Raw genomic sequence first — 72,089 nt, 5'->3', positions numbered from 1 at the left:
TAGGAGGGGAAATGAATACATTGGGATATTAACGGAAACCCACCTGTCAACATTTTAGATGGGGACGCGGGTATGGGTTATACGATCCCATACCCATACCCTCTCAACCCGATGGGTATGATATTTTCCCATTTAAGTACCCATGGGTAATTTTTTGTCCCATACCCTTACCCTAATAGGGTTTTTACCCACAGGGTACGCGGGTAATGGGTACCCATTGCCATCCCTAGCCTGGATTTTCTAGAAAGATCATTAAACGATATTTCGGTTTGACTTTAAGTCTGTCGAGGCTCCACCATATATGAAAGGACGAAGAATCCCGACTGTCGTCGTGGGGGTCGTTTCTCCTTCTTCTCCTTGTACTAGACCTTTGTTATGCACTAGGGGAAGGAGGAGTAACAACCATCATCGATGGTCGCAAATGTCAGAGAGGAATCAGCGAGGGAGAGTCTCCACCATATATGAGAGGACGAAGAATCCCGACTGTTGTCGTGGGGGTAGCTTCTCCTTCGTTCCCGTGTGCTAGAAAATTTGGTGTAATGCACTCGGGAACGAAAGGAGGAGCTACCATCACTGACGGTCGAATATATACACCACGTGAGCTGAGAGTTTTCAAGAAAAGACTCGACAGACCCATAGTCAACCCGTGATGAATAATAATGATCTAATTTAGTTTTTGTAGTACATATATTTAATTGTAGTCTTTGAATTATGAACATAGGAAATGTCGTACTCGGACGACGAAAGTCTCCCGGGGGAGTGCGACTGGTGCAACGACGACCGAGGTCTGTGCGACAGGCCTCACCTGGACGAAGATCGGCGCTTCAGCATTAAGCTCCAGGAGACCTTCGATGTTGAAACGGTACACAACGACGACAAGTGGTTTTTTCGTAATTAAGCACGACTTCAACTATTTTAACGTGTAATTTGCATCTTTTACAATTCGACTAGCTTATCCCATGCCATGCAAGACGCTATGTCTTGGAGAGGATGGATTTTGAAGACCATGAAAATTTGAAACAGAGAAAATACACCTAAGGACCCATCATGATATGGATTTTGAAGTAAATTTGTACAATTCTCAGAGCACTTTGCAAGATGTATGGTTTTTATGAGGATATGATTGTCACCATGGATCTTGGTGATCCTGACATCGAGCAAGACAATATGGACATTTGGGTCCTTGTTGATACGCTTCCGATTCTACCGCTATGTGAGTTTCTCAAACATAGTTATTAACTAATTTATATTGTTTATTTCAAAATAGTTGACAGCTTATTTCCATTGACAACTTATTTTCATTCTTCAAACAATGTGCGGAAGATGGTAGACAAAACCCACTACACTGATGGCTCCGAATTAATTTATAAGGAGAAAGATCATCTAATCACATTTTGTACTAATCTTGAGAATTACAATACCTATTATCAAACTCCTCCAAATTATGGTGAATATGTGCCACTAGTGCACGTGTTGAACCACGGTAACTTCTATGGAGATACCATGGTAAGATTTTTTACTATTACGACATCCGTGCATCTTTTGCATACTTCTAAAACCGAACTACATTGCTAACTACAAAGTTATTACTATGTTTTTCAACAGAAAAACCCGATGGATTGTGTGCCTCATCTGATGTATCAGAATGGTCACCTTGATGTTTTGAACATACAGCCAGGTCATCCTACGAATCTGACCTGTCCATATCAGATTTCTAAAACCGGTGAACACATGCTAATCAAAGAATGGAAAAAATGTATGGACAGTCGTAAGGAGGTTCTTGGAAGCAACATTAAGCGAAAGGCAAGAATTGGAGACAGGATAATCTCCATTCTCCATAATGGAGAGTCAGGGGCTATCTTGTTTTATGCTATTTTACCTAAGAGAATATAGTAGGTCCTAAGAGGATGTAGTAGGTCCTATGAGGTACAATATGTTTATTATGTGGTACAATGTGTTAGAGTTGATGATGAGGAGTAGTTGTGATTATGACTAGTGACCAACTTGCTATGTGATGTCTCATTGATGAAAACGATGATCATGAGGAGGTGTTATATGACAATGATGTATTATGATGATAAGTTGTTAATGATATGATGATGATGATGATGATGATATTTATTATATTATTGGGTGAAAGAACCGCGGATTAGTTTCAAGTGGATGTCCATCCACTTGAAATTAGTCCACGGTTCTTTCACCCAGTGATGTAATAACTCATTATGATGTAAAAACAATCTCTAAATTGATGTTGTATGAAAACTTGTATAAAGGTGTATGAATACAACATGAAATAAAAGTAAAATACGGAATAATAGTAGTAGCGCGGGCCGCGAGAAGCGCTACTAGTAATTACCAGTAGCGCTCTTTGATGAAAGCACTACTACTAAGTCGACATAGCAGTAGCGTGGGTTGACACACGCTACTGCTAACCTTTAGCTGTAGCGCCTTACTAGTAGCATGGTTCCCCGCGCTACTGATAGGCATTAAACCCGTGCTACTGCTAGGGTTTTCCCTAGTAGTGATAGATTAAGCAGTCGTTCTTAATTTATACAAACAGTTCAACTCGACAGCTGAACCGACCAAACTGCTCCCCAATTGTTGCCAACCATGTACTGAAATAGCTAGTTCAACTATATATACTAGCTAATTTTAAGTACATTGTACAGTTCGACCACACATCTATAGTCAGATGAACTGAACAAAATAGCCCCTAAATACTACTACTACCATGGAGGGGCTTTGTGCTACTTCTGGCAGCCTCTCCTCTGCCGAGCGCGCTCAGTAAGAGGCAGAGGAGGAGGAGGAGGAGCCTACCGACGAGTTGGACAAATGCAATACAGTGCCTGCCGCTGCTGCACGTTCAGCGACTCTCGCCAGCTCGAACGCCCGCTGCTGCTCCAGACGATCCCTCTCGAAGCGGACAGACTGCTCGTAGATCTCCTGATTCCTCGCCTCTGCATCGGCGTGTGTTGCGGCCACGGCTGCGGTAAGGCTCTTTGCATGCTCGACGAGGCGCTCCTCCTCCTCCCGCAGGGACTCGATGTAGTGCGCAAGGTCGCTGACGCACGTGCAGGCCTCCACCTCCGCCTCCCTCTTCGGGCGGCGGTGGCGGAGCGGGTGATGATCCCGGCGGTCGACGGTGGGCTGGCGGCCACGGTGGCTGACGATGGGGTGGCGGCCACGACCACCACCTCCCACCTTCGAGCCGCGGTGGCGGAGCGGGTGATGGCCACGCTGCAAATTAGAACTGCCATCAGGGCCTGCCGATATTCCTAGCCGTCCGGCTTCCCCTTTAATTCCCGCGGCCATTAAAACCTTAGTCTCTTCAACCTTTCGATCGCGCCCCACAACACAACAAGCACACCCACGACGACACATAGAGAGGGGATGTCCGGCGGCGCTCCAATGGAGTTTGGCGAGCATAGAGTGGAGACCCGCGCGAGGGAGACGGATCTCTCGGTGGTGTACACCATCGACCCGGCCATGGTGGATGACTACATCAACAACGTTGAGCAGTTGCTTGTTGGAGACAAGTACAAGGTGGTCGGCACCGACCTCTAGTACACCGCCGGTCGTGCCGTTATAGATCAAAAGGTTTTCGTCGCCCAGTTGTGCGTGTGCCATCATGTCCTCATCTACCACTACTGCATGGCCACAGAGCCTTGCGACCGTTTCAACAGGTTTGCCAACAGCACTGACTACAAGTTCGCCACGGTGGATATCACCAACGATGTAAAAGCACTCAGTGTTACGGGCTTGGCCTGCAAGAACCTTGTCAAAATTCGTGACCACTACACGGTCTGGGGCAGCACGAAGAAGGACTCCCTGGTCAAACTCGCCTCGGCCATCATCGACCCCTACTACGAAAAGATGAAGCAGGATGCCCAGAGAATAAGTCCCGTATCCTGGCATGTGGCCTGGATGCGGCAACTGGATGGACCTCACCTCAGGTTTGCGGCCAAGAGCATGTACACATGCTACGAGATGTACAGGCGGATCCTTGACATGAGGAATTGCCTCGTTACCCAAATCGACGAGCCCGGATCGAGCCACAAGCAGAGCAAGCGTCACAAGTAGATGATGATCAGATGATTGTTTATGCTAGTTAATCATGCATGTAATATATAGTTTAGTTTATTGGTGTGTGTGGAAATGTCATGTGTGTAGTAGACACCTATGTAATTATGCATGTAATAGTTTACTTTGGTGTGTGCAAATGCCATGGTTGTAGTAGCCACCTATGTAAGTGGATGTTTAATTTGGTTATGCAAGCATGTCCTTATAAGTGTGTGTGTGTGTGTGTGTGTGTGTGTGTCTATATATATATATATATATATATATATATATATATATATATATATATATATATATATATATATATATATATATATATATATATATATATATATGTTGTTGTTCTATATGCAATCCCATCGCACAACACACACGTCTTATTAGCAGCAACCGTCTGTGTTATTCTCGGTCTTCACACACATTTTTTATTATAGACCTGTTTGCCGCGTATCACACACATCTTTATTAAGTTGAACTGTTTCTGTTCTCATGTCTCAACGCAAACAGTTCATCTGACTGAACCGCATGCCTATATCGCAAACACCTTGATCTGGCTGACCGTTTCTTTTGTGTTGCCTAATCACAAACAGTTCATCCGAGTGAACCGTATACTCTGTATCGCACATGCCTTCATCTGGCTGCCTATTTCTTTTGCTCCTCCTCATCGCAAACAGTTAATTGAACTGAACCATATGCCCTTCATCGCACATGCAACTAAAACCTGAACCGTGTTTGATGCATCCGTCATCGCAAACGTTTTACACATTTCTGACGGTTTTCATACAGCACCGTTTGTGATTATTGCATCGCACACAGTTTCTCGAAGGGTCTCTGATCGTAGTGTCGCGTTAGCACCATCCTGCAGTAGTGTGTCATGAAGTTGAAATCATATCATGCCTAGTGGTAGCTTCACATTGGGTTCAGAAAGTGAAATCTTTTGAGGCCTGACAATCACAATATTGGTCATACAAGCAATTCACGAATAATTAGTATAAGGAAGAGAACTTTCACATGCAAATACACTATCCTGGAAATCTTTTGTGATTGTGAGCCCCCATCAAAATATTATATGCCAAAATTGTTGACGTTGGACAAAGAAGACAACGTAATGATTTATGTTTGTTCATATTCACATAGAAGTTATATTGTCATAGATCCTTCAACATGTGGTGTTTGCCCCCCATCTTTGCTAGCCAAAAATTCCGCACCAAGTAGAGATACTACTTGTGCATCCAAAAACCCTTAAACCCAAATCTCATTTTCAAGACTCCACCATACCTACCTAAGGATTGAGCGAGATCCTTCAAGTAAGTTGTCATCGGTGCAATAAGGCAATAAAAATTGCTTCTAAAAGTGTTAGATCATTTAGTGTAAGAGAAAATTGAGCATTGTACGAACTTGTGATGGCAAAGAATAAAAGCGACAGACTGCATAATAAAGGTTACTATCATAAGGGGCAATATAACATGACGTTCTTTTGCACTAAGGGGTTGAGCATACAAACAAATAAGCGCATGGCAACCTCTACTTCCCTCTGCGAAGGGCCTATCTTTTACTTTTATGTGTTTACTTTTATGCAAAGAGTCAAAAAAATTCTCTCTATTCCTTTTTATTTTTCTCCTTTGGCAATCATATGTGGAGAGGAAAGATCTAGGCCCATATGTCCAGTTGAATATGGGTAGCATGAGTTATTATTGTTGACATCACCCTTTAGGTGAATACGTTGTGAGGCAAAACAACAAGCCCCTATCTTTCTATGTGTCTGGTTGAAACGTTTTGTTCATGTGTATGCGGTGAGTGTTAGCAATCATAGAAGACTATAAGATGGTTGAGTATGTGGAGCTCTTACTTAAACTCCGGTGAATAAGTTGAATCGCAATTGCCTCGTGACTAAGAACATAGGTTGTTGAGTTTCAAGAGAATTCATTGTTTGAACCTTAACATGTGAATTGGTTGCTGCTATAACATGAGAAGTTTTATAAGAAAGAATTGTTGTTATGATGCTAAGAAAAGTGATTGAAATTGTCATTGATCAAACTTGTGCACTTTGCTAGCATTCACACTTCATAAATTATTTCTTTTATCATTTACCTACTCGAGGACGAGTAGGACTTAAGCTTGGGGATGCTGATATGTCTCCAATGTATATATAATTTGAAGGAAATATGCCCTAGAGGCAATAACAAAGTTGTTATTTATATTTCCTTATATCATGATAAATGTTTATTATTCATGCTAGAATTGTATTAACCGGAAACTTAGTACATGTGTGAATACATAGACAAAACAGAGTGTCCCTAGTATGCCTCTACTTGACTAGCTCGTTAATCAAAGATGGTTATGTTTCCTGACCATAGACATGTGTTGTCATTTGATGAACGTGATCACATCATTAGAGAATGATGTGATGGACAAGACCCATCCGTTATCTTAGCATTATGATTGTTGAGTTTTATTGCTATTGCTTTCTTCATGACTTATATATGTTCCTCTGACTATGAGATTATGCAACTCCCGAATACTGTAGGAACACCTTGTGTGCTATCAAACATCACAACGTAACTGGGTGATTATAAAGATGTTCTACAGTTGTCTCCGAAGGTGTTTGTTGGGTTGGAATAGATCGAGATTAGGATTTGTCACTCCGATTGTCGGAGAGGTATCTCTGAGCCCTCTCGATAATGCACATCACTATAAGCCTTGCAAGCAATGTGACTAACGAGTTAGTTACGAGATGATGCATTACGGAATGAGTAAAGAGACTTGCCGGTAACGATATTGAACTAGGTATGATGATACCGACGACCGAATCTCGGGCAAGTAACATACCGATGACAAAGGGAACAACATATCTTGGTATACAGTTTGACCGATAAAGATCTTCGTAGAATATGTAGGAACCAATATGAGCATCCAGGTTCTGCTATTGGTTATTGACCGGAGATGAGTCTCGGTCATGTCTACATAGTTCTCGAACCCGTAGGGTCCGCACGCTTAACGTTCGATGACGATCGGTATTATGAGTTTATGTGTTTTGATGTACCGAAGGTAGTTCGGAGTCCCGGATGAGATCACGGACATGAAGATTGATATATTGGAAGGTTATGTTTGGACACCGGAATGGTTTCAGATGAGTTCGGGCATTTAACGGAGTACCGGGGGGTTACCGAAACCCCCGGGAGTTAATGGGCCTCGATGGGCCATAGTGGAAGAGAGGAGGAGACTGCCATGTGTGGCGCGCGCCCCCCTAGACCCAATCCGAATTGGGGTAGGGTTTGGGCCCCCCTTCCTTCTCTCCTTCTTCCCTTCCTTCCCCCTCCTAGTTGGACTAGGAAAGGGGGGAAACCTACTCCTAGTAGGAGTAGGAATCCCCCCTTGGGGCGCACCATAGGAGGCCGACCCTTCCCCTCCTCCACTCCTTTATATACGGGGGAGGGGGCACACCATAGACACACAAGTTGATCTTTAGCCGTGTGCGGTGCCCCCCTCCACAGTTTTCCACCTCGGTCATATTGTCGTAGTGCTTAGGCGAAGCCCTGCGTCGGTAACTTCATCATCACCGTCACCACGCCATCGTGCTGACGAAACTCTCCCTCGGCCTCAGTTGGATCTGAAGTTCGAGGGACGTCGCCGAGCTGTACGTGTGCAGATCGAGGGGGTGTCGTGCGTTTGGTACTTGATCGGTTGGATCGCGAAGACGTTCGACTACATCAACCGCGTTACTAAATGCTTCCGCTTTCGATCTACGAGGGTACGTGGACACACTCTCCCTGCTCGTTGCTATGCTTCTCCTAGATAGATCTTGCGTGATCGTAGGCAAATTTTTTGAAATACTACGTTCCCCAACGTAATTTATGAAGTATTCATGTTGTTTTATTATCATTCTAGGATGTTTTACAATCATTTTATAGCAACTTTATTCATTTTTGGGACTAACCTATTGACCCAGTGCCCAGTGCCAGTTGCTGTTTTTTTGCTTGTTTTTTACATCGCAGGAAATCAATATCAAACGGAGTCCAAACACCGTGAAACTCCTTAGAGATTTTGTAGGGACCAGAACACCCAAGATGGGCCAGAGCAGCACCTGGGGGTGCCCCAAGGGGGGAACAACCCACAAGGGTGCGCCTGGTGGCCCAGGCGCGCCCAGGTGGGTTGTGCCCACATCGGTGGCCTCCCGCACCCCCTCTTTACCCTATAAATTCACAAATATTCCAAAACCCTTCGGGGTTAACCTAGATCAGAAGTTCCGCCGCCGCAAGGCTCTGTAGCCACTGAAAACCAATCTAGACCCGTTCCGGCACCCTGACGGAGGAGGGAATCATCTCCGGTGGCCATCTTCATCATCCCGGCGGCCACCACATTGAGGAGGGAGTAGTCCACCCTCGGGGCTGAGGGTTTGTACCAGTAGGTATGTGTTTAATCTCTCTCTCTCTCTCTCTCTCTCTCTCTCTCTCTCTCTTGATCTATATCATGGGCTTTGTTAACATAGATTGAACATATGGTGTTCTCCCCTCTATAATCTTGTTGTGATGAATTGCATCTTTACCCTTTGAAGTTTTGTCTTGTCGGATTGAATGTTCAGATATGAGAACACATGATGTATGTCTTGCAGTATGAATACTTGAGGTGACAATGGGGTATCATATTTATTCACTTGATGTATGTTATGGCACTCAACTTGCGGATTCCCAAGGTGACATTGGGGTAATCTATGCATAGGGGTTGATGCATGTTTTGGTTATCTTTTCTCCGATAGAAACTTTGGGGTCTCTTTGTAGTTCTTTGTGTGGATTGAATATTATGATCATGAAGTTGTTTGATGCATATCGCAGAATTAACTCACGGATACTCGTCGTGACATTGGAGTATCTAGGTGACATTAGAGTTGGTTGATGTGTGTCATATGGTGTTATTTTAATTAGTACGAACTCTTGATTAGATCGATCGGAAAGAATAGTTTTGAGGTGGTTTCATACCCTACAAACAATTTCTATTTTTTGTTCTCCGCTAATAGGAACTCGGGAGTGATTCTTTATTGCACTTTGAGGGATAATCATATGATCCAACTATGTTAGCACTGTTGAGAGATTGCACTAGCGAAAGTACGGACCCTAGGCCTCATTTTCAAGCATTGCAATACCGTTTTTGTGCCCGTTTACTATTTGCTACCTTGCTGTTTTTATTTATTCAGATTATAAAAAATATATTTCTACCATCAATATTACACTTTTATCACCATCTCTTCGCCGAATTAGTGCACCTATGCAATTTTCCATTGTATTGGGTGTGTTGGGGATACAAGAGATTTCTTGTATTTGGTTGCAGGGTCGCTTGAGAGAGACTATCTTCATCCTATGCCTCCCATGGATTGATAAACCTTAGGTCATCCACTTGAGGGAAAATTGTACTGTCCTACAAAACTCTATGCTTGGAGGCCCAACACGTTCCTACAAGAATAAAGTTGCGTAGTAAATATCAGCAACATGTCCTCCTCACCCTACAATAACGGAGAAGAAGACGCAGGGGTGTTTCAGGAGGATGTAAGGAGAGTGGAAGCTGAAGAATTTGCTATGGAGGAAGAAGAGGAGAATCCTTTTGGGGTTCACTCTCTGGCTTCCGAGAGAGGCACATTGGCTAGCATCTCTACTCATCTGAATCCTCATCAAACTATGATATCATCAAATAATCAAGAGAGCCTCGAAGTGCAAGAAGAAACCCCACCAAGAAGGCCTTTACACAGGTTACATCGTAATAATTTTTGCAATTTGATTCATAATTATGGGTTCAAGAATACTCCTCGTAGGCACATACCGTCCAATTGGGACATATCGAGAAAACAGTGCAGGAACAAATCCCTGGGGCCCGGAAAATAAACACATAATGGCTGAAGTGAAGAAAAACAGTGAGTTACTTCATCAAGCCCTTCGAGAGAGTCAAGGTTTGAAGGATCTACTCATGGTTATATTTGAGAATACCACTTCATCACCTCCACCATCTTCTTCATCACCAAAAGAAAATTGAGTATCGGGTATGGGCACTCCCCTTGGCTTCCACCAAGCTTGGGGGAGGTGCCCCGGTATCGTGTCATCCCCATTATCTTTTGCCTTTACTTATTTTAGTTCGGTCTTTTGCTTTAGAAGAATAAAAGTTTAGTTCAATCCTTTCTTTTCAAGAGCCTGCTTAGTGATCATCCTTGTAATCGTGTGCGAGATATATAATAAAGTTTAGTTTGAGTTTTTGCTTTCTTTACTTTCATGTTGCAATAAAAAGAAAGGATATAAATAAAAAGAAAGGAAATAAATCAAAAAGATCATATGCTAATCCTATGGTAGGTGATGACACCACATAAGCAAAAGTATGAGTAGAAAATTTTATTAGAGATTGGCAAACATAGCATTAGTCAATGATGCAACTCATGAAAGAATTAATAAGGGAAGAGAAGATTCACATATAAATACACTATCCTAGAAATTTTTTGTGATTGTGAGCCCCCATAAAAATATTATATGCCAAAATTGTTGACGTTGGACAAGGAAGACAACATAATGATTTATGTTTGTTCATATTCACATAGAAGTTATATTGTCATAGATCCTTCAACATGTGGTGTTTGCCCCCTATCTTTGCTAGCCAAAAATTCCGCACCAAGTAGAGATACTACTTGTGCATAAAAAAAACCTTAAACCCAAATATTATTTTCAAGAGTCCACCATACCTACCTAGGGATTGAGTCAGATCCTTCAAGTAAGTTGTCATCGGTGCAATAAGGCAATAAAAATTGCTTCTAAAACTGTGAGATCATTTAGTGTAAGATAAAATTAAGTGTTGTACGAGCTTGTGATGGCGAAGAATAAAAACGACAGACTGCATAATAAAGGTTGCCATCACAAGGGGCAATACAACTCGACGTTCTTTTGCACTAAGGGGTTGAGCATACAAACAAATAAGCGCATGGCAACCTTGAAGGAAATATGCCCTAGAGGCAATAATGAAGTTGTTATTTATATTTCCTTATATCATGATAAATGTTTATTACTAGCAAACATGCCCGTGCGTTGCAACGGGAAAAAATGTCGCATGCCCCCAACCACACAAGCATTAACATACTCTAAAAATTCATAAAAAAGAATGATTGAAACACAAACTGTATGCTACATTGATTTGGTGAAAAATTATGTATTTTATGGCAACGGGAGGAGAAACTCTAAAACCTGAAAGCCTATGGAGAGGTACTTACATGACTATAGGTGTCAAGACTCAAGTCCAATCTATAGTAGCATATCCAATTTCAATGCGACCAACCGATATTGGCAGTAATTAAAATCATTTAAATGTTTGAGATAAAGATTTGAAATCCTATTTGCGATCCACATACCCATATTACAATATATTATTTTCTCATATGCTTTTTATTATTGTGAATTAGATTTTTTATAATTTATTACATTCTATCTAAAGAAAAACATTCACACACGATCACTCCCTTTTAGCATTTCTAGATAATGTTGTGTTGTTAAATCCACACGTCAATTAACATACAGATGAAGATGCTATCATGTGGAGCCGCAGGGTTACATACTGTTGGTGCAATGCAGATGGCATTGACTTGAGGTAAAAATATTATTCGATTTTAATAGGTTTCATACCTTCTATTCATTTTGCACAAACATCATCTAAATCTCTTCTAGCATCATATTTCAAGTCAGAACCAGCCGATACCTGCCAAGAAATTGCTGTTGCAAATTCAGCTGAAGGTAAGTAGTGAAGAAGACATGATGGCAGAAATTCTTAAAAGATCAGCAAAGCAGAGATTGGATGGGAATTCCTACCAAAAGTACTACATTGCCTTATGCCTTCCCTGTGGCCACTTTTCCAAGATTAATGCAACAATTGTTCGGCCTTACCAAAACCAGCATCATCACCAGGAAAAAAAAACCTGCTCTATCACCATTAGGGAGATGATGAAGGTGCCGCTGACATGCAACCAAAAAAGGGATTTACATGATGTGTGTGATAGTAACGAAAAACTAATAGGAGCTATACAATGCACACTAATCTAAGAAGAATAAACTATTGTCTTGATTTGTAAGCAAGATAATGTCTTAGTCGGATCAAACATTCATCATGTCCAACTCATAAGTTGATTCTTGTACAGCTAACGGTGAGGAAGTAAAGACTGGAAGGAATTTCTAACCGGGGGCTGGACAGATAATGTAAAGACTTATCCTTAAATACAATCAGTAAGACTAAATTAGTGTTAAATAGACTAAATTACAAATATAATGAACTCCTTACCCCTCTCTTTCTCATGCAGTTCCTCGGATGAGTAATTGCCCTTGCGCCGATTAGGCATGACGTTCGGCTGCCGACTTTGGCATCCTCGCTTCATGCGCCGGTCTTGCGTCGTTTCCTACATTGCTTGTTCGCCACCACCGCTCGTTGGGAACGTGACGTAGCGCCGAGCGCACCTGGCGACGCTGGTCACTCCTGAGGGCGTTGCTAGGCGGAATCATTCGTGCGCCATGAACGGCCAAGCCGTGAGGAGCGACAGGGCTGAGGGCCGAGGCCATCGTGTTCTCTGCTCTGGAGGCCACCTCTGCCTTGGATTATCCTGACATCGGGGCTGCATTGGGCTGGAGCGCGTCAAAGGTCGTCGTCTCGTGCGCACAGCGGACCGGTCTCAAGTTCGACGGCGGACAGCCTAGGCCCAACATGCCGGGCACACACACACCACATCCAACACGCGCGCCATGCACATGATGCCGGAGACGCACGCAGCCGCCAACATGCTTTGCGTCAACATGGTGCACACACGCGTCACACATCATGCTGGCCGGACACATCCGCCGCACGCACGCACGCACAACTGCCGCCAACCCTACACAGCCGCTGCCGAATCCACGCCAACGCCCATGACATGGAGCCTCGTATGGGATCTGCCTCTTTGTATGCCTCCTCGTCCGATGGCTCTATCTGCTGCACGGTCCTGCTTTGCCGCCGGCCTCTATATATGCCTCCTGGTCCGATGGCTAAATTTGCTACTTCCTTGTTTGCCGCTGGATTCATCTCTTCTTTCTTTTGCCAAACAGATATGTATCGGAGTGTTAGAGAAGACAGCCAAGGACGTGGAGCTTGAATCTAACTGAGGATTGGCAACACACGTACATGGAACAAACATGAGCAAGGAGGCAGGGACTTGCGTGCATGCGAACGAAAAAGTATACAGTTCTTTCCTTTTTGTGCGTACGTGGAGGCAGCTGATGTACTTTTAAATCTCAGCCGTTAATCTTTAAGATTAACATAAAATTAACAGATATAAAGGCGTGACATATGGAGAACTATGAAAGCCTCCATCCTTTAATATTAGGTATAGATTCATGCTAGAATTGTATTAACCGGAAACTTAGTATATGTGTGAATACATAGACAAACAAAGTGTCACTACTATGCCTCTACTTGACTAGGTCGTTAATCAAGGATGGTTAAGTTTCCTAGCCATGGACAAAGAGTTGTCATTTGATAAACGGGATCACATCATTAGAGAATGATGTGATTGACTTGACCCATCCGTTAGCTTAGCACGATGATCGTTTAGTTTGTTGCTATTGCTTTCTTCATAACTTATACATGTTCCTATGACTATGAGATTATCCAACTCCCGAATACCGGAGGAACACTTAGTGTGCTATCAAACGTCACAACGTAACTGGGTGATCATAAAGATGCTCTACAGGTGTCTCCGATGGTGTTTGTTGAGTTGGCATAGATCGAGATTAAGATTTGTCACTCCGAGTATCGAAGAGGTATCTCTGGGCCCTCTCGGTAATGCACATCACTATAAGCCTTGCAAGCAATGTGACTAATGAGTTAGTTACGGGATGTTGCATTACGGAACGAGTAAAGAGACTTGCCGGTAACGAGATTGAACTAGGTATGATGATACCGACGATCGAATCTCGGGCAAGTAACATACCGATGACAAAGGGAACAATGTATGTTGTTATGCGATTTGACCGATAAAGATCTTCGTAGAATATGTAGGAACCAATATGAGCATCTAGGTTCCGCTATTGGTTATTGACCGGAGATGAGTCTCGGTCATGTCTAAATAGTTCTCGAACCCGTAGGGTCCGCACGCTTAACGTTCGGTGACGATCGGTATTATGAGTTTATGTGTTTTGATGTACCGAATGTTGTTCGGAGTCCCGGATATGATCACGGACATAACGAGGAGTCTCGAAATGGTCGAGACATAAAGATCGATATATTGGATGACTATGTTTGGACATCAGAATGGTTCCGAGTGAGTTCGGGCATTTACCGGAGTACCGGGGGGTTACCGGAACCCCACGGGGAGTATATGGGCCTTAGTGGGAGAGAGAGGAGGAGGCGGCCTAGGGGCGCCCCCCCCCCCACCCAAGCCCAATCCGAATTAGGAGGGGGGCCGGCCCCCCTTTCCTTCCTCCCTCTCTCCTCCTTCCTTCCTCTCCTACTCCAACTAGGGAAGGGGGGAATCCTACACCCGGTGGGAGTAGGACTCCCCTAGGGTGCACAATAGAGAGGGTCGGCCCCTCCCCTCATCCACTCCTTTATATACGGGGGAGGGGGCACCCCATAGACACACAAGTTGATCTCTTAGCCGTGTGCGGTGCCCCCCCCCCCCACCATAATCCACCTCGGTCATATTGTTGCAGTGCTTAGGCGAATCCCTGCGCCGGTAGCTTCATCATCACCGTCGTCACGCCGTCGTGTTGACGAAGCTCTCCCTCGACACTCAGCTGGATCAAGAGTTCGTGGGACGTCACCGAGCCAAACGTGTGCAGATCGCGGAGGTGCCGTACTTTCGGTACTAGGATCGGTCGGATCGTGAAGACGTACGACTACATCGATCGTGTTGTCATAACGCTTCCGCTTACGGTCTACGAGGGTACGTGGACTACACTCTCCCCTCTCGTTGCAATGCATCACCATGATAGATCTTGCGTGTGCGTAGGATTTTTTTTGAAATTACTGCATTCCCCAACAGTGGCATCCGAGCCAGGTCTATGCGTAGATGTTATATGCACCAGTAGAACAAAAAGAGTTGTGGGCGATAATAGCCATACTGCTTACCAGCATGTCATACTTTGATTCGGCGGTATTGTTGGATGAAGCGGCTCAGACCGACATTACGCATACGCTTACGCGAGAGCGGTTCTACCGACATGCTTCGCACACAGGTGGCTAGTGGGTGTCTGTTTCTCCAACTTTAGTTGAATCGAGTGTGACTACACCCGGTCCTTGTTGAAGGTTAAAATAGCAAACTTGACGAAAAATCTTGTGGTTTTGATGCGTAGGTAAGAACGGTTCTTGCTCAGCCCGTAGCAGCCACGTAAAACATGCAACAACAAAGTAGAGGATGTCTAACTTGTTTTTGCAGGGCATGTTGTGATGTGATATGGTCAATACATGATGCTAAATTTTATTGTATGAGATGATCATGTTCTGTAACAGAGTTATCGGCAACTGGCAGGAGCCATATGGTTGTCTCTTTATTGTATGAAATGCAATCGCCATGTAATTGCTTTACTTTATCACTAAGCGGTAGCAATAGTCGTAGAAGCAATAGTTGGTGAGACGACAACGATGCTTCGGTGGAGATCAAGGTGTCAAGCCGGTGACGATGGTGATCATGACAGTGCTTTGGAGATGGAGATCAAAGGCACAAGATGATGATGGCCATATCATAACACTTATATTGATTGCATGTGATGTTTATCCTTTATGCATCTTATTTTGCTTAGTTCGGCGGTAGCATTATAAGATGATCTATCACTAAATTTCAAGGTATAAGTGTTCTCCCTGAGTATGCACCGTTGCTACAGTTCATCGTGCCAAGACACCACGTGATGATCGGGAGTGATAAGCTCTACGTTCACATACAACGGGTGCAAGCCAGTTTTGCACAGGCAGAATACTCAGGTTAAACTTGACCAGCCTAGCATATGCAGATATGGCCTCGGAACACTGAGACCGAAAGGTCGAGCGTGAATCATATAGTAGATATGATCAACATAGTGATGTTCACCATTGAAAACTACTCCATCTCACGTGATGATCGGACATGGTTTAGTTGACATGGATCACGTGATCACTTAGATGATTAGAGGAATGTCTATCTAAGTGGGAGTTCTTAAATAATATGATTAATTGAAGTTTAATTTATCATGAACTTAGTACCTGATTGTATTTTGCATGTCTATGTTGTTGTAGATAGATGGCCCGTTCTGTTGTTCCGTTGAATTTTAATGCGTTCCTAGAGAAAGCTAAGTTGAAAGATGATGGTAGCAACTACACGGACTGGATCCGTAACTTGAGGATTATCCTCATTGCTGCACAGAAGAATTACGTCCTGGAAGCACCGCTAGGTGACAAACCCGCTGCAGGAGCAACACCCGATGTTATGAACGTTTGGCAGAGCAAAGCTGATGGCTACTTGATAGTTCAGTGTGCCATGCTTTACGGCTTAGAACCAGGACTTCAACGGCGTTTTGAACGTCATGGAGCATATGAGATGTTCTAGGAGTTGAAGTTAATATTTCAAGAAAATGCCCGGATTGAGAGATATGAAGTCTCCAATAAGTTCTACAACTGCAAAATGGAGGAGAATAGTTCTGTCAGTGAACATATACTCAGAATGTCTGGGTACCACAACCACTTGACTCAACTGGGAGTTAATCTTCCTGATGATAGTGTCATTGACAGAGTTCTTCAATCACTGCCACCAAGCTACAAGAGCTTCGTGATGAACTATAATATGCAAGGGATGGATAAGACGATTCCCGAGCTCTTCGCAATGCTAAAAGCTGCGGAGGTAGAAATCAAGAAGGAGCATCAAGTGTTGATGGTTAACAAGACCACCAGTTTCAAGAAAAAGGGTAAAGGGAAGAAGGGGAACTTCAAGAAGAATAGCAAACAAGTTGTTGCTCAAGTGAAGAAGCTCAAGTCTGGACCTAAGCCTGAGACTGAGTTCTTCTACTGCAAAGGAACTGGTCACTGGAAGCAGAACTGCCCCAAGTATTTGGCGGAGAAGAAGGATGGCAAAGTGAAAGGTATATTTGATATACATGTAATTGATGTGTACCTTACTAATGCTCGCAGTAGCGCCTGGGTATTTGATACTGGTTCTGTTGCTATTATTTGTAACTCGAAACAGGGGCTACGGATTAAGCGAATATTGGCTAAGGATGATGTGACGATGTGCGTGGGAAATGGTTCCAAAGTCGATGTGATCGCCGTCGGCACGCTACCTCTACATCTACCTTTGGGATTAGTTTTAGACCTAAATAATTGTTATTTGGTGCCAGCGTTGAGCATGAACATTATATCTGGATCTTGTTTGATGCGAGACAGTTATTCATTTAAATCAGAGAATAATGGTTGTTCTATTTATATGAGTAATATCTTTTATGGTCATGCACCCTTGATGAGTGGTCTATTTTTACTAAATCTTGATAGTAGTGATACACATGTTCATAGTATTGAAGCCAAAAGATATAAGTTTAATAATGATAGTGCAACTTATTTGTGGCACTGCCATTTAGGTCATATTGGTGTAAAGCGCATGAAGAAACTCCATGCTGATGGGCTTTTGGAATCACTTGATCATGAATCACTTGATGCTTGCGAACCATGCCTCATGGGCAAGATGACTAAGACTCCATTCTCCGGAACAATGGAGCGAGTAACAGACTTCACTACTGCAGGATGCTGATAACGCGACACTACGATCAGAGACCCTTTAACGAAACTGTGTGCGATGCATCAATCACAAACGGGGATGTAAAAAAACCGTCAAAAAGGTGCAAAACGTTTGCAATGGAGGATGCATCAAACACGGTTAAGATTTTAGTTGCGTGTGCGATCCAGGGCATATGGTTCAGTCCAATAAACTGTTTGCGATGAGGCGGAACAAAAGAAACAAGCAGCCTGATGAAGGCATGTGCGGTATAGAGCATACGGTTCGCTCGGATGAACTGTTTGTGATTAGGCAACACAAAAGAAATGGGCAGCCAGATGAAGTGTGTGCGACATACAGCATACGGTTCACTCGGATGAACTGTTTGTGATTAGGCAACACAAAAGAAATGGGCAGCCAGATCAAGGTGTTTGTGATTGAGGGCATACGCTTTAGAAGGATTAACTGTTTGCAATTAGGCAACAGAACAGAAACGGGTAAGCCAGATCAAAGTGTCTGCGATTGATGGCATACACTTCACATGGATGAACTGTTTGCGATTAGCCACAACAAACTGAAACAGTTAGATAGATCAACGTGTGTGCGCTAGACGGGCACACCCATTCTAATTAAAATAAGCGTGCGCGATGGTAATAACGAGCGTGCACGGTTGTTGGAACAAGACATGTGCTGACATTGCCTATTCGGTGCACCCTATGGTGCAAACGCCACGTACGCGGCCGAGAAGGCATACATGCCCACGTTACGCCTTCCGAGAATAGTGCCGCACTTATAACCATCTGTAAAGTTTGAGCATGCGTCCCGTCACAATTTTTTTAGAAGAACAGGGAGGCCGCATCCCGTCACATTCCAAATTGCAAACCTGTTCACACTGATCAAAACCTAAACGGTTTCCCACTTAGGAGCGTATTACTACGCGGTTATAAATACTACTACTCCAAGATGACTGCACATTCCTCCTCAACTCCTCATCCACATAAAGTCAAAAACAAACAAGTCATTCATCATCGTTCCCTTGCGTCCGCCATGGCCAGCGTGAGTTCTGGGTCGAGAGATTGCCACCAGGGAGAGGCGAGCCTGGAAGCGGGAGCACGAGAGATGTCCCGCCTCGCCGCGAAAGCAGCCAACATGTCCCGTCGCACGGCCGTAGCAGCAGAGAGGTCCCGCCGCGCCGCCGAAGCAGCACGGAGGATCCGCCGCGCCATTGATGCAACAGACTGGTCCGGCCGCGCCACGGAAGCAGAAAAGATGTCCCGCCGCACCGCGAATGCAGCAGAGATGTCCTCCCGTGCCGCGGCGGCCTGGGAAAATGCCTAGCGGGCAGGCGAGGACTCTTACAGGCGCATGCGTGCCCTCGTCCTTAGGCAGATGGATCAGATCTCCAGGTGGGAGAGGTTGCAGGATGACCTGAAAGCCTCGTTTGAACAGTCTACCAACGTCGTCCGGCAACTAAATGAGAGCAATGCGAAGCTCCGGGCCGAGCGTGACCTGCTGAGGGCGAAGATCATCGGAAGTGCGGAGCAGCAGGAGCAGACCACTGCCTTGTTGAAGAGGACCGACGTCATCGTCGAGAAACTTATGGACGAGAATGCCATGCTGCGCATCGAGCGCAGAAGGCTGGTGGAGGAATCCGTGGATGCTCTCAAGCAGCATCTTGAGGACAAGAAAGAGCTCGTCGCCGCTTGCCGCGGAGACTAGTTCTCGCGGCCTGCAACAAAGCATCAAGAAAGTAGAGATCAGCGAGCCAGATCGGTGTCTTCCTTCTTCTTTTGCCCTTGTGTATTTCGGGCGTTGCCGCATGTGGCTTTTTTTAATTATGTTTCTAAATATGTAAGACAATTATTATCCACTGTCATCGTCCTTATATTCATCATGCTTGCTATAAGTCGCAGTCGATGCTATATAGGTCCGTCGGATCTTACATCAAGATCCGTGCAAAACTTTCTTTTAAGATTTTCATTTTTCTCTCTTAAATCTCAGTCCAGTGAGACATATAGCCACACCATAGAATAGGTGCTCAGGCGCCATTAATGGAGACGTTGGGAGGGAGGTGCCCGGCGGGTAGCGGTCAAAGGGCTCTCCTCCCGATGAGCACGCGCAGGGGTCTGATCGCACGCCTCCCGTACTCAAATAGCTACCCCGCACGGCACCTCCTAGCCAATAAAAAAGGGGACGCGTGGCCGCACGTAATTGGTAAGTCGAACGCCCACGGTTTCAATAATACTTGTGTTTCCGATTTGTAACGTGACAACCCTTGTTCCAAAATGACTTTGTTGATTGTTAATGTGTGGGCCTTCGCAAATCGGACAGAAAAATTACCACAGCATGTTGGTGCCATGTCATGAGACCATGCCAAGTTTCATGATTTTCAGGCGTGTTTTGGAATTACAGGAATTAAAAAACCAAGTTTCTCAATCTTTCCGGCCGAGCCACGACGCCCAGATGTTTGAATTTCACTCCCATCTCTTGCATGGGACCTAGAAATTCACCCAAGGACACACATGTGATTTTTCAAACAACTTTGGTGCACTGGAGCATGTGCTTGTAGTTCAAATTTGAATTATGCACATTAAATGCCCAGAAACTCAATTAATGTATAAAAAAGGCCAAACGAACCCGGAATAATTCCAAAATTTAGCACGGTACTTCTATTTGGTCTAATCTGGCTGTGTAAAAAAATTAAGGCGGGAGAAGGCAGTGTACGTATGTCGTTTCGCACACGGAGGTGACACGTTCCCTCTCGGAACCACGAGCCTTCTTGAGGGAAGCTCCGGTTTGCAAGAAGCTTACACCAAAGCTTGTCCCAATTCGGCCAAAAAATTACCGCAGCATGTTGGTGCCATGTCATGACACCATGCCAAGTTTCATGATTTTCAGGCGTGTTTTGGAATTACAGGAATTAAAAAACCAAGTTTCTCAATCTTTCCGGCCGAGCCACGACGCCCAGATGTTTGTAATTTCACTCCATCTCTTGCATGGGACCTAGAAATTCACCCAAGGACACACATGTGATTTTTCAAACAACTTTGGTGCACTGGAGCCTGTGCTTGTAGTTCAAATTTGAATTATGCACATTAAATGCCCAGAAACTCAATTAATGTATAAAAAAGGCCAAACGAACCCGGAATAATTCCAAAATTTAGCACGGTACTTCTATTTGGTCTAATCTGGCTGTGTAAAAAAATTAAGGCGGGAGAAGGCAGTGTATGTATATCGTTTCGCACACGGAGGTAACACGTTCCCTCTCAGAACCACGAGCGTTCTTGAGGGAAGCTCCGGTTTGCAAGAAGCTTACACCAAAGCTTGTCCCAATTCGGCCAAAAAAATTACCGCAACATGTTGGTGCCATGTCATGAGACCATGCCAAGTTTCATGATTTTCAGGCGTGTTTTGGAATTACAGGAATTAAAAAAACCAAGTTTCTCAATCTTTTCGGCCGAGCCACGACGCCCAGATGTTTGAAGTTTAGTCCCATCTCTTGCATGGGACCTAGAAATTCACCCAAGGACACACATGTGATTTTTCAAACAACTTTGGTGCACTGGAGCACGTGCTTGTAGTTCAAATTTGAATTATACACATTAAATGCGCAGAAACTCAATTAATGTATAAAAAGGCCAAACGAACACGGAATAATTCCAAAATTTAGCATGATACTTCTATTTGGTCTAATCTGCCTGTGTAAAAAAATTAAGGCGGGAAAAGACAGTGTACGCATGTCGTTTCGCACACGGATGTCATACGTTCCCTCTCGGAACCAGGAGCCTTCTTGAGGGAAGCTACGGTTTGCAAGAAGCCTACACCAAAGCTTGTCCCAATTCGGCCAAAAAATTACCGCAGCATGTTGGTGCCATGTCATGAGACCATGCCAAGTTTCATGATTTTCAGCAATGTTTTGGAATTACAGGAATTAAAAAACCAAGTTTCTCAATCTTTTCGGCCGAGCCACGACGCCCAAATGTTTGAATTTCACATCCATCTCTTGCATGGGACCTAGAAATTCACCCAAGGATTCACATGTGATTTTTCAAACAACTTTGGTGCACTGGAGCACATGCTTGTAGTTCAAATTTGAATTATGCACATTAAATGCCCAGAAACTCAATTAATGTATAAAAAAGGCCAAACGAACACGGAATAATTCCAAAACTTAGCATGATACTTCTATTTGGTCTAATCTGCCTGTGTAAAAAAATTAAGGCGGGAGAAGGCAGTGTACGCATGTCGTTTCGCACACGGAGGTAACACGTTCCCTCTCGGAACCAGGAGCCTTCTTGAGGGAAGCTCCGGTTTGCAAGAAGCTTACACCAAAGCTTGTCCCAATTCGGCCAAAAAAATTACTGCAGCATGTTGGTGCCATGTCATGACACCATGCCAAGTTTCATGATTTTCAGCCGTGTTTTGGATTTACAGGAATTAAAAAAACCAAGTTTCTCAATCATTCCGGCCGAGCCACGACACCCAGATGTTTGAATTTTATTCCCATTTCTTGCATGGGACCTATAAATTCACCCAAAGACACACATGTGATTTTTCTAGCAAACTTTGGTGCATTGGAGCATGTGCTTGTAGTTCAAATTTGAATTATGCACATTAAATGCCCAGAAACTCAATTAATGCATAAAAATGCCAAACGAACCCGGAATAATTCCAAATTTAAACACGACACTCATGTACTAGTTGCATGTTCACTGTACGTAAATGTTCTAGCAATTCAAACACCATCCTTTCCCTCCGTAACACCATTTTGTCTTTCAAAACATAATGAAAAAATCAGGTATACCACAAACAGTTTACTAGAAAGAATCGTGTGGGATGCGATATAAAATATCTTGGCGCACCGTCTTCTCTGGCTTACGCAGGAAGCTTCGTCGTCTACAGTCCACCGCCCCCGCTTGAACCACACTTGCGCGCCAGTTTCTCGCGGCACCGAGCGAATTTTTTTGCCACCGCGGAAATATCTATCTCCCCGCCCCCTCCCTCCTACCAAAAGCCACATTTCCACTGTTCCTCCTTGCTTTCCAAGTTCAAACCTTCACTGCTGCTTACTGGCAGCTCAGCCTCCTCGCCGGCGACCCTTCTTCTTATAGCGCCGCCTCCTTGCCGGCTACCCTTCTTCTTGCAGCGCCGCCTCCTCCCCGACGACCCTTGTTCTTGCAGCGCCGCCTCCTCGCCGGCGACCCTTCTTCTTGCTGCGCGGCCTCCTCGCCGTCGACCCTTCTTCTTGCTGCGTGGCCTCGTCGATATGGTCAGGTAATCCACACCCCACGCACACCATCCTCCTCCTTTCCCGTCCCACATGCCCCGACTGACGGAGCGACACCTTCCACCGAAATCACTGCCCCCCTCCTCCAATTAAGCGCCGCCCACAGCCATTTTACACGCAGTATAACGTGGAGCTGAGTAGCATGCGGCCGCACGCGCGAACGAGGTCGCTATGGCTGACATGCGTGTCGACCGCCAGATCTTGGAGGAGCATCTCGTCTTCGAGGCCACCGTCGACACCGCCGCGCGGTTGTCTACTTTAAAATACAGTTCGTGATGTTTTCTCGAGGCCACCGCCAGTGCCTTCTAGTGATTTGTCCTCTGTAATGTTAATATGCAATCTGATGTTCAGTTAACAGTTTGGTCCTCTGAAATGTAATGTTCAGTTAACACTTTGGTCCAACAATTGCTACATTTCGTAGTACTGTTCTCAAGCATTCTTTGTTTTGTTAACTGTCTTATCTTCTAGTACATGTTTCTATTCTGCAATGTCGTGCTCAGTTAACTATTTTGGTTCATTTGGTCTGCTGTCCATTTAACTATTTGGTTCAGTTCTGCAATTTGATTTTCATTTGTTGTGGGTACAATTTTGTATTGTTATGCATGTGACACCAATCGAATTTGGCTGTACTCAATACATATTCTACTGATAGTATGGCAACCCTCAGTTAACCTGATCAAGATCTTCCTTATGTGTGTTGCAGGGAAACAATGGGAGACACTGCGGTTTACCATCGAGGTTTGTTCAAGCAGGGTCCTTTGGCTAATAGCACATTATTGTGCAGTTGCAGGAATCATTCTAATATTTAGGTTTCTTACAATTTGGTCTTGCACATGTAGGTCCTGCTGTCAGAGGCTTAGACCCACTGTTCGACCCATTTTGCATATGGGGAAATGAGATGTCCATGAATATCAGTCAAGTCAAGAAACTCAGAAAAATTGTTAGGATGAAGAAACTTGCGACGAATAACAGCAGGATCTTTGTTTGCACAATGAAGAAGACATCAGGCAACTATAGGATGGTACCAACTCTTTTACCTTGTTTTACCCCTTGCGCCATTTCAAAATTTACAATAGCGATTTATGCATAGCTTTGTTTTCAGTACTTTTCAAAGCAGTTCACCGATGATTACCTCTCAAACCACCTGCATGGTCAAGAGGCGAGGAAGGTGTTCATTCAACAACCACGGTACAATATTGAAGTCTTGCTGAAGAGGACGAAGGTTGGGCGGGAAATTATCCATAGCCACTGGCCTAAAGTTGCAAGGACATTCAACATCACTGAAGGCTCAATATTTGGCTTCCGCTTCTGCAGTTTCCCAGGTGAGATTCATCTGTCTATTTACCGTGTATCATGCTACTTTCCAAAGGTTTTTGATGCTGCATGTGAAACTTGGTGCTGTTGTGTAATGGCGTAACTGAGTGCCGAAGCTCTCTGATGTAATTCAATTATGAAATCTTGGTTGCTTTTATATGGATATGAAATATCTGGCGTGTTTTATAAGAAATATCAGTTTGATTAGTACATGGATTATCAATAATAGGCTAATTACCCTGTTTATTGCAGTTTTCTATTGCAAACGGTTACTCAGACAGCACCGTGGGCGATGAACTCAAACAACCCGCACGGTTTCTAGAAAGTAGGCGTGTTCGATCAACTAACAATCACACACGGCTTCCGGCAGCGAACTGTTTGCGTTAGGCCACCTTGCACAAACGTTTCCACACAAAGAACTGTGTGGGATGTACATACCTACGGAAATGATTTTCTGGGATTCACCGTGTGGGATGTACATACCTACGGAAATGATTTCTGGGATTCATCATGTGGGATGTACATACCTACGAAAATGATTTCTGGGATTCACCGTGTGGGATGTACATACCTATGGAAATGATTTCTGGGATTCACCGTGTGGGATGTACATACCTACGGAAATGATTGGGTTTCCATGCCTCGCTCGATCGCACACGGCCCCAGCCTGGGTCCCACGACGACCTATCCCAGACGATTTCTGGGTCGTGTGGGAAGTACCCCCCTATCGCCCACACTCACTTGACGACGGTTCCAAATGCCATCGCGGAAAGGGGTTTTAAACCATTTGTTTAGGACGTCGTTGTACCGGTGCTTGTTGGAAACAATACATACTGATGTATGTGGTCTGATGAGTGTTGATGCTCGCGGCGGGTATCGTTATTTTCTTACCTTCACAGATGATTTGAGCAGATGTGGGTATATCTACTTGATGAAACATAAGTCTGAAACATTTGAAAAGTTCAAAGAATTTCAGAGTGAAGTGGAAAATCATCGTAACAAGAAAATAAAGTTTCTACGATCTGATCGTGGAGGAGAATATTTGAGTTAAGAGTTTGGTCTTCATTTGAAACAATGTGGAATAGTTTTGCAACTCACGCCATCTGGAACACCACAGCGTAATGGTGTGTCCGAACGTCGTATTCGTACTTTACTAGATATGGTGTGATCTATGATGTCTCTCATTGATTTACCGCTATCGTTTTGGGGTTATGCTTTAGAGACGGCTGCATTCACGTTAAATAGGGCACCATCTAAATCTCTTGAGACGACACCTTATGAACTGTGGTTTGGCAAGAAACCCAAGTTGTCGTTTCTTAAAGTTTGGGGCTGCGATGCTTATGTGAAAAAGATTCAACCTGATAAACTCGAACCCAAATCGGAGAAATGTGTCTTCATAGGATGCCCAAAGGAGACTGTTGGGTACACCTTCTATCACAGATCCGAAGGCAAGATATTCGTTGCTAAGAATGGATCCTTTCTAGAGAAGGAGTTTCTCTCGAAAGAAGTGAGTGGGAGGAAAGTAGAACTTGATGAGGTAACAGTACCTGCTCCCTTATTGGAAAGTAGTTTATCACAAAAATCAGTTCCAGTGATTCCTACACCAGTAAGTGAGGAAGCTAATGATGATGATCATGTAACTTCTGATCAATTTACTACCGAACCTAGTAGGTCAACCAGAGTAAGATCCGCACCAGAGTGGTACGGTAATCCTGTTCTGAAAGTCTTGTTACTTGACCATGACGAACCTATGAACTATGAGGAAGCGATGATGAGCCCAGATTCCGCAAAATGGCTTGAGGCCATGAAATCTGAGATGGGATCCATGTATGAGAACAAAGTGTGGACTTTGGTTGACTTGCCCGTTGATCGGAAAGCCATAGAGAATAAATGGATCTTCAAGAAGAAGACTGACGCTGATGGTAATGTTACTGTCTACAAAGCTCGACTTGTTGCGAAAGGTTTTCGACAAGTTCAAGGAGTTGACTACAATGAGACCTTCTTACCCGTAGCGATTCTTAAGTCTGTCCGAATCATGTTAGCAATTGCCGCATTTTATGATTATGAAATTTGGCAAATGGATGTCCAAACTGCATTCCTTAATGGATATCTTAAAGAAGAGTTGTATATGATGCAACCAGAAGGTTTTGTCGATCCAAAAGGTGCTAACAAAGTGTGCAAGCTCCAGCGATCCATTTATGGACTGGTGCAAGCCTCTCGGAGTTGGAATATATGCTTTGATAGTGTGATCAAAGCATATGGATTTATACAGACTTTTGGAGAAGCCTGTATTTACAAGAAAGTGAGTGGGAGCTCTGTAGCATTTCTGATATTATATGTGGATGACATATTGTTGATCGGAAATGATGCTGAAATTTTGAATAGCATAAAGGATACTTGAATAAGAAATTTTCAATGAAAGACCTCGGTGAAGCTGCTTATATATTGGGCATCAAGATCTATAGAGATAGATCAAGACGCTTAATTGGACTTTCACAAAGCACATACCTTGACAAAGTTTTGAAGAAGTTCAAAATGGATCAAGCAAAGGGTTCTTGCCTATGTTACAAGGTGTGAAGTTGAGTCAGACTCAATGCCTGACCACTGCAGAAGATAGAGAGAAAATGAAAGTCATTCTCTATGCTTCAGCCATAGGTTCTCTTATGTATGCAATGTTGTGTACCAGACCTGATGTGTGCCTTGCTATTAGTTTAGTAGGGAGGTACCAAAGTAATCCAGGAGTGGATCATTGGATAGTGGTCAAGAATATCCTGAAATACCTGAAAAGGACTAAGGGTATGTTTCTCATTTATGGAGGTGACAAAGAGCTCGTCATAAACGGTTACGTCGATGCAAGCTTTGACACTGATCCCGATGACTCTAAGTCACAAAACGGATACGTGTTTTTATTGAATGGTGGAGCTGTCAGTTGGTGCAGTTCCAAGCAGAGCGTCGTGGCGGGATCTACGTGTGAAGCGGAGTACATAGCTGCTTCAGAAGCGGCAACTAAAGGAGTCTGGACGAAGGAGTTCATATCTGATCTAGGTGTCATACCTAGTGCATCGGGTCCAATGAAAATCTTTTGTGACAATACTGGTTTAATTGCCTTGGCAAAGGAATCCAGATTTCACAAGAGAACCAAGCACATCAAAAGACGCTTCAATTCCATCCGCGACCAAGTCTAGGAGGGAGACATAGAAATTTGCAAAGTACATACGGATCTGAATGTTGCAGACCCATTGACTAAGCCTCTCTCACGAGCAAAACCTGACCAGCACCAAGACTCCATGGATGTTAGAATCATTACAATATAATCTAGATTATTGACTCTAGTGGTAGTGGGAGACTGAAGGAAATATGCCCTAGAGGCAATAATAAAGTTGTTATTTATATTTCCTTATATCATGATAAATGTTTGTTATTCATGCTAGAATTGTATTAACCGAAAACTTAGTACATGTGTGAATACATAGACAAACAGAGTGTCACTAGTATGCCTCTACTTGACTAGCTCGTTAATCAAGGATGGTTCCTAGCCATGGACAAAGAGTTGTCATTTGATAAAAGGGATCACATCATTAGAGAATGATGTGATTGACTTGACCCATCCGTTAGCTTAGCACGATGATCGTTTAGTTTGTTGCTATTGCTTTCTTCATAACTTATACATGTTCCTATGACTATGAGATTATGCAACTCCCGAATACTGGAGGAACACTTAGTGTGCTATCAAACGTCACAACGTAAATGCGTGATTATAAACATGCTCTACAGGTGTCTCCGATGGTGTTTGTTGAGTTGGCATAGATCGAGATTAGGATTTGTCACTCCGAGTATCGGAGAGGTATCTCTGGGCCCTCTCGGTAATGCACATCACTATAAGCCTTGCAAACAATGTGACTAATGAGTTAGTTACGGGATGTTGCATTACAGAATGAGTAAAGAGACTTGTCGGCAACGAGATTGAACTATGATACCGACGATCGAATCTCGGGCAAGTAACATACCGATGACAAAGGGAACAACGTATGTTGTTATGCGGTTGGACCAATAAAGATCTTCGTAGAATATGTAGGAACCAATATGAGCATCCAGGTTCTGCTATTGGTTATTGACCGGAGATGAGTCTCGGTCATGTCTACATAGTTCTCGAACCCGTAGGGTCCGCACGCTTAACATTCGGTGACGATCGGTATTATGAGTTTATGTGTTTTGATGTACCGAAGGTTGTTTAGAGTCCCGGATATGATCACGGACATAACGAGGAGTCTCGAAATGGTCGAGACATAAAGATCGATATATTGGATGACTATATTTGGACATCGGAATGGTTCCGAGTGAGTTCGGGCATTTACCTGAGTACCGGGGGTTACCGGAACCCCCCGGGGAGTATATGGGCCTTATTGGGCCTTAGTGGGAGAGAGGAGGAGGCGGCCTAGGAGGGGGCGCCCCCCCAAGCCCAATCCGAATTGGTAGGGGGGCGGGCCCCCTTTCCTTCCTCCCTCTCTCCTCCTTCCTTCCTCTCCTACTCCAACTAGGGAAGGGGGGAATCCTACTCCCGGTGGGAGTAGGACTCCCCTAGGGCGCGCCATAGAGAGGGCTGGCCCCTCCCTCCTCCACTCCTTTATATACGGGGGAGGAGGCACCCCATAGACACACAAGTTGATCTCTTAGTCATGTGCGATGCCCCCCTCCACCATAATCCACCTCGGTCATATCGTTGCAGTGCTTAGGCGAAGCCCTGCGCCGGTAGCTTCATCATCACCGTCATCACGCCATCGTGCTGACAAAGCTCTCCCTCAACACTGAACTGGATCAAGAGTTCGTGGGACGTCACCGAGCCGAACGTGTGCAGATCGCGTAGGTGCCGTACTTTCGGTATTAGGATCGGTCGGATCGTGAAGACGTACGACTACATCAACCGCGTTGTCATAACGCTTCCGCTTACGGTCTACGAGGGTACATGGACTACACTCTCCCCTCTCGTTGCTATGCATCACCATGATAGATCTTGCGTGTGTATAGGAATTTTTTTGAAATTACTGCGTTCCCCAACAAACCTCCGCTTCCCTCTGCGAAGGGCCTATCTTTTACTTTTATGTATTTACTTTTATGCAAAGAGTCAAAAGTTTTCTCTCTATTCCTTTTTATTTTCTCCTTTGGCAAGCATCATGTGGTGAGGAAAGATCTAGGCACATATGTCCAGTTGAATGTGGGTAGCATGAGTTATTATTGTTGACATCACCCCTGAGGTGAATATGTTGGAAGGCGAAACTATAAGCTCCTATCTTTCTATGTGTCCGGTTGAAACGTTTTTCTCATGTGTATGCGGTGAGTGTTAGAAATCATAGAAGACTATATGATGGTTGAGTATGTGGACTTTCCTAAAGGCTCCGATACATGACCCTTCCTGAAAAGATGATGAATTGTAGTTGCAAAGTTGACTGAGAACATAGTTTGTTGGTTTCTAATAGAGTTTATGCTTTATACTTCAATTGTGTGATGAATTGTCACTTATTCATGGGAAGTCTATGATAAAAGTTCTATGATAAGAGTCTTATGTTTAATTTTTTTGCTGTTATAATAACCAACATGATGCTTCTATGTCCGTATTTTGTTTTTATCAACACCTCTCTCTCTCTAAGCATGTGGACATGTTTTTCGATTTCGGTTTTCGCTTGAGGACAAGCGAGGTCTAAGCTTGGGGGAGTTGATACCTCCATTTTTCATCATGTTTTCCTACTGTTATTAATGATGTTTTTATGCATAATAATGCTTTTTGGAGTAATTCTAATGCCTTTTCTCTCATAATATGCAAGGTACACACAAAGAGGGAGAATTTCGGCAGCTGGAAATCTAGACCTGGAAAAGCTACGTCAAGCTACCTATTCTGCACAACCCCAAACAAGCTAAAACTTCATGGAGATTTTTTATGAAATATTTAAGGAATATTGGAGCAAATAAGTACCAGAGGGGGCCACCCTGGTGAGCACAAGACACTAGGGCGCGCCTGGGCCGCCAGGCGTGCCCTGGTGGGTTGTGCTCACCCAAGCCCACCTCCGGTGCCCATCTTCTGGTATATAGATCATTCTGACCTATAAAAAATAAGGAGAGGACTTTCGGGATGGAGCGCCGCCGTCTCGTGGCGGAACTTGGGCAGGAGCACTTTTGCCCTCCGGTGGAGCGATTCCGCCGGGGGAACTTCCCTCCCGGAGGGGGAAATCATCGTCATCATCATCACCAACAACTCTCCCATCTTGCGGAGGGCAATCTCCATCAACATCTTCAATAGCACCATCTCCTCTCCAACCCTAGTTCATCTCTTGTGTTCAATCTTTGTACCGGAACTATAGATTGGTGCTTATGGGTGACTAGTAGTGTTGATTACATCTTGTAGTTGATTACTATATGGTTTATTTGGTGGAAGATAATATGTTCAGATCCAATATGCTATTTAATACCCCTCTGATCTTGAGCATGTGTATCACTTGTGAGTAGTTACTTTTGTTCTTGAGGTCATGGGAGAAATCATGTTGCAAGTAATCATGTGAACTTGATATGTGTTCTATATTTTGATAGTATGTATGTTGTGATTCTCTTTGTGGTGTCATGTGAACATCGACTACATGATGCTTCACCATATTTGGGCCTAAGGGAATGCATTGTGGAGTAGTTATTAGATGATGAGTTGCGAGAGTGACAGAAGCTTAAACCCTAGTTTATGCGCTATTCCGTAAGGGACCGATTGGATGCAAAAGTTTAATGCTATGGTTAGAATTTATTCTTAATACTTTTCTCGTAGTTGCAGATGCTTGCGGGAGGGTTAATCATAAGTAGGAGGCTTGTTCAAGTAAGAACAGCACCTAAGCACCGGTCCACCCACATATCAAATTATCAAAGTAGCGAACACAAATCGAATCAACATGATGGAAGTGACTAGATGAAATTCACGTGTACCCTCAAGAACGCTTTGCTTACTATAAGAGACCGTTTTGGCCTGTCGTTTGCCTCAAAAAGATTGGGCTACCTTGCTGCACTTTTGTTACTATTATCATTACTTGCTCGTTACAAATTATCTTGGTATCAAACTACTCTGTTACTTACAATTTCAGCACTTGCAGACATTACCTTGCTGAAAACCACTTGTTATTTCCTTCTGCTCCTCGTTAGGTTCGACAATCTTACTTATCGAAAAGAGCTACAATTGATCCCCTATACTTGTGGGTCATCAGTGCTCGTCGCGCTAAGAAGAAGAAAGATGATGGAGGTAAAGGCAAGTTTGTTCCTACAGAACGCACTGGGCAGTGTTCCAAGGTCCCCCCCCCCCCGGGTCGTGCTCGCCGCCAGGCTGCTCGCAATCCCATCATTGAGGCATCTAGCAGTGATGACGATGAAGAAGAGCAGTTCGTGGCCAAATTTGTTGATGCTCAAGATGATGATGGTGATGCTCTTGAGGAAGAACAAGAAGTTGATCAGGAATTTGATCCCTTATCCCATGATGATCTCAACAAGATCTCTAAGGCTGAGTATCGGCAAGTTCGTAATGAGAATCCTTACGCTCATGGCCGTGATGATGGTATTGATTGGAAGTTCTGGAACGAGTTTTAAAAGTCGCACTTTTGATGTGATCCTGAAGATCAAGAAGTAAAAGGTGGCTCCTCATCGCAGTGTGGATCTTGAGTACATTCGTTCTCGCAATGGTCTATTCCCTGGTGTGTTTGAGGCTCTTGACAAGTTGGGATTGCTCCCGTTTTTGCGTTTCAACAAAGCCTACAATGAGGAGCTCATTATACAGTTCTACGCCACTGTCTACTTCGAGGTTGGCTCTGATCATACATTTATATGGCGGTCCGGTGGCTCTACTCTTCGTGGGTCTATGGCTGACTTGGCCTCTATCACTAGGTATACCTTCTTTCATGTGCCTCATGATGATTTTGCCACTGTTGTTCAGCATAGTCGCACCAAGAAGGCTCTTGATTTTGCATATAAGCCGGGTACTCTAGATTCTATGGTGGGCATTGTTCATGGTCTGCTGCCCAAGTATGCCGCCCTTCACCAGATCCTCCGTACCTCATTGGCTCCCAAGACAGGCTCTTCTGATACGCTCTGGTGCACTACCATTGACCTGCTCATTTATGCTCATGAAGGACGGAAAGTGGTGCTGGGGAACGTAGCATGCAATTTCAAAAAAATTCCTATGATCACGCAAGATCTATCTAGGAGATGCATAGCAACGAGAGGGGGAGAGTGTGCCCACGTTCCCTCGTAGACCGAAAGCGGAAGCGTTAGTTTAACACGGTTGATGTAGTCGAACGTCTTCACGATCCAACCAATCTTAGCACCAAACGTACGGCACCTCCGAGTTCAGCACACGTTCAGCTCGATGACGTCCCTCAAACTCTTGATCCAGCAGAGGGTCGGGGGAGAGTTCCGTCAGCACGATGGCGTGGTGACAGTGATGGTGATGTGATCCGCGTAGGGCTTCGCCCAAGCACTACGACGCTATGACCGGAGGAGTAAACTGTGGAGGGGAGCACCGTACATGGGTAAGAGAACAATTGATGTGCCTTTGGGGTGCCCCCCCCCCCCCGCCCCCGTATATAAAGGAGGGGAGGAGGAGGTGGCCAGCCAGGAGGGGCGCGCCAAGGGGGGAGTCCTACTAGGACTCCTACTCCTAGTAGGACCCCCCCCCCTCTTTTCCTTTCTTCACCAGAGGGAAAGGGAAGGAGAAGGAGAGGGAGAGGAAAGGGGGGCCGCACCCCCTCCTGCTTGTCCTATTCGGACTCCCTAGGAGGGGGGCGCGCGTCACCCCCCCACACCCCACCCCCCACCCCCACCCCCTCCCGCGGGCTTCCCTCTCTCTCCCTTAGGCCCATGTAGGCCAAATACTTCCCTGGGGGGTTCCGGTAACCCCTCGGTACTCTAGTAAAATACCAAAACCACTCGAAACCATTCCGATGTCCGAATACTACCTTCCAGTATATGAATCTTTACCTCTCGACCATTTCGAGACTCCTCGTCATGTCCGTGATCTCATCCGGGACAACGAACAAATTTTAGTCACCAAAACACATAACTCATAATACAAATCGTCGTCGAACGTTAAGCGTGCGGACCCTACGGGTTCAAGAACTATGTAGACATGACCGAGACACATCTCCGGTCAATAACCAATAGTGGAACCTAGATGCTCATATTGGTTCCTACATATTCTACGAAGATCTTAATCGTTCAAACCGCAATAACAATACACGTTATTCCCTTTGTCATCGGTATGTTACTTGCCCGAGATACGATCGTCGGTATCATCATACCTAGTTCAATCTCGTTATCGGCAAGTCTCCTTACTCATTCCGTAATGCATCATCCCACAACTAACTCATTAGTCACATTGCTTGCAAGGCTTATAGTGATGTGCATTACCGAGAGGGCCCAAAGATACGTCTCCGATACTCGGAGTGACAAATCCTAATCTCGATCTATGCCAACCCAACAAACACCTTCGGAGACACCTGTAGAGCATCTTTATAATCACCCAGTTACGTTGTGACATTTGATAGCACACAAGGTGTTCCTCCGGTATTCTGGAGTTGCATAATCTCATAGTCAGAGGAATATGTATAAGTCATGAAGAAAGCGATAGCAATAAAACTTAACGATCACTATGCTAAGCTAACAGATGGGTCTTGTCCATCACATCATTCTCTAATGATGTGATCCCGTTCATCAAATGACAACACATGTCTATGGTCAGGAAACTTAACCATCTTTGATTAATGAGCTAGTTAAGTAGAGGCATACTAGGGACACTCTGTTTTGTCTATGTATTCACACATGTACTAAGTTTCCGGTTAATACAATTCTAGCATGAATAATAAACATTTATCATGATATAAGGAAATATAAATAATAACTTTATTATTGCCTCTAGGGCATATTTCCTTCAGTCTCCCACTTGCACTAGAGTCAATAATCTAGATTACATAGTAATGATTCTAACACCCATGGATTCTTAGTGTTGATCATGTTTTGCTCGTGGAAGAGGTTTAGTCAACGGGTCTGCAACATTCAGATCCGTATGTATCTTGAAAATCTCTATGTCTCCCTCCTTGACTTGATCGCGGATGGAGTTGAAGCGTCTCTTGATGTGTTTGGTTCTCTTGTGAAATCTGGATTCCTTCGCTAAGGCAATTGCTCAAGTATTGTCACAAACAATTTTCATTGGACCCGATGCACTAGGTATTACACCTAGATCAGATATGAACTCCTTCATCCAGACTCCTTCATTTGCTGCTTCCGAAGCAGCTATGTACTCCGCTACACACGTAGACCCCGCCACGACGCTCTGCTTGGAACTGCACTAACTGACAGCTCCACCATTCAATATAAATACGTATCCGGTTTGTGACTTAGAGTCATCCGGATCAGTGTCAAAGCTTGCATCGACGTAACCATTTACGACAAGCTCTTTGTTACCTCCATAAACGAGAAACATATCCTTAGTCCTTTTCAGGTATTTCAGGATGTTCTTGACCGCTGTCTAGTGATCCACTCCTGGATTACTTTGGTACCTCCCTGCTAAACTTATAGCAAGGCACACATCAAGTCTGGTACACAACATTGCATACATGATAGAACCTATGGCTGAGGCATAGGGAATGACTTTCATTTTCTCTCTATTTTCTGCAGTGGTCGGGCATTGAGTCTGACTCAACTTCACACCTTGTAACACAGGCAAGAACCCTTTCTTTGACTGATCCATTTTGACTTATTCAAAACTTTATCAAGGCATGTGCTTTGTGAAAGTCCAATTAAGCGTCCTGATCTATCTCTATAGATCTTGATGCCTAATATATAAGCAGCTTCACCGAGGTCTTTCATCGAAAAATTCTTATTCAAGTATCCTTTTATGCTATCCAGGAATTATGTATTATTTCCAATCGACAATATGTCATCCACATATGATATTAGAAATGCTACAGAGCTCCCACTCACTTTCTTGTAAGTACAGGCTTCTCCAAAAGTCTATATAAAACCATATGCTTTGATCACACTATCAAAGCGTATATTCCAACTCCGAGAGGCTTGCACCAGTCCATAAATGGATCGCTAGAGATTGCACACTTTGTTAGCACCTTTAGGATCGACAAAACCTTCTGGTTGCATCATATAGAACTCTTCTTTAAGAAATCCATTAAGGAATGCAGTTTTGACATCCATTTGCCAAATTTCATAATAATAAAATGCGGCAATTGCTAACATGATTCAGACAGACTTAAGCATCGCTACGGGTGAGAAGGTCTCATCGTAGTCAACACCTTGAACTTGTTGAAAACCTTTCGCGACAAGTCGAGATTTGTAGACAGTAACATTACCGTCAGCGTCAGTCTTCTTCTTGAAGATCCATTTATTCTCTATGGCTTGCCGATCATCGGGCAAGTCAACCAAAGTCCACACTTTGTTCTCATACATGGATCCCATCTCAGATTTCATGGCCTCAAGCCATTTCACAGAATCTGGGCTCATCATTGCTTCCTCATAGTTCGTAGGTTCGTCATGGTCTAGTAACATGACTTCCAGAACAGGATTACCGTACCACTCTGGTGCGGAACGTACTCTGGTTGACCTACGAGGTTCGGTAGTAACTTGATCTGAAATTTCATAATCATCATCATTAACTTCCTCACTAATTGGTGTAGGAATCACTGGAACTGTTTTCTATGATGAACTACTATCCAATTCGGGAGAAGGTACAATTACCTCATCAAGTTCTACTTTCCTCCCACTCACTTCTTTTGAGAAAAACTCCTTCTCTAGAAAGGATCCATTCTTTGCAACAAATATCTTGCCTTCGGATCTGTGATAGAAGGTGTACCCAACAGTTTCCTTTGGGTATCCTATGAAGACACATTTCTCCGATTTGGGTTCGAGCTTATCAGGTTGAAGCTTTTTCACATAAGCATCGCAGCCCCAAACTTTAAGAAAGGACAGCTTAGGTTTCTTGCTAAACCACAGTTCATATGGTGTCGTCTCAATGGATTTAGATGGTGCCCTATTAAACGTGAATGCAGTCGTCTCTAAAGCATAACCCCAAACGATAGTGGTAAATCGGTAAGAGACATCATAGATCGCACCATATCTATGAAGTACGGTTACGACGTTCGGACACACCATTACGCTGTGGTGTTCCAGGTGGCGTGAGTTGCGAAACTATTCCACATTGTTTCAAATGAAGACCAAACTTGTAACTCAAATATTCAACTCCACGATCAGATCGTAGAAACTTTATTATCTTGTTACGATGATTTTCCACCTCACTCTGAAATTCTTTGAACTTTTCGAATGTTTCGGACTTATGTTTCATTAAGTAGATATACCCATATCTGCTCAAATCACATGTGAATGTCAGAAAATAATGATACCCGCCGCGAACCTCAACACTCATCGGACCGCATACATCAATATGTATTATTTCCAATAAGTCAGTGGCTCGCTCCATTGTTCCGGAGGACGGAGTCTTAGTCATCTTGCCCATGAGGCATGGTTCGCAAGCATCAAGTGATTCATAATCAAGTGATTCCAAAAGCCCATCAGCATGGAGTTTCTTCATGCGCTTTACACCAATATGACTTAAATGACAGTGCCACAAATAAGTTGCACTATCATTATTAACTTTGCATCTTTTGCTTCAATATTATGAATATGTGTATCACTACGATCGAGATTCAACAAAAATAGACCACTCATCAAGGGTGCATGACCATAAAAGATATTACTCATATAAATAGCACAACCATTATTCTCTGATTTAAATGAATAACCGTCTCGCATCAAACAAGATCCAGATATAATGTTCATGCTCAACGCTGGCACCAAATAACAATTATTCGGGTCAAAAACTAATCCCAAAGGTAGATGTAGAGGTAGCGTGCCGACGGCGATAACATCAACCTTGGAACCATTTCCGACATGCATCGTCACCTCGTCCTTAGCCAATCTTCGTTTAATCCATAGCCCCTGTTTCGAGTTGCAAATATGAGCAACAGAACCAGTATCAAATACCCAGGCGCTACTGCGAGCATTAGTAAGGCACACATCAATAACATGTATATCAAATATACCTTTCACTTTGCCATCCTTCTTATCCGCCAAATACTTGGGGCAGTTCCGCTTCCAGTGACCAGTCCCTTTGCAGTAGAAGGACTCTGTTTTAGGCTTAGGTCCAGACTTGGGCTTCTTCCCTTGAGCAACAACTCGCTTGCTATTCTTCTTGAAGTTCCCCTTCTTCCCTTTGCCCTTTTTCTTAAAACTAGTGGTCTTGTTAACCATCACTTGATGCTCCTTCTTGATTTCTACCTCCGCAGCCTTAAGCATTGCGAAGAGCTCGGGAATTGTATTTTCCACCCCTTGCATATTATAGTTCATCACGAAGCCTTTATAGCTTCGTGGCAGTGATTGAAGAACTCTGTTAATGACACTATCATCAGGAAGGTTAACTCCCAGCTGAGTCAAGTGGTTATGGTACCCAGACATTCTGAGTATGTGTTCACTGACAGAACTATTCTCCTCCATCTTGCAGCTATAGAACTTGTTGGAGACTTCATATCTCTCAACTCAGGCATTTGCTTGAAATATTAACTTCAACTCCTGGAACATCTCATATGCTCCATGACGTTCAAAATGTCTTTGAAGTCCCGATTCTAAGCCATAAAGCATGGCACACTAAACTATCGAGTAGTCATCGGCTTTAGTCTGCCAGACGTTCATACCGTTCGGAGTTGCTCCTGCAGCGGGCCTTGCACATAGCGGTGCTTCCAGGACGTAATTCTTATGTGCAGCAATGAGGATAATCCTAGAGTTACGGACCCACTCCGTGTAGTTGCTACCATCATCTTTCAACTTAGCTTTCTCTAGGAACGCATTAAAATTCAAGGGAACGGTAGCACGGGCCATTGATCTACAACAACATACATATGCAAAAACTATCAGGACTAAGTTCATGATAAATTAAACTTCAATTAACCATATTACTTAAGAACTCCCACTTAGATAGACATACCTCTAGTCATCTAAATGATCACGTGATCCATATCAACTAAACCATGTCCGATCATCACGTGAGATGGAGTAGTTTTCAATGGTGAACATCACTATGTTGATCATATCTACTATATGATTCATGTTTGACCTTTCGGTCTCAGTGTTCCGAGGCCATATCTGCATATGCTAGGCTCGTCAAGTTTAACCCGAGTATTCTGCTTGTGCAAAACTGGCTTGCACCCGTTGTATGTGAACGTAGAGCTTATCACACCCGATCATCACGTGGTGTCTCGGCACGACAAACTGTAGCAATGGTGGATACTCAAGGAGAACACTTGTACCTTGAAATTTAGTGAGGGATCATCTTATAATGCTACCGCTGTACTGTCGGCATTCTGGGAATGGGGGTCCCCAGACCTGCCTGCCTGCGGCCCATGACGTGGCTAAGCTAGCAGGCCGTACGGCCCATCTTCATCAACAAGGCATCCAAGACCCTCGCGAGGGTCCAAGCCTCGCGAGGCGGACGACGCAAGACCTCCTCAGGAGTGGCCTAGTCAGGCAGGCTCACGAGGAGCGGAGATATCAAGGCGGGGCAAACCTCACGAGACTCTCGTGACGTGAGCCATGACGAACGACACCAGGCGGGCGCCAGCGCGCGCAGCGTCCTTGTTTCCTCTTTGGTGCTAAGGAGGCCAGTGCAGGCGAGGAGTACCGAGGCATCAGGCAAAGGTTGCTATATTGGTGCAACGAGACCAAGACCAGGAGGACAGCAAGACGGAGGTCATCGTGGAGCCCAAGACGGCGTCACCACCAGAGCCTTTCGCAGGCGAAGACCACTTTTGTCAGGATAGCTTGTACTAGCTATCCCCCTTCAAATTTGCCTGCCGTTGTTGGCTCCCTTCCCGCTCGATATTTGGGAAGAGGACCAGGGCCTATATAAGTAGAGCTAGCCACCACAGTAGGGGCAGACGAGGACGGAGCGAGCAATTCACCCAGCTCTCACCCGCTTAGACACCAAGCACAAGAACACCTCAACCTCAGGAGGCTGTTCTTCCCTTGTACTGTTCATCATCAGTCCTAGAGGCAATCCACCACCACCACACTGGAGTAGGGTATTACACCACAACGGTGGCCCGAACCAGTATAAATCTCGTGTCTCTCTGTGTTGCGAGTTCGTCGAGTTCGTCCGTGAGATCTTAGCGAGCTAGGGCGTAGATCGGTAGGAGGGAAAGACTTCGCGCGCACCCCAGTGTTCGAACCTTAAGGGTTTGTCGGAACCCCACATCCAAAATTTTGCACGCCAGGTAGGGGTGCGCCGTAGCCTCCCTCTCGTCGATCAGTCGCTCCGTCATCTCCATGGCGGACGCTCGCCGTGCTCGAGCTGAGCGTCGGGCTGCCCTCACCGCTTGCGTCGCTCAGACGGCTCCCGTCGGCGGGCCACCTCGTCGTTCTCCGTCTCCCGCCGCCAACGCTGCCACCGGCCCGGCGGGGAAGAAGCAGTAGGTGTCCTCGTTGCGCCCTTCGGTGCGGCACGACGGCCATACCGCCACTCCATCGCTAACCCCGGCCGGTTCTTTGTCTCACGCGCGCCGCGCTGCCATGGAGGCGCGGGCCGCGCTCCTCGCGGTGAACGAACTCCTACGCTACCGCCCAGTCAACGACCTCTACGAGGAGTGGCTCGATCGCGTCGCCGAGCTCGTCCGCGCCACAGGGGGCTCCCCGGCTCCGTCCCTCTCTCTGCCTCACCCTCAGCCAGCCATGGGCAACGAGAACCATGATGCGCCTCCACCGCCACTGCCTCAAGGCGGTGCCTTGGCACCAAGGCACGCGGCTCCGCGGCCTGATCCACCACGCCCGGTGCCCGCGCGTGAAGAGAGAAGTTGCCAAGAAATCCCGCGGCCGCGAGAAGTTGCACCTGCGCTCCCCGCGCCGCCTCGTCAAGACCGCGCGCCGCCCGCAGCGGCGCCACGTGGACCTCACCAGGACCAAGCTACACCTCCGAGGCGGGCCCTAGCAACCACGCTGGCTGCCGCGCCTTCACCCCCGAGCTGCGTAGCGTCGCCTGGCCAGGCAAGTTCAAACCGGATCTGCCTCCTCGCTACGACAGCACCGCCGACCCCGCGGAGTTCCTGCAGCTCTACGAGCTGAGCATCGAAGCAGCCAACGGCGATGAAAAAGTCATGGCGAACTGGTTCCCCATGGCTCTCAAGGATGGAGCTCGCTCCTGGCTCCTGAACCTGCAGCATGGCTCGATCTCCTCTTGGGACGAGATGCGCGACCGCTTCGTCACCAACTTCCAGGGCACTCGCGACCGCCCGCCGGCCGCGGGTGACCTGCGCCGCATCAAACAACAACCAGGAGAGACCCTCCAGAAGTACATCCAGCGCTTCAACAACACCCGCCTCAAGATCCCCAAGGTCACGGATGAGGCCATCATCTCTGCATTATCCGACGGCGTCCGTGACGTCAAGATGAAGGAAGAGCTCGCTATTCATGAGAAGCTCTGCACCTCTCAGGAGCTGTTTAACCTGGCGACCAAGTGCGCAAGAGCTGAGGAGGGGCGCCTCTCTCTCCTTGAGCTGCCAGCTGCGGGTGCAGAGGAGAAGAAGGCCAAGGCCAAGGACGTGAAGCGCAAGGAGGCAGTTGTGCTCGCAGCAAAGCCCGACACCAAGCAGGGCAGAGATCAGCCCGAGTCTTCCAAGAACAACTGACCGTTCTGCGCCTTCCACAACCTGAACACCCACAATACCAGCGACTGCCAAGAGCTCAAAGCCATACGAGAAGGACGCTTCGGTCGACGCCCCGAGCGCAGCGACCGGGTCTACGGCCGCGGAGGAGGACGTGGAGGCGGACGCTGGGACGACCGTGGCCTGCGCCAGGAATGGCGCGACCGGCCTCGTGAGGACCGCTGGCATGACCAACCTCGCGAGGGCGCCTGGAGGGACCAGCCTCGTGAGGATCGCCCCCAAGGCAACGCCGGTCTTCCCCTGCTGCCGCCACCGAGAAGGATCGACGACCACCACCAGGACGAGGGGGCTGGGGGCTTCCAGGAGCCGCGTGCAATCGCCTGCATCTTGGGCGGCGCCCAAGCCCCAGCCTCTCAGCGCATCTTCAAACAGTTCGCTCGTGAGGTGAACGCGGTGCTCCCCAAGCTCAAGTGGTCCCAATGCGCCATCACTTTCAACTCGGCGGATCAGCTCAAGTGCGCGGCCACCGCCGGCGCCCTCCCGATGTTGTGTTCCCCAGTCATCAGCAATGTGCAGGTTACCAAGACCCTCATCGACGGCGGCGTAGGGCTCAACATCCTGTCCGTCAACACGTTCGACAACCTCCAAGTGCCATATGAGCAACTCCAGCCTACCAAGCCTTTCTCAGGAGTGACCGACGGTTCCACCACACCGATAGGGCAGGTCCACCTGCCTGTCACCTTCGGAGAGTGCAAGAACTACCGCATCGAGCTCATTGACTTCGATGTCGCGCACATCCGCTTGCCGTATAACGCCATCCTCGGTATCCAGCCCTGGCCAAGTTCATGGCAGTCACCCATCATGGCTACAACGTCCTCAAGATGCCAAGAAGCGGAGGAATCATCACGGTCCCATGTGAAGAGAGGGATGTGGTGTGCTCCCTCGAGCGCGCCTTCCAAGCTGCAGCAATTGATGACCCCGACAGCAGAAGTGAGGGCCCTCCGGAGGCCATCCCCAAGAAGAAGAAGCTGCGTCGCGCAGGACCTCAGGAGGATGGCGTCGCGGCAGGAGTCTCATCAGGATCAGCGTCCGTCCCAGGGGCGCCTCCCTCCATCGCATAGGAAGGCGCGCCCGGCGCCCTCCTCGGGCAGGGCTCGGGGGTTCTCTTCTGGAGGGCCTCAGACCTTGCCAACCTCACGAGGGAGGCGCTCGGGCACCACTTGGAAGCGTGCTTCGCGGCACATGTCCCTCGGGAGAGCACAGGGAAAGAAGTGCCCACCACTCAAGAGTTCATCACCAAGACCACTCAGGAACTACAAGACGCAAGAGCCATGCGCGGCGACAGCCGCTCACGAGGCGCAGCTCCCCATCCTGGCGAGGATGCTGGGCTGCGTGTCTGCATCGACGTCCCAGGGCTCAACAGGGCCGCATCTCAGGAGCGCTTCTGGCCTTCACGTGTGGGCCGCTGCGAGGGCCCGCCACACCGCTACGTTCGCATGCCCTTCGGCTTGTCGAGCGTGGTGTCAGCCTATCAGCGCAACATGCGGCGTGTCCTGGCGGCTCAGGAGGCCAGGTACCACGCCGTCCTGGAGGAAATGGAGAGGGTCTTCAGGGAACCTCCCGAGCCCCTAGAGCCTCCCGAGGCTCAGGGCTCCGGTGGCTCGTGAGGAGTCATTCTTCGACGCACGCCTTCAGCTGCACCAACTCTACGTCGTCTACAGAACCAGGTGACATCTTCCAAGCTCGTTTAGCTGGGAGCGCCCCTGGGGCTGCATTATTCCCAGGCCGCGTGGGTCCGTCCCTGCGGCATGTATCCCTTTTGCTTATGTCTTTAGCTGACCTTGCTGGGGGCGCCCCTCGGGCTGCATCATCCCCAAGCCGCTTGGGCCGGACCCGGTGGCATGTATCTTCCTGCACTTATCCAAGTTGATCTACTTTCCATGCTTAACCTGCCAACTGCTATCACCTGTTCGATCATCGCCTCCCACAGGGCCTCCTCACAGGCACGGCGCTGGTGCATGGGTCCGTCCCTGCCACGTTGACAAATCTGAGCGGTCGAGCTCTGGCTCGCGGCACGCCCCGCGCACGTCACCTCACCAGGCCCTCAGTGCCTTCACCTCATCCAGAGCAACCAGCGGCAGGCTGACAGCTATAACGGCAAACCGTGTTTCTTCTTGTGCCTGTTCACAGGGATCCCATGGGAAGGATAGCAGGCGGCACCGCGAGCCTCCTTTTCTCTCATGCAATTCTCTTGCGCGTTAAAAGGGGGGCTCCTGAGCATCGCAACTCAGGAGCTCCTACTGGCTCTCCAGCCCTCACCCCCTGGCCTTGACCACGGCATCGTGACCTGGCATACCAGCGGCGGCTGAGCTCGCTCGAGGGCTGAGACCTGAGGACGTAGAGCACTAAGGAGAGCATGAGGGAAGGGAAACTTGTATGAGCCGGCCTAGCTATGCCGCACGAGTAGGCGCGCAGCCCTAGCGCAACGTCAGGAGTCGCCATGAAGTCAACAAGATAAATCCCACCCTCGGATCGGCTAAATGTTTGGGCCTAATGGCCACTCACGCCTTGCCGCAACCCCGTTGCGGCCACGTCAACTCCCTTTCTCGCCTTACCATGGCTGCTTGAGCGCTAAGGGGGACCTCCTGAGCATCGCGCCTCAGGGGCTCTTACTGGACCTCGGGCCGCACACCTCCTCGCCTTGACCACGGCACGTGACCTGGCATACCAGCGACGGCTGTAGCCTGCCTGGGGACCGGGACCCGTCAGCGTAGGTCAACAAGCTATCGTGAGGAAAGAAAGAGGGGACCGAGCCTTAACGGGACATGCGTTCACCAAATTCTCATAACAACGAAGATAAGTACAAAAGACATTGCAGATCCTTACATGCCCCCACAGGGTGATTCATGATTCTTCGCAGGAAGCAAAAGCTAATACTAAGGGGAATCCTATCTACACCCTTCCGTGGCGGACGCCATCATCAACAGTGGGCCACGGGAGGCCGGCGCCAACCCCATCCAGATCAGCGGCGGCTCTGCTCCGAGCGCGGCGAGAGCTCGGGGGCACGTAGCTGTCGTCGCTCGTCTTCGGAGTCTCATAGAGCTCAGCAGAGCTGCTGGACTCCCAAGGGCTGCTGCTGCTGGAGTGGCCGCGAGCGGAGCGCGCGTCAGCTTGGCGCTCCTCTCCAGGGCAGCACTCCAGGCGGCGGCCCTCCGCATCGAAGACCTTGAAGAAGAGCATGGAGGCGCCATCGAACTCAAAGTGGATCGCGAGGGCGCCCCTCGCATGGCAGACCCGTGCGATCTCGCCCCAGCCGCGAGTCATGAAGATCTTGCCGGAGGGGACCGCTTCGATCTCTGCTCCTGTAGCAGGAGCGCTGCAGTCAGCGTGCTGCAACTAGAGCTCGAGAGGCCCCCTCGGCGGCATCTCATCGGAGAAGAACCGCGGGAAGCGGATCCCGGAGCTTGGAGGCATCGGCACCCACAGCACCAGCTCGCGCGAGGAGATCGTGGCATGGATTCCGGGGGCGCCGGCGCGCGTCGCTGTGGCGCGGCGACCCCGGACGCGGCGTGGGCGGCGCTGCTTGTCGCTTCGTCCTCCTGAGCCCTCGGCTCGGGCGTACAAGGGGAGCGGATACCCCGGAGGAGGCCGCTCGCACCAAGGCCTCGTCACCACCTGCATCGCCGCCTCGTCACGGCGGTGGATCAGCCTCTTCTTAGGCGGGAGTGGCCCCGGATCATCGCGGGGAGCCTTTCCTTTCTCTTCGGCGGAAAACCTTCTGATAGGTGCCATTGTTGTCAGCAGTGGAGCAAAGAGGAAGAAGCAAGCAAGCGAGGAAGAGATGGGCGACGGGGGCTCCGACCCACTCCCCATTTATAGCGGAGGAAGGCCAACTGGCATCTCCCACGGTCGCAGGTAATGATGGTTCTCCTTGCATGTCGCAGGGACTTGTCAGGTCGTGCAGTTGCCGAGGCAGCGTGGGGAAGCGGAGACGCCCACGTCCAATCAACCGCCACGCGTCAACCAAGGCCGCAGGCTTTTGGGGCCCGCGGTGCTCCGAACTTGACCCTTGGCTTCGCCGCGAGCCAAGCCCGAGCGCACCTTGGGCCCGGGGCTACTGTCGGCGTTCTGGGAATGGGGGTCTCCAGACCTGCCTGCCTGCGGCCCACGGCGTGGCTAAGCTAGTAGGCCGTACGGCCCATCTTCATCAACAAGGCATCCAAGACCCTCGCGAGGGTCCAAGCCTCGCGAGGCAGACGATGCAAGACCTCCTCAGGAGTGGCCTAGTCAGGCAGGCTCATGAGGAGCGGGGATATCAAGGCGGGGCAAACCTCACGAGACTCTCGTGACGTGAGCCATGACGAACGACACCAGGCGGGCGCCAGCGCGCGCAGCGTCCTTGTTTCCTCTTTGGTGCTAAGGAGGCCAGCGCAGGCGAGGAGTACCGAGGCATCAGGCAAAGGTTGCTATATTGGTGCAACGAGACCAAGACCAGGAGGACGGCAAGACGGAGGTCATCGTGGAGCCCAAGACGGCGTCACCACCAGAGCCTTTCGCAGGCGAAGACCACTTTTGTCAGGATAGCTTGTACTATTGTCCCCCTTCAAATTTGCCCGCCGTTGTTGGCTCCCTTCCCGCTCGATATTTGGGAAGAAGACCAGGGCCTATATAAGTAGAGCTAGCCACCACAGTAGGGGCAGAGGAGAACGGATCGAGCAATTCACCCAGCTCTCACCCGCTTAGACACCAAGCACAAGAACACCTCAACCTCAGGAGGCTGTTCTTCCCTTGTACTGTTCATCATCAGCCCTAGAGGCAATCCACCACCACCACACTGGAGTAGGGTATTACACCACAACGGTGGCCCGAACCAGTATAAATCTCGTGTCTCTCTATGTTGCGAGTTCGTCGAGTTCGTCCGCGAGATCTTAGCGAGCTAGGGCGTAGATCGGTAGGAGGGAAAGACTTTGCGCGCACCCCAGTGTTCGAACCTTAAGGGTTTGCCGGAACCCCACATCCGACACGTACTAAGAAAAATAAGATGCATAAAGGATAAACATCACATGAAATCAAAATATGTGACATGATATGGCCATCATCATCTTGTGACTTTGATCTCCATCTCCAAAGCATTGTCATGATCTCCATAGTCACCGGCTTAACACCTTGATCTCCATCGTAGCGTCGTTGTCGTCTCGCCAACTATTGCTTCTACGACTATCGCTGCCGCTTAGTGATAAAGTAAAGCAATTACATGGCGATTGCATTTCATACAATAAAGCGACAACCATAAGGGCTCCTGCCAGTTTCTGATAACTTTTACAAAACATGATCATCTCATACAACAATTTATATTTCATCACGTCTTGACCATATCACATCACAACATGCCCTGCAAAAACAAGTTAGACGTCCTCTACTTTGTTGTTGCAAGTTTTACGTGGCTGCTACGGGCTTCTAGCAAGAACCGTTCTTACCTACGCATAAAAACCACAACGATTTTTTGTCAAGTGTGTTGTTTTAGCCTTCAACAAGGACCGACCATAGTCAAATTTGATTCAACTAAAGTTGGAGAAACAGACACCCGCCAGCCACCTGTGTGCAAAAGCATGTCGGTAGAACCGCATGAACGTGGTGATGTAATGTTGGTCCGGGCCGCTTCATCCAATAATACCGCCGAATCAAAATAAGACGTAGGTGGTAAGCAGTATGACTACTATCGCTCACAACTCTTTGTGTTCTATTCGTGCATATCATCTACGCATAGACCTGGCTCGGATGCCACTGTTGGGGAACATAGCATGCAATTTCAAAAAAAAAATCCTATGATCACGCAAGATCTATCTAGGAGATGCATAGCAACGAGAGGGGGAGAGTGTGTCCACGTACCCTCGTAGACCAAAAGCGGAAGCGTTAGTTTAACGCGATTGATGTAGTCGAACGTCTTCACGATCCAACCGATCTTAGCACCAAACGTACGGCACCTCCGAGCTCAGCACACGTTTAGCTCGATGACGTCTCTCGAACTCTTGATCCAGTAGAGGGTCGAGGGAGAGTTCCGTCAGCACGACGGCGTGGTGACGGTGATGGTGATGTGATCCGCGCAGGGCTTCACCTAAGCACTACGATGCTATGACCGGAGGAGTAAACTATGGAGGGGGGCACCGCACACGGCTAAGAGAACAATTGATGTGCCTTTGGGGTGCCCCCCGCCCCCGTATATATAGGAGGGGAGGAGGAGGCAGCCGGCCAGGAGGGGGCGCGCCAAGGGGGGAGTCCTACTAGGACTCCTAGGACTCCTAGTCCTAGTAGGATTCGCCCCCCCCTCTTTTCCTTTCTTCACCGGAGGGAAAAGGAAGGAGAAGGAGAGGGAGAGGAAAGGGGGGCCACACCCCCTCCTCCTTGTCCTATTCGGACTCCCTAGGAGGGGGGCGCGCGCCACCCTCCCACAGGCTTTCATCTCTCTCTCTTAGGCCCATGTAGGCCCAATACTTCCCCGAGGGGGTTCCCGTAACCCCTCGGTACTCCGGTAAAATATCTGAACCACTCAAAACCATTCCGATGTCCGAATACTATCTTCCAATATATGAATCTTTACCTCTCGACCATTTCGAGACTCCTCGTCATGTCCGTGATCTCATCCGGGACTCCGAACAAACTTTGTTCACCAAAACACATAACTCATAATACAAATCGCCATCAAACGTTAAGCGTGCAGACCCTACGGGTTCGAGAACTATGTAGACATGACGGAGACACATCTCCGGTCAATAACCAATAGTGGAACCTGGATGCTCATATTGGTTCCTACATATTCTACGAAGATCTTTATCGGTCAAACCGCAATAACAATATACGGTATTCCCTTTGTCATCGGTATGTTACTTGCCTGAGATTCGATCATCGGTATCATCATAACTAGTTAAATCTTGTTACCGGCAAGTATCTTTACTTGTTCCGTAATGCATCATCCCACAACTAACTCATTAGTCACATTGCTTGCAAGGCTTATAGTGATGTGCATTACCGAGAGGGCCCAGAGATACCTCTTTGATACTCGGAGTGACAAATCCTAATCTTGATCTATGCCAACCCAACAAACACCTTCGAAGACACCTGTAGAGCATCTTTATAATCACCCACTTACGTTGTGATGTTTGATAGCACACAAGGTGTTCCTCTGGTATTCGGGAGTTGCTTAATCTCATAGTCAGAGGAATATGTATAAGTCATGAAGAAAGCAATAGCAATAAAACTTAACGATCATTATCCTAAGCTAACGGATGGGTCTTGTCCATCACATCATTCTCTAATGATGTGATCCCGTTCATCAAATGACAACACATGTCTATGATCAGGAAACTTAACCATCTTTGATTAACGAGCTAGTCAAGTAGAGGCATACTAGGGACACTTTGTTTTGTCTATGTATTCACACATGTACTAACTTTCCGGTTAATACAATTCTAGCATGAATAATAAACATTTATCATGATATAAGGAAATATAAATAACAACTTTATTATTGCCTCTAGGGCATATTTCCTTCAAGTTGATGTTCTCGATTTCATGTATGAGGAGATGAAGTCGTGTGTGTTTGATAAGAAGTCCTGTGTGTTTCCTCCATTCATTCAGGCTCTCATTGAGATGAAGATCCGTGACAAAGACCGACTCTTGCACAAGTTTCCCATCTCTTTGTGCAAGAGGCACGTCAACTACAAGCCACTAGTTCATGAGGATCTATTACCTTTGGTGGGCAAGGAGCCCAGGCATGCGAAGATTTCTGCTGCTGCTCGGGCTATTGAGGTTGGTGGTTCCTCCTCACGAGGTGCTGCTTCAGAGGATCCCATTGCTCTTGCTCACACTATTGCATCTTCGCCTTCTTTTTATAAGAAGGAGAAGAACATGTTGTTTCGTGGGTTCAACAACTTGTTCAAGATGTGCCAGTCCACCGCAATGCGTCAAGTGGTGGAGACCAACTTCCACAAGAGTTAGATGCGACAGTTGAAGGCTGCCAGAGAGCATGAGTCTGGGGTGACCAAGCCTAGGGGGCCTGAGGACACTGACAGTGCTGCCACGGCCTACTCCAACCCTTGCCTTGCCTACATTCCTGATGATGAAGATGATGATGCCGCCAGTGCCCCTCCTCACGTTTAGGGTGTTTCGGTAGCATCGCCTTTTCCCTTTTTGGTGTCTCGATGCCAAAAGGGGAGAAGTGTTCTATTAGGATTCTCCATGTGCTTGGAGAGATTGCAAGCCCTTGTGTTTTCTTTGATCTTCCATGGGCTTGTAATACTTTTATGTGTCTTTTTCGATCTTTGGTTGTGAGTACTCTGGTATTGTGATCTTTAGCCCCGTGTCTTTTAATTTCTTTTAATCTCTAACTAGTTTGTGCAACTTATTCATCTCGGTTACATTTATTAGGTTGCACTTGGCTATTGATGTAGGGGGGTGTCTTTATGATGTGATACGGATTCATAGCATATTTTAAAATATGCACATGTCAAGGGGGAGCCTTCTACATCAACAGTGTCGCATGGCATTGAGTTATATCTCCTTCTTTAATGGTTGTCATGTGCGAATCATATTGTCATCAATTCACCAAAAAGGGGGAGATTGAAAGTGCAATTGTCACTCAATTACATTTTGATGATTGATAATAATATGATTTGTGAGGACTAATGTCGGTTGTCAAGTTTATTTCAGGACATTATTGCCTCTTGTGCGTCGACGGACGTCGGAAACCCTATCAAGACCAAAAAGAGAAAAGACGGTGTTCGTTGTCGGCTCGAGAAGTTTTTTGCTTTCTTTTTGAGTCTTAGTAACAACCGTACTATCAAGAGGGGTTGCTATGATCTCGGAGTTGGGGAACTCAAATTTCTCTCTTCCTTCTATTTCATCTGTTTCGGGCTTTAGCAGAAGTTTCTCCATTTGCAGGGGTCGCCTCCCTCTCTTATCCACCTCCTCTTGCCCCTCCCTGATCGGTGTGGGTGCCCGGGGTCTAGAGCCCCGGGTGCCCGGCCCCTTTCCCTCCTCCACCTCGCCCCTCTCTGCTCGGTGCGGGTGCCTGGGGTCTGGGGCCCCTGGGTGCCCGGCCCCTTGCCCGGCGCCTCCGTCGCCCTCTCTATGCGGTGCAGGTGCCCAGGGTCTGGGGCCCCCGGGTGCCCGGACCCTTGCCCGTCGCCTCCTACCCTCCCTGCTCGGTGCGGGTGCCCGGGGTCTCGGGCCCCGGGGTGCCCGGCCCCTGCCTACTGCCTCCTCGCCCTCCCTGCTCGGTGCGGGTGCCTGGGGTCTAGGGCCCCCGGGTGCCCGGACCCTTGCCCAGCACCTCCTCGCTCTCCCTGTCCGGTGCGGGTGCCCGGGTTTTGGGACCCCCGGGTGCCCGGCACCTCCCTGACGCCCCTTCGCCCCCTTCTCTGGTTGCTCCGGGTGCCCGGGGCTTGCGGCCCCCGGGTGCCTGGTCCCGGTCCTTGCGCCTCCCCTGTCCACTCCGGGTGCCCGGGGTCTTGACCCCCCGGGTGCCCCGACTCCTCGGTTTTCCTCTGGTTTGTTCAGACGCCCGGACCCCTTTAGTCCGGGTACCCGGGGCGGCGGCTGCTCAACGGACAAATATTCTGTGGGAGTATTTATACCCCCCTTCTTCTTCCTCCCAACCCTAACCTTTGCCCAAGCTTTGCTCCTCCATTCCCAAATCACCAAAAGCTTGAGATCTCCCTCCTCAACCACCCAAACTTCACAATACTTTGAGGATAGGAGGAGGTTCCCCCGATCTACACTTCCACCAAACCGATTTCTGTTCCTCGGCTTCTACATCGTCATCAACTTGTTACTCTTGGGTGTTTGAAATCCTAGATGGAAGAGGTATCCTCGGAGCCACAATCCATTGTGGTGAAGCTTCGTGGTTATGTTGGGAGCTTCCAATTGAGTCGTGGAGAGAGCCCCAACCTTGTTTGTAAAGGTCCGGTTGTCGCCTTCAAGGGCACCACTAGTGGAATCACGACATCTCGCATTGTGTGAGGGCGTGAGGAGAATACGATGGCCCTAGTGGCTTCTTGGGGAGCATTGTGCCTCCACAGCGCTCCAACGGAGACATGCTTCCCCCAAAGGGAAGGAACTTCGGTAACACATCCTCGTCTCCACCGGCTCCACTTGTGGTTATCTCTTCCCTTTTACTTTGTGCATGCTATTATTGTGTTGTATCTCTTGCTTGCACTTGTTGTTGTTGTTGTTTGCATCATATAGGTTGCTCACCTAGTTGCACTTCTAGACAACCTATTTGTTGCTAAACCTAATTTGTTAAGAAAAGCTAAAAAATGTTAGTTGCCTATTCACCCCCCTCTAGTCAACCATATCGATCCTTTCAGTAGCGATGATGGAAAATGAAGGGGTTTCCATTTTTTTGTTCTTCTCCCCGTTCTTGTTTCTTTCTCGGAGCAAACCTTGGGCAATCATTTTCTACAACAAAACAACAAAAATAGCATCATCATTTTAGGAACATATGCATACTTGGGAAAATGTAGAAAAACACACAAAAGTATCAAGCAATTACCATGTCACTATCATCGCAACCACTAGGGGTCATGCGATCAAAATTGGCCGAGCAACCTGCCCACTTTTGCCATTTGCCCTTGATGGTGCCCCGTCGTTGACGAATGGAATCCCTCGATCGCTAGTGCCCACTAATGTTGTGCTCATCAAATAATTCTTTGATGCGTCCTAATAGGTGGACACAGATTGGTCACTCCCTACGGATACATCAAAAAAGATCCGCTTCCACGCGATACAAATCAACACATCTTCAGCGTTCGAATAATTTGTGGTTCTTCCTTTGGCAACGAAGACCTCCTCCTCCATGTCGAGATTATCACCATCAAGTTGAGTATCATATTTCTTGTGATGCATACTGTTGAGAGAAACAATCTTCATTTGCAACATTTGTCATGCGCATGAATGCCTCATCATCAAGACTACAAATGCACGTACACACAATCTCACATTTTTATTCATATGGGACATGAGAAAAGAACAAATAAAAAAGGATTTTTTTTTACCTTTGTGACATTTCGTCGAGCATGTTGGAGGCGGTGGTCGCGGGCAGGTTTTCCTCGACGGCGGCGTGGCTTGCGATGGCGGCGGGGAGGACGTGCCATCTCCGGGGGTAGTTGCCGTGGCCTGCGGCGGCATCGAAGTGGCCGAAGCAGCCGCGACCGCCTTCTTCTTCTTCGCTGCCACGGCGGGGTTGCGCACCGCCACCACAGGATTTGGCCGTGGGTTGCTTCTTCATCGGCGCATGCGTGCTCCCGCGACAGGTTGTGATGGAGTAAATCGGGCGCGACGGGATGGGGGCATCATGGATGCAGAAGCAGCAACGGGGAAGTTTGTAGCGCCGCCGGCGACAATGGCGAGGTGCATCAGACCAGCGGTAGGGTTGGTGGAGTCGACCATGGGGCCTGGCAGTGGCCGGCGGGCAGGGGGTGGAGGAAGGGAGGGCAGGCGGCGGGAACTTTCGCTTTTGGCGGTGGTCATTTTACATCTGCAGATGCCAAGTAATGTATTTGCATCACTTGGTGATGCATTTCAGTCCGATGTAAATTCGAGTATTTTTCCATCTACATCACTTGTTGGAGACACGTTTTTGAGCCTAAGTGATGCATATTTCGGTTATTTTTATATCTACTCCATCTATTGGAGATGCTCTAACTAACTCCGTGCATTCGGTTTACATGACTCAGTTTATACAAATTTTTGGTTTGTACGGTATTAATATTTTGATAAATATGATATGAAATTTAAATATGGTCTGGTTTCGGTATATACCAAATTATTTTTGTATGGTTTCGGTATGTACCATAAAAACCAAAGTTGACGCGAATTTGAAAATGACACATAATAATTTACAAATTTATGACTCAAAAGACATTTTTTTAATTCAAATAATATAAACTATGTACAAGTATATATGCCAGCATGGATTAGATGGTTATGGACGTGCTTAGCAATCTTTTGAAGAGCAATATGACAACGTTACAAAAAATGGGATTGGTAAACCTCATTCAACCGAGACTTAACCAAGTCTTGGTCAATGTTATGTTCATGAGATCTTACGTGAAGATCCGTGTGATTTTTTTAGTTTTTCTTTTTTCTTTCTTACATGTTATATCACTCCGAGTTGACTGAAACCTAGCCACACCCTAAAAAAAGATGTGCTTAATAAGGAATCTAGCTGTTGTATCAAAAAATGACTACTTGTATGGTTGTCCATCTCAAGAAATATACATATTTTTGTACTACGGTTTATTTGGTTAACCGCTCGTTTTTAGTTATCCACCATAAAAACCAAAATTAGAACGACACGGGAAGTTCATACCATACCAAAAATGCTAGCTATAAAAACTGTAAATTTGGTTCGGTTCGGTTTATTTTGATATGATATGGTTTTTTTTTTTTTTGAGGTAATAACCGACTACTGGTGTGGAGCGAGACGGGACGAAGGCCCAATTGTGTCTCGAGCAAAGAAGGGCCCGCCGCAGGATGTGTGCGGCCCATGCGAGGGGATCAGTCGTTGCCTAGACATGGAGCCGGTTGAACCCCCGTTGCTGCGACTCGTTTTTAGTCCCACATCGCTTCGCGAGTGGGAGGCGGGGCGCTGCGAGGCTATAAAGAGCAGGGTGGCCACCGGCAAAAGGAATCAAGAGCAGTATCTGTTCTGTAGGCTATTGGTGAGATTTCCATACTGTGGGCACTTATTTGACAAGAATGAGGAGAAACATGAATTCTTGGCAAATAGTGCCCTTAGTATGAAATTCTGATCAATATCTTTGTGCAAATTTGGCCAGGCATGACGTGGTACTACCTCTACTATATTTTTTTACAGAGGGAGTATCTGGGAGTCACCCAAATTACCCTGTTTAAACGAGTCCGAATGGATTAAAACTTTGTATGTGACCTTGTTAAACCACATGCAAAATTTCAGCAGATCGATTAGATAAGCGAGGTACTAATTTCTGGTTTAAATGATAATCGGACTTGAAAATGCTGTAAGCTAAATTTGGCAAACTTGAAACACATAAGAGCTATAGACATGGTAACCAAAGGGGGTTGGTACCGCGAGAAAATCAGAGTACCAAACTCACCTCTCCAGGACTGAAATTCAACTTGTACAAGTCAAGCTACGAGACCTTCAGTTTCTCATTTGTCTTGTTCACCCAACCCTGATACTTTGTGGCTATTTCTTGCTGGAGGTGTTTTCTGCACAGTTTTAGCACGGTTGTTTTCTCTCGTGCTCTCTTTGTTTCCACGTGGATTGGTTGTAACGTTGTTGTTCTATGAATATATGCGTGGTTATCCTAAAAAAAAAGCCCAGATATAATAAGCTCGTGAACTTTCCACAGCGCCTCAAATCAGGTCAATCACACTCTTATTGTGAAGGTCATCAGTAGTGCTAAGGAAATTCCTAGTTTTATTCCCTTTTATATATGATATGCATAAAAGATACAGATAACAAGAGCACTTGTTTTCCAAATTCATAGATTGTACTATTTCTTGTCTACATTCTACCGTCTCACTTTCATTCTCAGGTGGCTAGGGTTCACATATAAATTTTCGCCCATGATGAGGATCATCAGAGCTTAGAGAAAACAGGCTTCCGCTTCTCCATGAAAGCTTTGATGGCCTCCACCAGGTCATTAGATCTCAGCATTCCAGAGTTCCAAGTCGCTACATGCTCCAGGCCCTGCTCTACTGTGATATCTCTGCTTCTCAGTAGAACTGCCTTCGTTCCCATCACTGCGTTTGCCGACTTCTCTGATATTTCTGAAACAATTAGAAAAATTGTCTCTTAGTCCATCATTGGTTGCAGCTTGTTGAATTACATAGTTGATGGAGAAAAGGTGGTAGGCATAGTTAACAAGAAACTGGTTTGCGCAGGGACGTCTTGTGCATGAATCTGAATTATGGTAACACCCTATGAACATGGAACAGTCAGACCTACATATGTGCATCTACTTACAACTTGGATGAACAAATCCAACTTGCTTCTGACTCGATAGAGGGGTGAGACTAGTGAATTGCGAGCCCTTTCAACCATTATACAATGCTTCATTGGATTGATTCAGGTGCATCTGACTTCAAACTAACAGCACTAACTACATGACCCAAACTTTACAGTTCACTTTTCATGATGTTGGGAAATGGAGCACAGCGCCTCTGCAGCCAATCAAGAGAGTGGTGGATTTTGCTGCTTAATGTAGTAAGAGAAACATTTAACCCTGCACTTATAGGACACTAAGCACACTAGAGCAAATGCACAAAAACCAGGGAATGAGAATATAGATGGATCTTTATGAAAGCTGGGAGAGTTGGAATTCTAGAAAATCTGTGCAAAGTTTAAGCTGACCTAGATACTATACTAAAATAACAGTACTCAAAGATGCAATCCATGCGTGCTGTGAATGTTACTAACATGAAGTTTAACCTCTCTTTTTTCAGAACCAAGGGGTTCTGACTAACAATTGTTGATCTGCTGGTAAAGCCAATTTGATCTACCAATTCCAGTTAGATCAACTGCAATCAGAGTACAGATAAGATTTATCGACAACATATATTACAGATACCCAAGAGAGACACCCTTGTTCATTTCAGTACCGACATATACTACAGATTTATCGACATCTCAAGTTCTCAACTCCAAACAAGGACCCTTTTCTGGGTTGTGAAATTCCAGGTGACATCCCATTATTAGTTTGAACTTCGAATTGCACAATTCAAGTTAAACATTTTGGCAGAGTACAGAGGCAAAGAAAGCACAGCAGAGAGAAATTATACCTTTGGCGATCTTCGCAACACCGGCATCCAGCTCCTGCTTGGAATCGAACACCCTGCTGACGAGCCCCATCTCCTTGGCCTCCGCGGCGGTGATCCTGCGGCCGGTGAGCGCGAGGTCTGCGGCGTTCCCGTAGCCGACGATCCGCGGCAGGCGCTGCAGCGCGCCGAGGTCGGCGACGATGGCCATGTCCACCTCCTTGAGCACGAACGTGGCGTCCTTGGAGCAGTATCTTATGTCGCAGGCGGCGACGAGGTCGACGCCGCCGCCGACGCAGGCGCCGTGCACGGCGGCGATGACGGGCTTCCGGCACAGCTCGACGGCGGTGAGCGCGGCCTGCATGCCGAGGATGGCGCGGCGGAGCCCCTCGGCCGCGGCCGCGGGGTCGGCGCCCCGGCCGAAGGGCGCGGTGAGCGGGTTCCCGGGCCCGCCGAGCTCGATGCCCGCGCAGAAGTGGGGCCCCGCGGCGGAGAGCACGACGGCGCGCGCGGCGGGGACGCGGTCGAGCAGCGCCATGGCGCGCGGGATCTCCGCGAAGGAGTCCGGGCTGAGCGCGTTGCGCTGCGCGGGGCGGCTGAGGCGCACCTCGTAGACCGCGGCCGCCGGGTCCGGCCGCGTCACGGCCAGGGCCTTGAAGCCCCGCCGCAGCTCCGCCTCCGCGTCCGACGAGCCGCCGCTGGCCATCTGAGCTCCTCTGCCGTGTGCGTGGCGTGTGCCGTGTGGGGATTAAACTTTAGCCTAGGCGCCTGGAATGCTCTGCTGACTGCTGCTGGTAATATGAAGGAAGGAAGCCATCATCGTCATGGTAGAAACCGAAGGTAATCCTCTCTTGTTGTTCTTGTGCGGACGCAACGAGAATGCTAGATAAGATAAGAAGCTCGGAAATTATCAGCAAAAATTAACCTATCGAAAGCTCCTAACGATGCTGCCTCGGCCCGGCCGCAGTACAATCCAGCTTCAGTCTTGTTCTTTTCACAGAGATTTTCCATGAGTTTTCATCAGCTGGTAAAAGTACTTTACTGACTGCCACCGGGACCCATGACCATTGGTGTCTTTTTCTTTGAGTGGTTGGTGTCTTTTTTTTTCTTGAGAAAACCATGACCCACTGGTGTCGAGCGAGACGGGGGATGAAGGCCCACCTGTTGTGTGTCTCGAGGAAAGAAAGGCCCGCTTCAGGCCCATGCGAGGGGACTGCTGAGCCACGGAGCCAGTTCACCCCGGTTGCTGCGACTCGTTTAGTCCCACATCGCTTGGCGAAGGGGAGGCGAGGCGCTGCGAGGCTATAAACAGCAGGGGTGGCCAGCGGTTCAAAGCATACCTTTCTCGGCCTTTTGGCTAAGATCAAGTGTAGTATCTGTTCTTATCAGTTTAATATCTGATATTGGGCCATGTGTCCATAACGATATTAAATTTATTTTTTGTGGGGGAGGGTCCACCACAGTGGCTTGCCACTGGGGCCCTCAGGTGTCGCCCAGTGCGTTGCACTGCTGCCTGGGCTGGCGTACCCCAACCAAATTAATTAAACTTTTTTGTTAAATTCAGCCGGAATTAAGTGTTAATTGAAGCTGCTGACAGCCGAGTACGCGGAGCGGCTTGATCTTCCTCATTGCCGTGTCGATCTGCTCGTCCGCGTCGTACAGGTTGGTCACCAGCGCCTGAGCGACACTGCTCGTCCGCGTCGTACAGGTTGGTCACCAGCGCCTGAGTCGAGAAACAGGCTGGTGTTGGTGCTCCTCGGAGAAGTCCGTGCCGGGGTGGTGTATTTGAAGAACTGAGTAGGTTGATAGGCTAATTCCTAAAGCTGAGTGGTGTATCCCCCTATTTTCTCATTATATTTTGATCCATCAAATTGATGAATTATAATTGCCTCGCAATCCTTGAAGCTTTCAGGCAGTGCATTGAGGATAGTTTGATGTTGGAATATTAATTTTTCAAGCGTAAGAAATCATTAAAAATGGATGAAAGGTACTGCATTCGTCTCGAATATAAGACACTTTGTAGGCTTTTTTTTTAGACTGGGGTAGTAATTACATTTGAGAAGACCTTCTCCAGCGCGTAGACTGCTCGAAGAGAAAAATTCTTGCATGGAGTACGTTGTCTTTTTCTCTGCCCCGGTTTTACACCGCGCCAGCGTAGAAACGTTACATAATAAGAGTCGAACCAAAAAGTTTTATTTTGAAACTTATGCACACTAAACAATGTATTGAATGGATGGTATATGCCTTTCGAACCGATTTGGAGGGGGGGGGGGGGGGTAGTGGTGGCACTCCTATTATGCCAAGTAATTTAAGACATCAGGCAAGATGGCTCGGCTTCACGAGGTGTTTAGGCTCGGCAGAGCAAATTGATGTTGACGGCAACGTGAAGTGAGCACCAACCGCGCACAATAAGAAGGAAATGGCTTAAAATTTTTTATTGGGGGAAGGGGGGGGGGATATCCAGTGCTACGGGAGCACCTCACATTAGGTGCTCCCGCGCGTTCTTGGCCGTCGATTTGAGATCCGATGGACAGCATCATGGGATGTGGATCAAAGTGCCATTTTTGGAATGTTTGGGGGATTTTCTGCAAAACATTCATGCTGGATTTGTCTTTTTTGTTTCTCAATGTGCATTTCGAATTTTGATTTGAAATTTTTAAGGATTGTACATTCATGTGATGCTAACATCCACAATTTTTTTGGGATTTTTTTTAAACATTTATATGTGCGTTTTGAAAACTGGGAGAGGTGCTCCCGTAGCACCAGATATTCACCCGGAAAGGGGGATGGGAGAGTGTGTGCTCGTCCCCGACACCACCACTCCTATGACGCATCACTGACGAAGTCACCAACTATGGCTGCCACCTCTCTGTTGGCTCGATCAGATCAAGAGGAATCAAGAGACGAAAAGAGGTGAGTGTTGACGGAAAATAATATTTCCTCGTCCCGAATTATTTGTCGCATAAATAGATTTCATTTATGCGACAAGCCGACAAGTAACTCGGGACGGAGGAGCCCGGGCTAGCTGAGCTCAACGATCGGCTTAAGCCAAATTTTAGTTTGAGTCACTATCTTGTCAATGGTACGTGGGCCTAGTTTGTGAGATTTCTCATCAGCGGTTAACCAAATTTTTTTTGGATTATTCTTTCACTGCTAGCTCAGAAGTTGCCGTATTAGTCCAAATCGCTTGAACTTGTGGGTTTATGTTACTTTCGCTTTAAAGGCTCTTAATTATTTTATTATTTTCCCGCAAAAAAAGACTGTATATTTGAAACTTTCTCCATTTGTTCTGATATCATATAATGTTGTACTGCACCGATGAACAAGATAAGTGGGTAGCTCAGCCACAACTTTATCAAAATAAATGACCATTTTATTGGAGTAAATTGCAAGAAAACACCACATTGAAGGCTAGATTAGCAGAAAACACTACTATACATTTTTTGGGCAGAAAACACCATGTCTAGCGTAATCTTTTTGCAAGTAACACTGATTGACGGATTAGGGTCGTTTGAGCGTGTTTATAACAGATGGGGCTCACTCGTCAGGAGCTGACTTGGCAAAAAATGCCACATAGGCGTGTTGACTCTTCCTCCTCTCTCTCTCCCCTCTCTTTAGCATTATGTCGAACAAGTTGTGTGCACACGCCTCGGCATTCCTCCGGTGCCACCTCCTCTTTGCCGCAGCTACCGCCGACGGCGGCGGGAGGCAGCACAGCACACGGTCGCGACCTTCCAGCCGTTGTCCCTCTCATCACGCCTCCTCCCCGTCATGCGGCACTTCGCCAAGCGCACCGCGTCGGCTGCCTCCGCCGTCCCATCCACGACACTCTACACCGCTGGTCGCCATCGCCAGCAAAAATCGCGACGGGGCTTGGAGGCGCTGTGGTCGTTGGGGCGGTAGCCGCTGGCCCAGTACCTGACGTAGCACTGCACCAGGTGCATGTCCGCGGCCAGCGCCACGCTGCAGGTGCCCTTGAGCCGCCCGACCGCCTGCGCCAGGCACGCCGTGCAGTCGGCCGCGGCCAGGTCGCCCAGGCACTTTGAGACCCCTTGCACGCTGTCGGAGCTGCTCACCTTGTACCCGCTGGCCACTGCCTGCAGGCCGCCCAGCACGGCGTCCCGGCCCTTGAGGAAGTCGGCGTCGCCGCTAGTGCAGGTGCTGCACTTGCCGTATACACCATGGCGGTGTCGGGCTGGGCGGCTGGCCCATGAAGTTGGTGCTGTCGTAGCGCACTAGCACCCCTCCAGCTGCAGCGATGCCATGTACAGGACACACCTGGTTGAGCTACGCCAGGGCGCCCCGACGTACGCGTGGTTGAGCTGCGCCAGGGCGTCTCGCACGCACGCCGCGCACTCGCCGTTGCCCAGGTTGCCACGGCGCTGGTACAACCCATACGCGGCGGCGCTGTCGCCTGCCTGCGCGGGGTCGAGGACGAAGAGGTCGAGCACGGTGGCCACGGCAGGGCGCGGCCGACGCGCCTCCAAGCCCCGACGCACACCTGGTTGAGCTGTGCAGCGAGGCGTCCCGCACGCATGCCGTGCACTCGCCGTTGCCCAGGTCGCCGCGGCAGAGAGGTGGCACCGGAGGAATACCCAAGCGTGTGCACACAACTTGTTCGATGTAATGCTAAAAAGAGGGGAGAGAGAGAGGAGGAAGAGTCAACACGCCTATGTGGCATTTTTTGCCAAGTCAGCTCCTGACGAGTGAGCCCCATCTCTCATAAACACGCTCAAACGACCCTAATCCGCCGATCAGTGTTATTTGCAAACGACCCTAATCCATCTCCTAGACATGATGTTTTCTGCCAAAAAAAAATATAGTAGTGTTTTCTGCTAACCTAGCCTTCAATGTGGTGGTTTCTTGCAATTTACTCATTTTATTGTGTACTCTGTCCGCAGAAAAAATGAAATCTACATATATTTAGACTAGTTAAACTGTTAAAGGAGATCCAATTCGAGTCCGGCCGAATCAAGCTCTTCCCAGCCACTTAATTACTTGGCAGCCGCGGCAATAGCAGCCCAGATAGCCCGCAGCTTCCCGGCGTATTCCACTATGCTCTTAATGGGCGACGCCGCCTTCTTGGCCGTCTCCGTCTCCGCGAACCTTCCAGCCCAGGCGGCCAGGCGCGGAGTCCTGCCGGCATCGATGATCATCACGCCGAACATCTCGCGCAGCGCCTCGAACCAGAAGAGGTGGCACCCGAGCGCGAGGTCGAGGTACCCGACGGAGTCGCCCGCGAAGAAGGCCTTGCCGCCAGAGCACTCGGCAAAGGCGTCCTCCATGGGCCTGACCGCCGCGAGCGCGGCGTCGAGCCTCTCCGCCCGCTCCTCCTCGGTGGTCGCGCGCAGGATGCCTAACATCGCGGTGACCACCTTGTCGTCGACGTAGGCTGCCCAGAAGCGCGCGACGGCGCGGCCGTGGGGGTCGGCGGGGAGGAGCGAGGCCGCGCCGGCCCAGACCTCGTCGACGTACTCGACGATGGCGAGCGACTCGGAGACGGGCCTGCCGGCGTGGAGGAGCACGGGGACCTTCTTGCGCACCGGGTTGGAGGCGAGGAGGAGGTCGCCCTTGTCGAACACGTCCTGCTCCAGGTCCTCGTAGCTCACGCCCTTGAGGTGCAGCGCCATGCGTACGCGGACCGCGAACGGGCTCACCACCGTGCCCAGCAGCTTGACGTCGTCTCCTTCGCCGGCCATCGATTTCGACCGATCTCTTCCTCTCGCGATTAAACTATTTGCAGTTGAAGATAATAATATCTTCGTCGTCCTTGTTGTTAATTTATACAGGCAGAAATTAGGCTGACCAGTTGGTGGTAGAGAAGCTGCTAGAGCCACGAGTCTATGATTATGTGCGTCAGCGTCGCCGTTGGCGTGCGCAGCATGCTTGCACGGAAGAGCCAACTCGTTGCAAGTGTAGGCAAGATCTTACTCGCCGGAAGAAGGTTGACGACTCGCTTGGCGTCACACGTGACGCTTCGGTGTTTGACGAATTTGTTCTTGTTTTCTTTGCCAATAAAGTGCTTAATATGTTGAGAGTGATTACGAAGATGTTGCATATACAGTCATGGAGAAAGGTAAGGACACAATTAATCCATGTGCACCTCCTCCTAATCGTAACCACGCCGGTTTATTTGGCATATTTTTCTTTGAACACAAGGATCCACGTGATGGTTTCAAAACCAGTAAATTGCTCAAAACCATCATATTTGTGGCTAGGATATGTCAAAACCATCACTTTTGCCAAAAATCATATAAGACCGCCACTTTTGCGTCAAGTGACTAACAAATCACACCGATTCAAAAGTAAGCCGTGTCTAGCAGTAAAACTGACTGGTTGACCCCACATGTCAGGCTGATTTCGCATTCCTACATGGACAGTATGCTGAGGTGGAAGATGGACCCAGCTGTCAGCCTCCCATCTCCTTTCACCTTTTTTTTTCTTCTTCTTCCCCCTTTTCCTCCTCCACCTCCTCTCCCCCCTCGCACTGACTCCTCCCGCCGCCGCCCACTACCTACAACACCAAAAGGCCGACGGCGAGGTCAAACAGGGGGAGGAGCACCGGGGGGGTGCCAGATTCGGCCACCAGCCACCTTTCTTCAGCCCAGTCGCATCACCTGATCGGCCTGCCCCGGCCACAGCGCAGGGACGCCTCTACCTCCACCGTCGTGCTCCGCCGCCTCCCATCTCCGGCGACGCGCCGCGCCCTGCTACCTCTTGAGTACTGCGTTGGTTTTCCTTTGAAGAGGAAAGGGTGATGCAGTAAAGCAGCGTAAGTATTTCCCTCAGTTTTTGAGAACCAAGGTATCAATCCAGTAGGAGGCCACGCACGAGTCCCTCGCACCTACACAAACAAATAAAAACCTCGCAACCAACGCAATAAAGGGGTTGTCAATCCCTTCACGGTCACTTACGAAAGTGAGATCTGATAGATATGATAAGATAATAGTTTTAGTATTTTAATAATAAAGATGCAAAGTAAAATAAAAGGCAATAAAAATAGCAAAGTGTTGGAAGATTAATATGATGTAAAATAGACCCGGGGGGCATAGGTTTCACTAGTGGCTTCTCTCGAGAGCATAAGTATTACGGTGGGTGAATAAATTACTATTGAGCAATTGATAGAATTGAGCATAGCTATGAGAATATCTAGGTATGATCATGTATATAGGCATCACGTCCGTGACAAGTAGACCGACTCCTGCCTGCATCTACTACTATTACTCCACACATCGACCGCTATCCAGCACGCATCTAGAGTATTAAGTTCAAAAGAACAGAGTAACGCTTTAAGCAAGATGACATGATGTAGAGGGATAAACTCATGCAATATGATATAAACCCCATCTTGTTATCCTCGATGGCAACAATACAATACGTGCATTGCTGCCCCTGCTGTCACTGGGAAAGGACACCGCAAGATTGAACCCAAAGCTAAGCACTTCTCCCATTGCAAGAAAGATCAATCTAGTAGGCCAAACCAAACTGATAATTCGAAGAGACTTGCAAAAATAACCAATCATACATAAAATAATTCAGAGAAGATTCAAATATTGTTCATAGATAAACTTGATCATAAACCCACAATTCATCGGTCTCAACAAACACACCACAAAAGAAGAGTTACATCAAATAGATCTCCACGAGAATCGTGGAGAACTTTGTATTGAGATCCAAAGAAAGAGAAGAAGCCATCTAGCTAATAACTATGGACCCGAAGGTCTGAGGTAAACTACTCACACATCATCGGAGAGGATATGGTGTTGATGTAGAAGCCCTCCGTGATCAATGCCCCCTCCGGCAGGACGCCGGAAAAGGCCCCAAGATGGGATCTCACGGGTACAGAAGGTTGCGGCGGTGGAACTAGGTTTTCGTGGATGCTTATGTTGGTTTGGGGGTATGTAGGTATATATAGGAGGAAGAAGTACGTCGGTGGAGCAACATGGGCCCCACAAGGGTGGAGGGCGCGCCCCGGGGGGGGGGGGGGGGCAGGCGCGCCCCCTACCTCGTGCCCTCCTGGTTGCTTTCTTGACGTAGGGTCCAAGTCCTCTCGATCACGTTTGTTCCGAAAATCACGTTCCCGAAGGTTTCGTTCCGTTTGGACTCCATTTGATATTTTTTTCTACGAAACTCTCAAATAGGCAAGAAACAGCAATTTGGGCTGGGCCTCCGGTTAATAGGTTAGTCCCAAAAATAATATAAAAGTGTATAACAAAGCCCATTAATCACCCAAAACAGAATATAATATAGCATGAAGCAATCAAAAATTATAGATACGTTGGAGACGTATCAAGCATCGCCAAGCTTAATTCCTGCTCGTCCTCGAGAAGGTAAATGACAAAAACAGAATTTTTTATGCGGAATGCTACTTGGCATAATTTTTTTAATGTAACCCTCTTAATTGTGGTATGAATATTCAGATCCGAAAGATTCAAGGTAAAAGTCTAATATTGACATAAAAGTAATAATACTTCAAGCATACTAACTAAGCAATTATGTCTTCTCAAAATAACATGGCCAAAGAAAGTTCATCCCTACAAAATCATGTAGTTTAGTCATGCTCCATTTTCGTCACACAAGAATGCTCTCATCATGCACAACCCCGATGACAAGCGAAGCAATTGTTTCATACTTTAGTAATCTCTAACTTTTTCAACCTTCACGCAATACATGAGCGTGAGCCATGGACATAGCACTATGGGTGGAATAGAATATAATGATGGGGGTTCTGTGGAGAAGACAAAAAGGAGGAAGTCTCACATCAACGAGGCTAATCAACGGGCTATGGGGATGCCCATCGATTGATGTTAATGCAAGGAGTAGGGATTGCCATGCAACGGATGCACTAGAGCTATAAATGCATGAAAGCTCAACAAAAGAAACTAAGTGGGTGTGCATCCAACTAACTTGCTCACGAAGACCTAGGGCATTTGAGGAAGCCCATTGTTGGAATATACAAGCCAAGTTCTATAATGAAAAATTCCCACTAGTATATGAAAGTGACAAAACAAGAGACTCTCTATCATGAAGATCATGGTGCTACTTTGAAGCACAAGTGTGGAAAAAAGAATAGTAGCATTGTCCCTTTTTATTCTCTTTTTTTTGGCCTTCTTTTTTTTGGCCTTTCTCTTTTTTTATTGGGACAATGCTCTATGAATGATGATCATCACACTTCTATTTATTGACAACTCAAGGATTACAACTCGTTACTAGAACAAAGTCTGACTCTATATGAATGCCTCCGGCGGTATACCGGGATAGGCAATGAATCAAGAGTGACATGTATGAAAAATTATGAACGGTGGCTTTGCCACAAATACGATATCAACTACATGATCATGCAAAGCAATATGACAATGATGAATGTGTCATGATAAACGGAACGGTGGAAAGTTGCATGGAAATATATCTCGGAATGGCTATGGAAATGCCATAATAGGTAGGTATGGTGGCTGTTTTCAGGAAGATATAAGGAGGTTTATGTGTGATAGAGCGTATCATATCATGGGGTTTGGATGCACCGGAGAAGTTTGCACCAACTCTCAATGTAAGAAAGGGCAATGCATGGTACCGAAGAGGCTAGCGATGATGGATGGGTAAGAGTGCGTATAATCCAAGGACTCAACATTAGTCATAAAGAACTCACATACTTATTGCAAAAATCTACAAGTCATCAAAAACCAAGCACTACGCGCATGCTCCTAGGGGGATAGATTGGTAGGAAAAGACCATCGCTCGTCCCCGACCGCCACTCATAAGGAAGACAATCAAAGAACACCTCATGTTTCAAATTTGTTACATAGCGTTTACCATACGTGCATGCTACGGGACTTGCAATCTTCAACACAAGTATTTCTGAATTTCACAACTACTCAACTAGCACAACTTTAATATCACTACCTCCATATCTCAAAATAATCATCAAGCATCAAACTTCTCTTAGTATTCAACACACTCATAAGAAAGTTTTTACTAGTCTTGAATACCTAACATATTAGGATTAATTTCCCAATTTAAGCAAATTACCATGCAGTTTAAGACTCTCAAAATAATATAAGTGAAGCATGAGAGAATAATAGTTTCTATAAAACAAAACCACCGCCATGCTCTAAAAGATATAAGTGAAGTACTAGAGCAAAAACTATATAGCTCAAAAGATATAAGTGAAGCGCATAGGGTATTCTAATAAATTCCGAATCAAGTGTGTCTCTCTCAAAAAGTGTGTACAACACAGATGATTGTGGCAAACTAACAAATAAAGACTCAAATAATACAAGACGCCCCAAGCAAAACACATATCATGTGGTGAATAAAAATATAGCTCCAAGTAAAGTTACCGATGGAAGTAGACGAAAGAGGGGATGCCTTCCGGGGCATCCCCAAGCTTTGGCCTTTTGGTGTCCTTAGATTATCTTGGGGTGCCATGGGCATCCCTAAGCTTAGACTCTTGCCACTCCTTGTTCCATAATCCATCAAATCTTTTACCCAAAACTTGAAAACTTCACAAAACAAAACTTAACAGAAAATTTCGTGAGCTCCGTTAGCGAAAGAAAGAAAACAGCACTTCAAGGTACTGTAATGAACTCATTCTTTGTTTATATGGGTGTTAAACCTACTGTATTCTGACTTCTCTATGGTTTATAAACTATTTTACTAGCCATAGATTCATCAAAATAAGCAAACAACACACGAAAAACACAATCTGTCAAAAACAGAACAGTCTGTAGTGATCAGATTTGTTCGAAAACTTCTGGAACTCCAAAAATCCTTAAAAACTAGGACAACCAGGAAAATTTACGTACTGATCTAGTGCAAAAAGAATCGGTAATTTATCACGCTCTGGTAAGTTTAAACAATTATATTCGTGAGCGCAAAGTTTATGTCTTTTCCAGCAAGATCAAATAACTATCATCCAAGAAGATCCTATTGGTTTAACTTGGCACAAACACTAATTAAAACATAAAAATAAATTTAACCAGAGGCTAGATCAAATATTTATTCCTAAACAGAAGCAAAAAGAAAAAAAAACTAAAAATAAAATTGGGTTGCCTCCCAACAAGCGCTATCGTTTAACGCCCCTAGATAGGCATAAAAGCACGGATAGATCTAGGTATTGCCATCTTTGGAAAGCAATTCTTAAATAAGACACTTATCACCCTTAGGCGTTTCTTTATTTCTGTTAATCATCAAACTTCTAGGCATGAAATCGAAAAAATTATTTGTAGCAAATGGTTCCTTAATGATAGCAAAAAGATTGGGATGAACACTTATTGATTTGAGATCCGCAGTTTCCTTATTAGAGGATTCTCCCTTATTTTTAGGAACATACACAAGCTTGTCAATTTTGGTAGGAGGATTTGAAGTGTTCTTTACGGAAGAAAAAGCGGTTCCCAAGTTGGTAATGATACCCTCAAGTTTATCGATTCTAGTGGAATCTTGATTTATTCTTTCGTTAACCATGGGCACCTTTTCTTTAAAAAAATTTCAAAGTGACTCCTACCTTAGATCCATATTTGGTAATTTGGTTGTGGATCTTCTTATCCAAACTTTCAATTAACTCTACAGTAGCAACTTTATTTTCAATAATTTCAAGTCTTCGCATCACATGCTCCAAAGTTAACAAGGTTCCATTAACCAAAAGAGGTGGTGAGCCGAATAAATCTATCATAGCATTATAAGAATCAAAAGTATGGCTACCCAAGAAATTCCCTCCGGTAATGGTATCAAGAATATATCTATACCAAGGAGTAATGCCGGCATAAAAATTGCGAAGAATGGTAGTAGATTGCTTTCGGGTAGATCTATTTTGAGCATTGCAGATTCTATACCAAGCATCTTTTAGATTTTCTCCCTCCCTTTGTTTAAAATTAAGAACTTCATTCTCGGGAGATAAAGGAGCGGATAAGGGACTAGCCATAACGACGAAACAAGCGGAAAAGAAGCGAACGGAAAATAGAGGGCGAATAAAACGGCAAGGGTGAAGTGGGGGAGAGGAAAACGAGAGGCAAATGGAAAATAATGTAATGCGGGAGATAAGAGTTTGTGATGGGTACTTGGTATGTTGACTTTTGCGTAGACTCCCCGGCAACGGCGCCAGAAATCCTTCTTGCTACCTCTTGAGCACTGCATTAGTTTTCCCTTGAAGAGGAAAGGGTGATGCAGTAAAGCAGCGTAAGTATTTCCCTCAGTTTTTGAGAACCAAGGTATCAATCCAGTAGGAGGCCACACACGAGTCCCTCGCACCTACACAAAAAAATAAAAACCTCGCAACCAACGCAATAAAGGGGTTGTCAATCCCTTCACGGTCACTTACGAAAGTGAGATCTGATAGATATGATAAGATAATATTTTTAGTATTTTTTATAATAAAGATGCAAAGTAAAATAAAAGGCAATAAAATAGCAAAGTGTTGAAAGATTAATATGATGTAAAATAGACCCGGGGGGGGGGGGGCATAGGTTTCACTAGTGTCTTCTCTCGAGAGCATAAGTATTACGGTGGGTGAACAAATTACTGTTGAGCAATTGATAGAATTGAGCATAGTTATGAGAACATGTAGGTATGATTAAGTATATAGGCATCACGTCCGTGACAAGTAGACCGACTCCTGCCTGCATCTACTACTATTACTCCACACATCGACCGCTATCCAGCATGCATCTAGAGTATTAAGTTCAAAAGAACAGAGTAACGCTTTAAGCAAGATGACATGATGTAGAGGGATAAACTCATGCAATATGATATAAACCCCATCTTGTTATCCTCGATGGCAACAATACAATACGTGCCTTGCCGCCCCTGCTGTCACTGGGAAAGGACACCACAAGATTGAACCCAAAGCTAAGCACTTCTCCCATTGCAAGAAAGATCAATCTAGTAGGCCAAACCAAACTAATAATTCGAAGAGACTTGCAAAGATAACCAATCATACATAAAAGAATTCAGAGAAGATTCAAATATTGTTCATAGATAAACTTGATCATAAACCCACAATTCATCGGTCTCAACAAACACACCGCAAAAGAAGAGTTACATCAAATAGATCTCCACGAGAATCGTGGAGAACTTTGTATTGAGATCCAAAGAGAGAGAAGAAGCCATCTAGATAATAACTATGGACGCAAAGGTCTGAGGTAAACTACTCACACATCATCGGAGAGGATATGGTGTTGATATAGAAGCCCTCCGCGATCAATGCCCCCTCCGGCAGGACGCCGGAAAAGGCCCCAAGATGGGATCGCACGGGTACAGAAGGTTGCGGCGGTGCAATTAGGTTTTCGTGGATGCTTCTGTTGGTTTGGGGGTACGTAGGTATATATAGGAGGAAGAAGTACGTCGGTGGAGCAACATGGGCCCCACGAGGTCGGAGGGCGCGCCTAGGGGGGCAGGCGCGCCCCCTACCTCGTGCCCTCCTGGTTGCTTTCTTGACGTAGGGTCCAAGTCCTCTGGATCACGTTTGTTCCGAAAATCACGTTCCCGAAGGTTTCATTCCGTTTGGACTCCGTTTGATATTCTTTTTCTGCGAAACTCTGAAATAGGAAAAAAACAGCAATTTGGGCTGGGCCTCCGGTTAATAGGTTAGTCCCAAAAATAATATAAAAGTGTATAACAAAGCCCATTAATCATCCAAAACAGAATATAATATAGCATGAAGCAATCAAAAATTATAGATACGTTGGAGACGTATCAAGCATCGCCAAGCTTAATTCCTGCTTGTCCTCGAGTAGGTAAATGATAAAAACAAAATTTTTTATGCGGAATGCTACTTGGCATAAATTTTTTAATGTAACCCTCTTAATTGTGGTATGAATATTCAGATCCGAAAGATTCAAGATAAAAGTCTAATATTGACATAAAAGTAATAATACTTCAAGCATACTAACTAAGCAATTATGTCTTCTCAAAATAACATGGCCAAAGAAAGTTCATCCCTTCAAAATCATGTAGTTTAGTCATGCTCCATTTTCGTCACACAAGAATGCTCTCATCATGCACAACCCCGATGACAAGCCAAGCAATTGTTTCATACTTTAGTAATCTCAAACTTTTTCAACCTTCACGCAATACATGAGCGTGAGCCATGGATATAGCACTATGGGTGGAATAGAATATGATGATGGGGGTTATGTGGAGAAGACAAAAAAGGAGAAAGTCTCACATCAACGAGGCTAATCAATGAGCTATGGAGATGCCCATCGATTGATGTTAATGCAAGGAGTAGGGATTGCCATGCAACGGATGCACTAGAGCTATAAATGCATGAAAGCTCAACAAAATAAACTAAGTGGGTGTGCATCCAACTAACTTGCTCACGAAGACCTAGGGCATTTGAGGAAGCCCATTGTTGGAATATACAAGCCAAGTTCTATAATGAAAAATTCCCACTAGTATATGAAAGTGACAAAACAAGAGACTCTCTATCATGAAGATCATGGTGCTACTTTGAAGCACTAGTGTGGAAAAAAGAATAGTAGCATTGTCCCTTTTTTTTCTCTTTTTTTGGGCCTTCTTTTTTTGGCCTTTTTTTTATTGGGACAATGCTCTATGAATGATGATCATCACACTTCTATTTATTGACAACTCAAGGATTACAACTCGATACTAGAACAAAGTATGACTCTATATGAATGCCTCCGGCAGTATACCGGGATAGGCAACGAATCAAGAGTGACATGTATGAAAAATTATGAATGGTGGCTTTGCCACAAATACGATGTCAACTACATGATCATGCAAAGCAATATGACAATGATGAATGTGTCATGATAAATGGAACGGTGGAAAGTTGCATGGCAATATATCTCGGAATGGCTATGGAAATGCCATAATACGTAGGTATGGTGGCTGTTTTGAGGAAGATATAAGGAGGTTTATGTGTGATAGAGCGTATCATATCATGGGGTTTGGATGCACCGGAGAAGTTTGCACCAACTCTCAATGTGAGAAAGGGCAATGCACGGTAACGAAGAGGCTAGCAATGATGGATGGGTAAGAGTGAGTATAATCCATGGACTCAACATTAGTCATAAAGAACTCACATACTTATTGCAAAAATCTACAAGTCATCAAAAACCAAGCACTACGCGCATGCTCCTAGGGGAATAGATTGGTAGGAAAAGACCATCGCTCGTCCCCGACCGCCACTCATAAGGAAGACAATCAAAGAACACCACATGTTTCAAATTTGTTACATAACGTTTACCATACGTGCATGCTACGGGACTTGCAATCTTCAACACAAGTATTTCTCAATTTCACAACTACTCAACTAGCACAACTTTAATATCACTACCTCCATATCTCAAAACAATCATCAAGCATCAAGCTTCTCTTAGTATTCAACACACTCATAAGAAAGTTTTTACTAGTCTTGAATACCTAACATATTAGGATTAATTTCCCAATTTAAGCAAATTACCATGCAGTTTAAGACTCTCAAAATAATACAAGTGAAGCATGAGAGAATAATAGTTTCTATAAAACAAAATCACCGCCGTGCTCTAAAAGATATAAGTGAAGTACTAGAGCAAAAACTATATAGCTCAAAAGATATAAGTGAAGCGCATAGAGTATTCTAATAAATTCTGAATCAAGTGTGTCTCTCTCAAAAGGTGTGTACAACATAGATGATTGTGGCAAACTAACAAATAAAGACTCAAATAATACAAGACGCCCCAAGCAAAACACATATCATGTGGTGAATAAAAATATAGCTCCAAGTAAAGTTACCGATGGAAGTAGACGAAAGAGGGGATGCCTTCCGGGGCATCCCCAAGCTTTGGCTTTTTGGTGTCCTTAGATTATCTTGGGGTGCCATGGGCATCCCTAAGCTTAGACTCTTGCCACTCCTTGTTATTGTTGATGATTACTCACGTTACACATGGGTACACCTTGTTACTTACAAACGTGAAGTGCAGGAAGTCTTCAAACGATTTTCCTCGAGGGCTTCAACCAACTTTGGTGTGAAGTTCAAGCACATCAGAAGTGACAATGGAACTGAGTTCAAGAATTCTGGTCTTGATGACTATCTTGATGAACTTGGTATTACTCATGAGTTATCTGCTCCTTATACTCCTCAGCAGAATGACGTCGTGGAGCGCAAGAACAGGACTCTTGCTGAGATGGCTCTCACTATGCTTGATGAATACAAAACGCCTCGTCGTTTCTG

General features: G+C 46.5%; 2 protein-coding genes, 1 non-coding gene and 1 pseudogene across 3 annotated transcripts; 1 reads left to right on the top strand and 3 right to left on the bottom strand.

The window, feature by feature from the left end:
* Positions 1–54,558: 54,558 nt before the first annotated feature.
* Positions 54,559–56,853, bottom strand: LOC123080349 (delta(3,5)-Delta(2,4)-dienoyl-CoA isomerase, peroxisomal). Its single transcript, XM_044503260.1, has 2 exons — positions 55,946–56,853; positions 54,559–54,934 (listed from the first exon to the last, which is right to left on the bottom strand). Exons 1-2 carry the CDS (start codon positions 56,625–56,627, stop codon positions 54,744–54,746), a joined length of 873 nt encoding a protein of 290 aa, XP_044359195.1. The 5' UTR covers positions 56,628–56,853; the 3' UTR covers positions 54,559–54,743.
* A 404-nt stretch (positions 56,854–57,257) lies between these two features.
* On the top strand, positions 57,258–57,453 carry LOC123081106 (U2 spliceosomal RNA). Its single transcript, XR_006438629.1, has one exon. It is a non-coding gene; the product is annotated as a U2 spliceosomal RNA (small nuclear RNA).
* Positions 57,454–59,293: 1,840 nt separating this feature from the next.
* On the bottom strand, positions 59,294–60,582 carry LOC123076474 (plasmodesmata-located protein 8-like; annotated as a pseudogene).
* Positions 60,583–60,777: 195 nt separating this feature from the next.
* LOC123075294 (probable glutathione S-transferase GSTU6) lies at positions 60,778–61,740 on the bottom strand. The gene has a single exon (XM_044497938.1). The coding sequence runs from the start codon at positions 61,618–61,620 to the stop codon at positions 60,916–60,918; it is 705 nt and encodes a 234-aa protein (XP_044353873.1). The 5' UTR covers positions 61,621–61,740; the 3' UTR covers positions 60,778–60,915.
* Between the last annotated feature and the right edge of the window lie 10,349 nt (positions 61,741–72,089).

Source organism: Triticum aestivum, chromosome 3D (assembly GCF_018294505.1).
Source record: "Triticum aestivum cultivar Chinese Spring chromosome 3D, IWGSC CS RefSeq v2.1, whole genome shotgun sequence".
Lineage (NCBI taxonomy): Eukaryota > Viridiplantae > Streptophyta > Magnoliopsida > Poales > Poaceae > Triticum > Triticum aestivum.
Note: the sequence above shows the minus strand (reverse complement) of the source record. Positions and strands in the feature narration are given on the sequence as shown.

What these genes read in the sequence shown, in the direction of transcription:
- LOC123080349 (XM_044503260.1), bottom strand. Translation starts at nt 56,627, where the DNA reads ATGGCCAGCGGCGGCTCGTCGGACGCGGAGGCGGAGCTGCGGCGGGGC. An exon ending in TGTTGCGAAGATCGCCAAAG is followed by an intron (nt 54,935 to 55,945) that starts GTATAATTTCTC and finishes TAATTGTTTCAG; the next exon opens with AAATATCAGAGAAGTCGGCA.
- LOC123075294 (XM_044497938.1), bottom strand. Translation starts at nt 61,620, where the DNA reads ATGGCCGGCGAAGGAGACGACGTCAAGCTGCTGGGCACGGTGGTGAGC.